The sequence below is a fragment of the Triticum aestivum genome, chromosome 3B (assembly GCF_018294505.1).
Source record: "Triticum aestivum cultivar Chinese Spring chromosome 3B, IWGSC CS RefSeq v2.1, whole genome shotgun sequence".
NCBI classification, from domain to species: domain Eukaryota; kingdom Viridiplantae; phylum Streptophyta; class Magnoliopsida; order Poales; family Poaceae; genus Triticum; species Triticum aestivum.
In genome coordinates this window covers 354,280,351-354,351,781 of record NC_057801.1, presented here as the reverse complement: position 1 = coordinate 354,351,781, position 71,431 = coordinate 354,280,351, and the positions used below count along the sequence as shown (strand labels likewise).

Here is a 71,431-nt window from a genome sequence, read left to right as displayed (position 1 = left end):
TAAAGTCACCCCCTACAACAACAGGCAGCGATGCCGTCGACACCTTCCGGTGAAGCTCCTCGAGGAAGGATGCAGATCGGCTGTGGTCGGCAGGGTCGTAGACAATAATGATCTCCCACTTGAAGTTCAGGGAGCGTTCAAAAATCTCCATGCTAACAAAGAACTGACCCCGGTCCATACTACTCACCACGAATGTGGCATCCTTCACACCTAACAGGATGCCACCGGAATGGCCCGTGGTCCCACTAGAAGGGAGTCAATGTCAGGCGAAAAGGTGGGAGCTCAGGCGGTCAAGCTCCGGGAGGGAGAAATCCGTACGCATGGTCTCCTAGATGGCCACAATGTCAATGTGCTCGTCATGAATGTAGTCGATGAGTTGGCGGCGACGGCCATCATGGCCGAAACCGTGGATGTTCAGAAGAGGGCACACATCACGCAACCATTGAGGGGCTGCTTGACCCCAGGACACGAGATGCGCTTTGGGCGCGGAGAGCGGCCGTCCGAGAACGGGTACGACCCTGAAGCTCGGCAGCGGTCAGGGGGGGGGGGGTTCCACCAATCCTACGAGGAGGGGGCGGCCTTGTTTCCACCGACTCGGACGACGAGTTGGGGGGCAAGAGCAGGGCTGCTCTAGCCACCGCCAGCCTACCGTCGAGGATCTCGCGGGCCCTAATGGCCTCGATCTGGGCTAAGGGGGGCCGACCTCCCCCCTAAAGATGATCGCGGAGTCAGTCGCGATCTTCACAAGGTTTCCAAGCGGAACCGACTCGAGAGCAGAGAAGGAACAAGTAGTTATCGAGGGAGGGACTGAAGGGGTACCTGGCTCCAGGTTCCGTGCAGCGGCACGAAGCTCTGCCCGCTCGCGGATGGGCAGCACCGGGAAACCCTTTGGGTGTGCCGCGTCTAGCCGAGCACTCCGGCGAGAAGCAGACGCCGGAGAGGAGGCCGAACGGGTGTGCCGAGAGAAGGCCACGACGCGTGGAGGCGGGGGCGGGGCAGCCACGGGGGGTGGTCACCTGGGACTCCGGTCCAGGCCAGAGACCGCAGCGGGGAGTATCTGAAGAGCCGGGGTCGGAGTGGAAGACGGCGATGGCATCGGTGTCGGGGAATACGGTGGTGGAGCCTGGTCGATGACGAGATCCATCCGGGCCACAGGCGGGGTCGGGGACAACAGGGGAGCCGTGTCCGAAGATGGCGAGGCAGCCAACTGGGCGACGATGGGGTTGGCGCTGGTGGAGGGGTCAGGGGCGGCCACCACGCCACCATCAAGCGGGGGGGCGGGTCCTGGAACGCCGACCCAGTAGGGAAGAGGCCATGTCCAGGACCGGCCCGGCTGGAGCGGCGGAGACCGGGGAGCATGGTGAGGAGGCGGGACAGACGACCAAGCCCACACTGGAGGCGTCACTGGCGGCAGGAGACCCGGCCACAGGATCGATGGGGGCCTCGAGGGAGAGACCCGGTGTGGCCTGGCGCCCATGCCCCCCATCTGCCGGAGGCGAAGGCGGTCGGGACTGCGACCTGGAGGCCGAGTCATCCGAACCCTCCCCGTCCTCTGACCTGCGCGAGCGGGGGCGATGTCTGCTATGGTAGTCCCCTCCCCCCCCCGGCACCCGGGTTACCGCTAGGGGGCCCATCGTCGGTGGAGCGGGGGCGGCCGACGTGGTTGGCAGGCTCGGGGGCGATGCGAGGTCGTAGCCCCGGTCGTTGAAGAAAACCCGGACGGTGACGTGGATCTTGGAGGAGTCTAAAGACTTGACCTTGACCCGGACCTCCTCCTCCTTGCGGAGGGAGAGCTCGTCGACCACCACCACCTTGCCCAGGATCCAGGACATCAGGCGGATGACGAGCTCGGACCGGGCGATGTCAGGGAGGCCACCCACGAGGAGCCAAGCGGTGTCCAGAACAGCCACCGAGGGGGCGTCAAGGACCGGCTCGGTGATGTCGATGAAGAGCTGGTTGAGGGCGAGGGTGATCCGGCCACTACGAGTGGCGTAGCCGTAACTGACAGTGTCGGGGAAGATCACGGTGAAGATGTGGCCGGCTGTGGGAGTGACCGCCCAGTCCCACTGGCAACGGTAGAGGTGGTTGAGCTCACCCTCAATCATCTCCGGGGATGCCACCCCGTCGACCACCGTAACGATCGCCTGAAGGGAGGGGGTGGGCGGGGGAAGATCCGGGACCTCAAGATGAAAGAACCCAAGCCCCTCAATGCCGTGGCCGTATATCATGAGCTCGGACGTCACAGGGCGGTCCGGGCATAGGAGAGCGGGGTGCCCGGGGTCCGTGCAAATGTAGCAGCATTGGGGGTTGACACAGTTGACTTGCGAGTGACCCGGCACCCCGCAATTGAAACACGGGGGGCGGGGGAGGTTGGAGACGGGACCCGGGGCAGCGGAGGTGCCCGGGGCCGAGGACGGAGGGGCGGGCGGGTTGCCACGGCCTTGGACGCAATGCTTCTTCTTCTTGGTAGGGCCTTGGCAGCCGCGAGAGGGGGCGCCGCCGGAGGCGGTAGCCATGGCAGGGGCCGAGGGGCCGGAGGCATGGGGCGGCACGTATTTCCGGGAAGCCGGCGCGGTGGCCGGGGCTTGGACGCGGGGGGGCGGGGGGCACGCAGCACGAGCCGGGGATGGGCTGTGGCCCCGACGAGGCACCGGAGAGGGCGAGCGGCGGCGCGGGTGCCAATCACCCGAGGCGGCAGGATGAGGGGAGCGGGAGCGACCCCGAGCATCGCGGCGAGCTGGGGAGCAGCGGTCGTCCCGGCGGCCCTCGCGAAGCTCGCGGAGCTCGCACCAGAGCTCCTCCTCGCGGCGGAGGGCGTCGGGGGAAGGGCGGGAGGGGTCGCGGCGGTCCTCTGCCCGCCTCTTGGGACGGGACGTCCCATCCTCCTAGTCGTGGGGCATGGCCGAGCGCGGTGGAGGAGGAGGAGACGCGGGGGAAGGGTGTAAGGACATTTTTATCCCTTAGGTGTTTTGGTGATTGATGACAATGCTTTTGCGGACTAATCGTGTGTCTCGAGTTTCTCAGATACTTCTTCACTATGCACGAGACGATTCGGTGCCCCTCGGAGACTATTGAAGTCGGTGTTGTTCTACGTTTCTCTTTGGTGGATTTGAGTCGTAGGAGAGTCGTACTATTAAGAGGGGGTCCGCGTTGGAAAGGTTTGGGTGGAATCAACACGTACACTTGTCCTACCTTTCCCTGCACTTTGGAGCTTCCCTTCGTTATCTTGGTTGTGCTGAAATCTGACGACTACTAATGTACTTGCGGTAGTACCGCAAGTACCAGCGGTAGTACCGCTGTGGGTCATGGTAGTACCACTCGTCTTGAGCCGTAGTACCGCGGCTCCCAGGCCTAGTGCCGCTTCGGTACGGTAGTAGGGGCGGATGTAATTTTTTACATCCGCGCCACCCACGGTAGTACCGCTCGTCCAGCGCGGTAGTACCGCGGGGACCCACGGTAGTACCGCTCCCCAGGAGTCGTAGTACCGTGGCCCTCCTACCTAGTACCGCAGCGTCACGGTAGTAGGCGCGGATGTAATTTTTTACATCCGCGCCCGCAACGGTAGTACCGCGCCTCGCAAGCGGTAGTACCGCGTCGGATTTTTGTACCACCTCAATTTAGCGAAAGTAGGCACGGATGTAATTTATTTCATCCGCGCTCTTCGCAGGCTATGACTTCCCTGCCTTGCGGTAGTACCGCAAGGGGGAGCGGTAGTACCGCGCAAGTGGTAGTACTGCACCCTAGTCAGGAAAGTCCCAGCCTCTGCTGCTGTCACGTAGTACCGCGCGGCCTCGCGGTAGTACCGCGCCCCTGGAGCGGTAGTACCGCGTGTCACGGGCTGAACTTGTGGATAACAGTTGGATTTTTCCCATGACTATATAAGGGGCGTCTTCTACCTCTAGTCGACTACCTCTTCCACCTCTAAGCTCCATTGTTGCTCCAAGCTCCATTTTCGCTCGATCTCTCTCCCTCGCCAATCAAACTTGTTGATTTGCTCGGGATTGGGTGGCAAGGGCCCGATCTACACTTCCACCACAGGATATTTGATTCCCCCCACTTATCCCTAGCGGATCTTGTTACTCTTGGGTGTTGAGCACCCTAGACGGTTGAGGTCACCTCGAAGCCATACTCCATTGTGGTGAAGCTTCGTGGTGTTGTTGGGAGCCTCCAAGTGTTGTGGAGATTGCCCCAATCTTGTTTGTAAAGGTCCGGTTGCCGCCTTCAAGGGCTCCAATAGTGGAATCACGGCATCTCGCATTGTGTGAGGGCGTGAGGAGATTACGGTGGCCCTAGTGGCTTCTTGGGGAGCATTGTGCCTCCACACCGCTCTAATGGAGACGTACTTCCCCTTAAAAGGAAGGAACTTCGGTAACACATCCTCGTCTCCACCGGCTCCACTCTTGGTTATCTTGTCCCTTTACTTTTGCAAGCTTACTTGAGTTATATCTATTGCTTGCTTGTGTGCTTATTGTCTTTGCATCATATAGGTTGTCCACGTAGTTGCACATCTAGACAACCTATTTCATTGCATGTTTTTAATTGTTAAAGAAAAGTCTAAAAATTGTTAGTTGCCTATTCACCCCCCCCCCTCTAGTCAACCATATCGATCCTTTCAATTGGTATCAGAGCCTCGTCTCTTTATTAAGGACTTTGCCATCCGAAGAGTATGGTTGACACCAACGACGGTGCGGAGGAGCACTCCGGTGTGAATCCCGTCTCGTCTTCGGCCGAAGAGGGAACCTCGATCTCTCGTGAGGAATTCAATGTGGCTTTAGACACATTGAAAACCTCCATGACGGCCGAGGTTAAAAGCATGTTTTCTGAATTCCTAGAGGGACTCAAACTATCTACCTCGCCGATGAAAGTGGGTGATCCCATTAACAAGGTGACGGATGCTAACCCCGACAAGGGGGAAGCTAATAGTGAAAAGAGTCCGTCTACTAGTGGTAGAAATGGCACCGACATCTTTGCCAATGTGGAACCCCCGGTGTATAGAGGACCGATCCCCTCTACTCATTTGAATCATGCCGGTCCTCCTCCTAAATATGTGAAAAATGAAGATTTTGACGCTTGGCTTTATCGCTTCAAGCGTCACTTAAAACATGTGAACACTAACCTTTGGAGAATTATTGAAGAAGGTTTCTATCCTCATGATCCAAGCAACTTCACCCCTCGAGAAGAAGTGGACAATCAATTCAATGAGAGTGCTCTCTTCATCATCCAAGATGCAATCCTTCCCGAAGATCTCCCTCATCTTCGACCTCATGCCATGGCTAAAGAAGCATGGAAGTGTGTCGAGCGTCTCTATCGAGGAAGTGCTAGCATTCAACGCTCCAACTATGAAGTGGTGCAAGATGAAGTCGATGAGTTTGCAATGAAAGAGGATGAAGAACCTCATGAGCTCTTTCGAAGAGTGACCAAACTCGCAGTCGCACTCCGAGATCATGGGAGCAAGGACATGGATGACAACTGGATCAAGCGCAAGTTCCTCAAGGCTATGATGCCCTACAACAAGGCCATGTCCTCCGTCATTCGCCAAAGACCTGACTTCCACTCCATGACCTCTAGTGAAGTGTTGGATGAGTTTGTTGCAATGAGCATCTTGGACAAGAGCGCCGACAATGCGGTGCTCTGTTCTCAAAGGGCAAAGAAGCCCAATCTTGCCTTGAAGGCCAAGGTTAGTGTGGAAGAAGAAGAAGAAGAGGAAGATGAGGAGAGCAACCCCGAGGACAAGAAGTATGATTATCATGAGCACATGGCTCTTGCCTCAAGACAATTTTGGAGTAAGAAGAATACAAGACCCAACTTCAACAAGAACAACTCAAGTGGCCTTAAGGGGAAGCAACGAGTTAGAACTTGTTTCAACTGTGGCAATGTTAGCCATTTCGTTGCGGATTGTCCCTACGAGAAGCGGGAAGACAATGGTGGCAAGTTCATCCGAAAAGACAAAGCCAAGTCCTTCCGCAACAAGAACAACTTCACCAAGAAGACTCCTTCTCGCGGGTTGGTGGTTCAAGAAGAATACCGTGAGGATGACGATGATGATGAAGATGGTGAAACAATGGCCATGGCAACCGTTGCCATTGTCACAACTCCCCGGTGTCTCTCTTCGATGCACCTAACGAGAACGTCACCGCCAAGTGCCTCATGGCTAAGGCCACCAACAAGGTAACCCCCAACATCAAAACCACCATTATTCCTAACCCTCCATCAACGGATGACTTTGATAATGGTAAGGGGTCTAATGAGGAGATCAATGAATTTGAGTCCTTCATGAGTAAGCTTAAGGGCAAATCCAAGAAGCACTTTGTTGCTCTCTTGGAACAACTTGGTGAAGCCAATGACATGATCCAGGCTCACGAAGAAACCATCTCTAAGATGTAAAGTCATAGTCATGACTATGCCGATGAGATATCGGATCTCTCTAATGCTCTTGAGGAAGAGCGTGAGCATTTTTTGGCTCTTGAGGAGTCACACAACGATGGTCATGCTAAACTAAAGAAAGATCTTGATCATGCTCTTGTTGTGTCTCTTGTTCTTGCTTCCGAGAAGGCTAAACTTGGGGTTGATCATGTTAGACTCACGGAGGAGTTTGATGTACTTGACAAGGCCCACAAGGTCTTGAAAGGTGCTCATGCCACCCTCAAGGAGTCTCATGCTCAACTCCAAGTTAAGCTAACCAAGGAAAAGGCCACATTTCCTCACATGGTCTTAATTGATAATGCAAATGCTACTAACCCATGTTGTGAGCATGTGCATCTTGTGGAGGAGAATGCCAAGTTGAAGGAACAACTCGAGAAAGTTCTTGTGTCATGCATACAAGGCGAGAAGAACCTAAATGACCTTTTGAGCAATCAAAAGGAAGTTGTGGGCAAGGAGGGAGTTGGGTTCTCACCCAAGTCCAAGAACAAGAAGAAGAACAAGGAGAAGAAGAGCAAGATCAATCGACCTCCTCCGCTCACGCAAACTTTTGTGAAGGAGGGAGAAGGTGCTCCTAAGGAGAAGAAGAACATGGGAAGAGTGGTGATGCCAAAGAGCGCAAAGCCATCTCTCCCAACAAAGCGGGCGACTTTAACCCATCTTATGTGTTGTGCCGTGCTAGTGATGGGCATGTTTATGCTAAATTTGTTGGTTCTCCTTATGAGTACATTGAATGGTCTATTTGGGTTCCTAAGACCCTTGTTACTAACATCAAAGGACCCATTACTCAATGGGTACCTAAAACCAAGCATTGATCTCTTGTAGGTGTTTGCTTCCGGTGGGGGATCATGGTTGCTCGATAGTGGAGCAACAAATCATATGACCGGGAGCAAGGACTTGGTGGTGGACGTGCACAAGATCCCATCTATGCCCACCAATGTCGAATGGGGTGATGCCTCACATTCTAAGGTATTGGGTCTTGGCAAGGTTGTCATTTCTCATGATCTAACGATCGAGAAAGTCATGCTTGCTGAGTCCCTTGCGTTCAATTTACTTTCCGTTCGTCAACTCGCACTCATGGGTTTTGCCACCTTCTTTGATATTGATACCGTGGCCCTCTTGTGGAGCAAGACTCCTAAAGTAGTGATAGAGTCAAAGGTGTCCCGTCTTTCGATGAGATGATGGATATCGCTTTGGTGGCAGTCGACTTTGACGATCCGACTACGAACGTGCGAGGACGTCGTGCCTTAGCAATCGCTAAACCAACTCCGAGAGGTTATTGACCACGCCGGAGCACGATCAACCTGACCACGAGGGTCTGTTTCCTGCGAGCAAACAAAGAACAAGCAAGAAACTGAGATTGCAATTTGGATATTGCGAATATAAGATGAAAGCTTTATTGATCAAGGTGGGGTTCTGTGACGCCTTTGTCTGGTCGTTGAACACAAATGAAGTACGCGAAGTTGCAGCTATGGCAAACTTTTAATCTAAACAAAACCCAAAGTCTAAACGATGCCCTAAGGGCTGTATATATGGAGGAAGAGGGGGGAATTTCGTGACCCTTGGTGGAGGGGTCTGAAATCAACCCTATCTCTTGTTTCCCCACACATACGGACTCTAAAAATAGCATATACTTATGTATTTCGAAATTACATGGGCCTGGCCCAATAATAAGGTGACGCAGCACCTATAATAGCCTCGGGACGAAATTTATGAAGTGACATCTTATATATTTCGTCCAAGGCTTCATGCACCCATTATGGTGGCTTCAAAGTCCTGAAATCATCACTTGTAACTCCGTTCTTGTTCCCCTTGCGCATGCCATCATCTCCATGCTTGTTCTTGCTCCAATGCTCATCCTTCTCCAAGCTAGGCCCTTCATTTGTAAGCAAAACAAATGTATCCAATTTAGGCAGCATCATATTCTCATGAACATTAGAATCATTACCAAGAAACGAAAGTACCTCGTAATTTAGTTGGCGTGCGCGAGCTCTAGTAATTGGTCCAGTATGTATAGCAGCAGGGGCTGTGGGTGTAACAATTGTATTGATGTCCCCATCAAGTAGCCTTTGTTGAGCATGTCGAGAACGGTCTCTATGTGGTTAACTTTTTGGAGCAACCCACTAAGACCGCGACATGCCTAATGGCTAAAGTTCATGTGGGATGGCTTTGGCATCGCCGCTTAGCCCATGTCAATATGAGATCTTTGCAAAGTCTTCTCAAGGGGGACCATGTTCATGGACTAACGAATGTTAGTTTTGCCAAAGATCGTACTTGCAGTGCTTGTATCGAAGGAAAGCTTCATGAGACGGCTCACCCTCCCACGACTATCATCTACTCGAAGAGACCCTTGGAGCTCCTGCACATGGACCTCTTTGGGCCTCCATCCTTTGATAGTCTTGGGGGTAGAAAGTATTGCTTGGTGATAGTGGATGATTATTCAAGATACACTTGGGTATACTTCTTCAAGAAGAAGAGTGAGACTCAACAAACCGTCATCGACTTTGCAAATGAAGCTCAACGTCAACACAATGCAAAGATCTTAACAATAAGAAGTGACAATGGCACCGAGTTCAAGAACTACACCTTGGATGAGTTTCTTAGTGATGAAGGGATCAAGCATCAATATTCTGCACCATATACCCCTCAACAAAATGGTGTTGCAGAGAGGAAGAACCGGACATTGATGGATGCGGCAAGGACCATGATGGTGGAGTTCAAGTCTCCATACAACTTCTGGGCCGAAGCCATCAACACAGCTTGTCATGCATCCAATCGGCTCTATCTCCGCAAAGGCTTGAACAAGACTCCGTATGAGATACTCACCGGGAACAAGCCCAATCTCAAGTACTTCCGGGAGTTCGGGTGTAAGTGTTTCATTCTCAAGAAAGGTGTTCGTTTGTCTAAATTCGAAGCTAGAGCTCATGAGGGCATATTTGTTGGTTATGCTACAAACTCTCATGCTTACCGTGTTCTCAACAAGTCCAACGGACTCATTGAGGAGACGTGTAACGTAGAGTTTGATGAAAATAACGGCTCCCAAGTAGAGCAAAGTGGTACTTGTGATGTAGGTGATGAAATTCCTCCCCAAGCCATAAGAAGAATGGGTATTGGTCATATCCTACCCATTGAGGAACCCCTTGTGGCCGAAGGAGAAGGACAATGCTCCACTCAAGTGGAGCCATCACCTCCCCAAGACCCACACGCTTCCGAAGAACAAAGTGAAGGCCCTCACCCTCATGAACAAGACCAAGGGCAAGATCAACCTCAAGATGGTGGTGAACCTCTAAATGATGCCCAAGGTCAAGTTCTCCCCCTCGAGCAAGTTCAAGATCTTGAGCAAGCTCAAGACGGCGCTCAAGATGATCAAGTTAACCTTCCTCCTTCCTCACCCGAGGAGGAATTAGAGCATCGTGCCGCGAAGATTGCTTCCAAGCTCACCACCCAAGGCCATCTCATGGAAAACGTGGTTGGAAGCCTAACAAAGGGGGTAAGTACTCGTAGACAATTAGCTAACTATTGTGAACATCATGCGTTTGTCTCTTGTGTTGAACCCCAAAAGGTCTATGAGGCGCTCGAAGACTCGGATTGGCTCAATGCCATGCATGAAGAACTCAACAACTTCGAGTACAACAAGGTGTGGAGATTGGTGCCAAGACCTTCGGGGAACCACAACGTCATTGGAACCAAGTGGATCTACAAGAACAAGCAAGATGCTCATGGGAACATCATTCGCAACAAGGCAAGATTGGTAGCACAAGGCTACTCCCAAGTCGAGGGTATCGACTACGGTGAAACCTTTGCTCCCGTTGCTCGTCTTGAATCCATTCATTTGTTGATTGCTTATGCTTCCCATCACAACTTTAAGTTGCAACAAATGGATGTGAAAAGTGCTTTTCTTAATGGTCCTATTAATGAGTTGGTTTATGTCAAGCAACCCCCCGGGTTCAAGGACCCCTACTACCCGGATCATGTGTATCAACTCGATAAGGCACTCTATGGCCTTAAACAAGCCCCACGTGCATGGTATGACCACCTTATCGAGTTGCTACAAGATCGTGGATTTGAAGTAGGACAAATCGATCCCACTCTTTTTACTAAGAAGGTCAAAGGGGAGTTGTTTGTATGCCAACTATATGTTGATGATATTATCTTTGGTTCTCCTAACAAAGCTTTCAATGAGGAATTTGCCTCTCTCATGACCTCCAAGTTCAAGATGTCTTCGATGGGAGAGTTGAAGTTCTTCCTTGGTTTTGACATCAAAGAAAGAAGAGAAGGAACCTTCATCAACCAAGCCAAATACACTCAAGACATGCTTAAAAGATTCAAGCTAAGTGATGTCAAGCCGGCTACTACACCAATGCCTACCAAGTGCCAACTTGACATCGATCCCAATGGTAAAGCGGTGGATCAAAAGGTATATCGCTCCATGATTGGCTCCTTGCTTTACCTTTGTGCATCTAGACCGGATATCATGTTGAGTGTGGGGATGTGTGCACGGTTTCAAGCCGCACCAAAGGAAAGTCACCATGTGGCGGTCAAGCGAATCTTTCGATATTTGGCTCATACCCCAAACTTTGGCTTATGGTACCCAAGAGGAGCAAATTTCAAGCTTGAAGGTTTCACGGATTCCGATTGGGCGGGGGACAAAGTGGATAGGAAGTCCACTTCCGGAGGGTGCCAATTTCTTGGTTGCTCTTTGGTAAGTTGGTCTTCCAAGAAGCAAAGTTGTGTGTCTCTCTCGTCCACCGAAGCGGAGTATGTGGCGGCCGGTAGTTGTTGTGCTCAACTCCTATGGATGAGGCAAACTCTGAAGGAGTACGGTGTCATTTGTGACAAAGTGCCTCTTTGGTGTGATAATGAAAGTGCCATCAAGATTTCTCTCAACCCGGTACAACACTTCAAGACGAAGCACATTGAGATTCGGTATCACTTCATCCGGGATCACATTAGGCAAGGGGAGATCGAGCTCAAGTATGTCAACACTCATGATAACCTTGCAGATATTTTCACGAAGCCCTTGGATGAAGCAAGATTTCGCGAGTTAAGTCATGAGCTAAATATCATTGATTTGAGCAATGTGACATGAACCCGTACACCCCCCACCACACTCAACGTGTTGTCTAGTTTAGGTGTAGGCATGGACATAGGGGGAGTGTTGTTCTCTCAATGAACTCTCCCTCCCCCCATCATGCATAAATCGATCACCTCTTTCACATTGGCCATTTTTGATGGTACTTGTGCTTCAAAGTCGAGTTTTGGTCATGGGCCCAAGGATAATTCTTTGCGGTGCCATACCATTCAACTCAAACATAGGTGGCTTCGGCCACCGCCCTCTCTCCTCGAGAGATTTTGTTTCTTGGTGGTTTCTTGTTGTCTCTCTGCCTCTGGTTTGTGCTTGTTCTTGAGGTTTGTTGTGTGTGAAAAGTTTCCGTGCAAAGGCTTTTTCCTCGTGTTGAAACTTGCGGTGACTTGAGTTCACGGTACTACCGCGGCCTGCCACGGTACTACCGCTTGCGGGAGCACGGTACTACCGTCACCACACGATAGTAATTTTTTACTGCCGCCTGGTTGAGTGGTACTACCGCCTCGGTGCGGTACTTCCGCCCGAGCGGTACTACCGCGATGAAACGCGGTACTACCGCGCCGGTTTGGGACCGTGGGGATAAGAACGGGCAGAGGGAGTTCTAACTCCCCATACCCATTCGCAGTTCTTCCCCCACTTCGCCTCTTTCTCTCCCTCGCTCAAGAACGGAGCCGGCGTTCGTCGCCGGATCTCCTCCACCGGCTACCCTCCCGTGATTCCGTCCGGTGGGATCGTTCCCCACCTCGTGCTCTTGCTATGGACCAAGGTTTTTCCCCAACTCCTTTTCTTGTTCTTTAGGTTTGGTGTTTCTAGGTTTTGGGGAGGCTTGTGAGTTCTTGAGATTCTTAGGCTTAATCTCTGCAAGAGTAGGATGAAGGAGCGTGGTATTGCGTAGGATTTATACTTGTATTGTTGTCTTGCGCTCGATTTGATCACCGTAGCACCGCTGTTATTTTGCGGTTCTTTTCAGATTCAAACCGCCGGTTGGATCTGACGCGACGCGGTACTACCGCCCGTCTGGCGCGGTACTACCGCTTGCACGGTACTACCGCCCCTCGGGAGCGGTACTACCGCGCTCTGTGCGGTACTAAAATTTTACTTCCGCTCCAACCACGGTACTACCGCGTTTGGAGCGGTACTAATATTTTAGTACCGCAGGCAGTGGCAGTTCTACCGTGGCTCACATCTATCGCATGCCAACTTTCTCGTATGCCTTCTATGTGTTTCATGTGCTTTTTTGTGGCCTTTGCATTGATCTTCTTCGCGTCTTTGGTGCTTTGCGTGTGTGTCTCTGGTGGTGGCTCTCGCCGGTCCAATCCCAGTCGTGACACTGGCTCCAAATGTCTGCGCAACCCAGGTGATGTACCAGAGGGCTCGTCTGCCTCCAAGCGCAATGTCAAGACCTCAGCTACCAAGCACAAGGAGCCCGCTAAGGGCATGGATGAGATTGCCCCAGCTGATTATGTCCGTCTCAGGAAGCTTCACCCTTATGTGCACCCGCGTTCCACTGTCAGAGGCTGTGAGCTATTCTGGAACAAGCAACAGACCAACATCTATCTGGATGTCATCAAGAACAAGCAGAATACCTACGTGGAGGTGAAGTGGATTGATATGCATCACATGAGGAAGGACAAGTTCCGTGACTACTTTGGAGAGGCTCTGGACTTGGTGGAGCAGTTTGGCATTGAGCATGTGCTATCCTTCCACCTTGACTATGACCCTGAGCTTATCTGTCAGTTCTTTGCCTCAGTCTACTTTCACTCCAATGAGGAACGGAGGATGACCTGGATGACCAATGGTCGTCAGCTGTCTGCTACCTGGAAGGAGTTCATGGATCTTCTCCAGGTTCCTGATGATGGGCTCAACACTCCAGTGGGTGTTCGCCCCCATGCCAATGCTGAGTCTGCTAACAAGGACAGGCTTGCACCCTTCATGGTTGAGAAGGTGCTCGCCAATGGCAAGACAACTTTGGTGCTCAACTCTTTTCTGGATATCATGTAACGCATCTTCCGCAACTCCTTGTTCCCTCGCATCGGGGACAAAGACAAGGTTCATGCCTATATGGTGGATATGATGCTCATTTGCGAGGAGGCTTGTTCGACTCAGTCTCAGCCACTTGATGTCTCACACATCATGTGGTGTGAGCTCCGGTTTGCAGTGTTCAATCGCAAGGTGCCTATCTATGGGCCCTATCTGTTTCTGCTAATTTCGAAGACTTGGGAGAAGATGTTCCCTGATGAGGAGTTCCTTGCTCCAGACTGGATTCGCCATGAGCCCATCTGTCTGCGTATCAAATCCAACTGGGCCAACACCACTACTCGTGCCGAGGCGACTGCTGCTAGGGCTGCTGTTGATGAGGAGGATGCTGGCGCCGAGGATGTTGCTGAGGACCGTGCAACTAGGCCTTCCCAGAGTGCCACTATGCCATCATGGGCCAAGAAGCTGAAGGACAAGATGAAGACTCTTTTCTGCATGCAAGCCAAGGGGAAGTACAGGACTCACATGGCGTCCAAGGAGAGTCATCGCCGGGACAACAAGATCATGCAGCTCTATGGTGAGGCAGTGTCTGACGGGTCTGAGGAGCGCATCACTCCAGAGGCCGAGTGGATGGAGAAGCATGGCTACAGGTGGACTGATTCTGAGGAGGATGTCGAGGAGACCATCCCTGCTGCCGAGGAGACCGACGGAGAGGGTTGGGACGAGTTCCCTGCTTGAGCCACCCCTTGTGTGTAGGTGTCCTCTCTGCCTTTTTGGCGTCTCGATGCCAAAGGGGGAGAGAGTGTAGGGATTTGTGAGTGTGTCGTGTGTTTGCTGCTTCCTCGGTTGAACTATTTGCTGCTTTCTCGTTTGAACCTCGGTGGCTTTACTTCGTCTGGTGTAAGACGTTTGCACTCTCTATCCTAGCGAGCTTGTGATATATTGTGCTATCTTTATGCTTTGTTATGTTATTTATCGTGCCTTGGTCTCTAAAATATAGGGGGAGTGTTGATCCTAGTCTGTGTGCTATGCAGTCCAAAGCATTCATCTAGAGTGCACACATCTAGGGGGAGCCCGTCTATATTTTAGAGAGGTGGGGTTTGCCCTTGCTCTAAATCTTCTTATCTTTGTGCAAATCCCGTGTTGTCATCAATCCACCAAAAAGGGGGAGATTGTAAGGACATTTTTATCCCTTAGGTGTTTTGGTGATTGATGACAATGCTTTTGCGGACTAATCGTGTGTCCCGAGTTTCTCAGATACTTCTTCACTAGGCACGAGACGATTCGGTGCCCCTCGGAGACTATTGAAGTCGGCGTTGTTCTACGTTTCTCTTTGGTGGATTTGAGTCGTAGGAGAGTCGTACTATTAAGAGGGGGCCCGCGTTGGAAAGGTTTGGGTGGAATCAACACGTACACTTGTCCTACCTTTCCCTGCACTTTGGAGCTTCCCTTCGTTATCTTGGTTGTGCTGAAATCTGACGACTACTGATGTACTTGCGGTAGTACCGCAAGTACCAGCGGTAGTACCGCAAGTACCAGCGGTAGTACCGCTGTGGGTCACGATAGTACCGCTCGTCTTGAGCCGTAGTACCGCGGCTCCCAGGCCTAGTGCCGCTTCAGTACGGTAGTAGGGGCGGATGTAATTTTTTACATCCGCGCCACCCACGGTAGTACCGCTCGTCCAGCGCGGTAGTACCGCGGGGACCCACGGTAGTACCGCTCCCCAGGAGTCGTAGTACCGTCGCCCTCCTACCTAGTACCGCAGCGTCACGGTAGTAGGCGCGGATGTAATTTTTTACATCCGCGCCCGCAACGGTAGTAGCGCGCCTCGCAAGCGGTAGTACCGCGTCGGATTTTTGTACCACCTCAATTCAGCGAAAGTAGGCACGGATGTAATTTATTTCATCCGCGCTCTTCGCAGGCTATGACTTCCCTGCCTTGCGGTAGTACCGCAAGGGGGAGCGGTAGTACCGCGCAAGTGGTAGTACTGCACCCTAGTCAGGCAAGTCCCAGCCTCTGCTGCTGTCACGGAAGTACCGTGGTCCGCCACGGTAGTACCGCGCGGCCTCGCGGTAGTACCGCGCCCCTGGAGCGGTAGTACCGCGTGTCGCGGGCTGAACTTGTGGATAACGGTTGGATTTTTCCCATGACTATATAAGGGGCGTCTTCTACCTCTAGTCGACTACCTCTTCCACCTCTAAGCTTCATTGTTGCTCCAAGCTCCATTTTCGCTCGATCTCTCTCCCTAGCCAATCAAACTTGTTGATTTGCTCGGGATTGGGTGGCAAGGGCCCGATCTACACTTCCACCACAGGATATTTGATTCCCCCCACTTATCCCTAGCGGATCTTGTTACTCTTGGGTGTTGAGCACCCTAGACGGTTGAGGTCACCTCGAAGCCATACTCCATTGTGATGAAGCTTCGTGGTGTTGTTGGGAGCCTCCAAGTGTTGTGGAGATTGCCCCAATCTTGTTTGTAAAGGTCCGGTTGCCGCCTTCAAGGGCTCCAATAGTGGAATCACGGCATCTTGCATTGTGTGAGGGCGTGAGGAGATTACGGTGGCCCTAGTGGCTTCTTGGGGAGCATTGTGCCTCCACACCGCTCTAACGGAGACGTACTTCCCCTTAAAAGGAAGGAACTTCGGTAACACATCCTCGTCTCCACCGGCTTCACTCTTGTTTATCTTGTCCCTTTACTTTTGCAAGCTTACTTGAGTTATATCTATTGCTTGCTTGTGTGCTTATTGTCTTTGCATCATATAGGTTGTCCACGTAGTTGCACATCTAGACAACCTATTTCATTGCAAGTTTTTAATTGTTAAAGAAAAGTCTAAAAATTGTTAGTTGCCTATTCACCCCCCCCCCCCTCTAGTCAACCATATCGATCCTTTCAAAGGGGGGATGGCGGCGGATGCGATCGGGGGAGGTGCGAGGTCAGAGCGAGCGGAGTCGAATGTGGCGGCGGAGGGAGGGAATGAAGCGGACGGGAGGCGACCCGGGAGCCAGATCGAGCTCCCCAGGGAATTGGGCCTAGGGCACGGGCGCGGCCCGGGAGGAGCCAACCAGCCCAACTGGAGGGGCGCGGGCCTAGAGGAGGGACAGGCCGATTGGGCCGGCGCGCGGCCCAGGATGCCTCGCCCAGACAGGCCACAGCCCAGCAGGCGGGAGGCAGGTGCATCCCGTAGGGTTTCTCCCCGGGGAGCGAAACCCACCACCGCCGGCGGCGGCGAGCCCGAGGGGGAGGCCGGCCACGCACCCCGTCGGGAGTGGCTGACGCGGAGGCACAGGGCGGAGGAGCCAAAGGACGCGATGAAAGGGCGAAATGGCGACGAGCGAACGGGCGGAGCCGCGGGGGGCAGGTCGCAGCGAGCCGCAGGCGGGACAGGGGGCAACTCCGGCGAGCCACATGCGGCCGGGCGACGCCAGGACGTGCTTGCGCCGCCCCGCTCAGAGCGGCCGACCACGCCCCAGGTCCGGAGCCTCCGTCGGCGAGCTCCACCAGCCCCCAAGGGCGCACCTTGCGGCCCATACGCCCGAGACGAGCTCGAGGGCGGAGTCGGCGACTGCGGCGGCCGCGAGCCGGCGACCGAACCCCGCACACGGGGGGCTGGGTCACCGGCCCTGCAGGGCAGCGCAGCGCGACAGGACGCGGCGGCCTGGGGAGGGAAGGCACCGGCCGAAGGGGCGAATGGCTCCTCGTCGGCCAAATCCGCCCAGCGGAGGCGCAGAGCCGGAGCAAGGGCGGGCGAGGGGGGCAGAGGAGCGGAGGCGACACCGGGGGCCTGCGGGGCGGAGGGGGCCGGAGAGGCGGAGGAGGGCGCGGTCACCGGAGCAACGCCGGAGCACGGGAAGGCGGCGGAGGCGGCCACCAGCGCGGGCAGGGGCGGGGCACCCGCGCAATCGCCAGAGCCCGAGAGCGCCATCCCACCCACTTGGTCTCAAGCCCGTGCATTATGCAATGCGATGGCCAAGATCATTCCCTTGAGAGTAAGCACGCTGAGACGCATTGTGATCAAGTGGACATGAAGGCCATCGTAGGCAGGGCCAGGAAGAATTATAAACGGCGACGCAGGTGTTGAAACAGAGACGTTCTTATTGGGTAAGGGCCATATGATTTTGTTCTCCCGTTGCAACGCATTACTAGTTATCTAAAAAAAAGTGCACTATCTCCATAGTAAGTGGGAAATATTAGATGATTAATTGTAAACTCCAAGAAAAGGTGTAATGGAAAAGCAAATGTGTAGCTTTCTTTTAGTTTTGGTTCAACGGTGAGAACAAATCAGATATTGCTCCAATGCATCCTTCCAAAGTTCCAAATCAACAATATAATATAATACAACGCCGTGAATATGCACGCTACAGACAGAGCAGGGTGGTTTGCAAGCAAGCAAGGTCATTCACGCTTGGTAATGGTACCCCTCCCGTCCTGCCCAGCGAGGATCCTCGAGATCTGCAGGCCCCGGCTGAAGGCTTGGTTGAAGAGCAGACGCGTCTGGAACTCTGACATGAAGGGGAACCACGAGAGGACGGCGATGGGCAGGAAGATGAGGATCCCCATGGTATACTCGTACATCCTTGCCATCTCTTGGATGGAGTCCCATGGCCCTATCTTACGGAGCACAGCCCCACTCCTCTGCCTCAACTTGGCGCAGCAAGGCCCTCGGCATGCTCCACCAGGGCAGCAGGAGCAACACAGCACGCCAAGTGGCTCAATCACTAACCTCCGAAACAGCGGTCCACACACTTGTGCCATCTACAACACAAGGGGATGTTATGTGACAGTAGTATAAACTTATATAAGAATTTGCCATCTTGGTCAAAACGTGCCGTCTTCTTTTCATGACAAAAGGGGAAAAGAGCTAGTAATAATTGTATAAAAGAAAGAAATCACTCACCAAAAGAATAAACCAGCCAGTTGGGATGAAGGCCAAGACACTGGCGCCAACGTCTGACACAGCGAGATCAAAACCAACAAATAAGACCACCATCAAGCCGATGAGGACAAGAAACACAATGCCCTTGAGTATACGGAACACAAGCTGAAACTTGGTAACAAACTTCTCTCTCCCCAGTGAAACAACCTGGAACACATGAGTCTACCTAAGCAAATGTACCATAACATGCATGAGAATATATATGGATGCAATACCAAGGATATCTACTGTTACCTTTAGCGAAACAAGAACGATGCCAATAACCAGCCACGATAGTGCATATATCTGGGTGGAACAAACAAAGCAGCATTATTATTCTACCTGAAATGAATGAAATGTTTCTAGAGGATAAGGAGATTTAAACAGGATGAGTACCATGAAGCTTTTGTTCTCGTGCACTATGTGCAAGTGGTACACAATACCATATTGGTAGATCAGGAGGCGCAGCGACAGAACCAGCTCCAAGAGCAAGCTACGTATTGTTCCATTCTTTAGGTGCTCATGTTCACTCACCCACCAAGCCTCCCAACTTTGCTCAGGTGCCAGCCCAATACCACCCCTATTGCTCATCCACTTCCACCAATCAGTCCAGTCGTCAACCGTCTTGTGCCACTCAAAGCATGATGGGTTGAAGATAAAAGGTGCAAACAGCCAGCAGAAAACAAGGAACCACATCGAAATTGTGACGTATACATACAAACTCGAGCTCCTGTAAGAACTCCCGTATGCTAGATAAACAACCAAGAGGATTAGCAGCTCCAATGCTTTCACAAAGTGGCTCCGTGAGTACATTCTGTAATTCTCAGCAAATTTTGCATGGCGTACAACAAAACCCCGGCCTGTTCCTCTATATTTTGCACCACCATGAAGTATAGTCCTTCCATAGTAGTGAGTCTTTGTCCCGAGATGAAAAGTGAAGAACATAGGAGCTAACTGAAGTTGCATGATTATAAACTCAGCCAGGGCTTTACCAAACCCTTTCTCCAAGCCGACCTCCATTATCATCGGGAGGATGAGCAACGTCCCAAGTTGGAATACCGATTGGGTGGCAAGTGCATTTTCAAAGGGTTTGATGTTTTTAATCCGTGGATCTTGGAGAATCGACTTTTCTAAGCCACTCAAAACAAGATACAACCGCCCATATAAAAATACATACACCGTAAGAACAGCCACCTGAAAATTAAAGCCACAAAACTCACAATGATTTATGTGTCTTCTGTACTTTGAACGGAACACATCATACTTTCTATATGTTGCCCATTGCTTGAAAAAATAGAAACATCAATCCTTATGAGGTGAGGGAGCTTTGTACAAATCATCTCAAACGAATAAAATGCAGAGATAAGAAAACATGCTTGCATGATGCAACATGGTCTTATGTGCATCAACATAAGCTCAAGTCAATATATTGATATCAATCGTTATAAAACAAGTAACAACGGTAGCTACTGATTTCAACAAGACTATTTGCAAGTATGATCCCTGAGGAATCAAAACAGAAGAGTCTATATCTGGTCTGCTGTTATATACTCACAAAGTAAATCAATCTGATTTTTTACCTCCTGGAAGTGCATATAAAGTTGATATGTGAAAGCATGAGATTCATACCATGCTATTGAAGTAGAAGCCAACTGTGGTGAAGTACATAGACAACATCCTGTAGAAATCGAATCTGTGTCCTAGTCGATAAACATCACGACATAGAGTTTGTTCACCATTACCATTTGCCACCTTGGCCTCAAAGTTGGATATTTGGTTCATTCCAACATCACGTCCTTTACCCAACTGTATGTATTCATGATGGGTAACATTTCCTTGTCGCAGGGTTGAATTGAATCCTTAAATATATCAGAACAATTATTAGCTTATTGGAAAAGGAAGAAAAACTGCATAATGCATATTCTCTGGATATGGTACCTGCAAAGATGTCCTCACTGAGGTTAATAACCTTTGAGGCCTTGCTTATGCCACCCCTTGTGATGTGAAAGATTCTATCGAAAACATCAGGGTGACCATAGTGGAATCGTACCCTGCATCACAAATTGAAATTTAATAAGTATAGAATGTCCATAGCACAATGATCTCCAAAAGAAAGGTACACCTAAATCACTCTGGTCCTATCTATTTCCTATATTTACTTATGGAACTACCCAGTTACAACTTAGACCCACAAGTCTCATTTAGCCATTGTATCTAGCAGAGCTTACGAGATTAGAAGCGCTATTTACTGGACCGCATCAGGCAAGACCAAAGCAGGGAGCATCGGAGGTCTACACGCGCCAGGTGCCTCCTTAGTATGCGGATGTTATGGAAGCATCGGAACGACATTGTCTTCAATGGGGCAGCTCCGTCAATAGCACAGACTACTCAACGAATCGAGCAGGAAGGAAGATTATGGGTGAAGGCAGGACTAATCAAGGGTGAGGTAGAAGGGTTTGAGGTGGATGGCTCAACGTGGGTAGATCAGGAGTAGTTCGTTTAGGTAAATGAGGTGGTGTTGGATGTAAATCCGCATGTAAATTATTTGTAAAACCGTGGAGTTTTGGGGACTCTTCCCCCTCCTTTAATGAATGATACGCACACTTGAGCGTATTCGAGAAAAAAAATTACTGGACCTCGCTTGTTTGAAATGAGTCGGTTGTCTAGCAGTTTCCCTAATTTACCCATGGTAATGCCAATCACTTGGAACCTATGAGGAACTGCAAACTTCGGTATGAATAGCCAAATAGGTAATCGATCTAACTCCCCCCCTCCCCCCTCTTCAAAAAAAACCGGCAGGGACATGGTATTTCCCACCAGCTTTTCCTTAGCCCTCCATGAGAGCAGCCTGCTATTATTTGATTATCTATGTACTTATCTACTTTTACAAAAGATTGGTAAGTGTAATACTATCTCTCAAACCGTTGATATGAATGATGATCAGTTTCAATTACTGGCTTTTTGGTGGAAACTAAGTCCTATGTTGGCATTGTTTCAACTTTTTTCGTCGGTACTTTTCAGGTTATTATACTTATCGGAGTTTTGTACTTACTTGCCATATTACAGTTTAACCGTGCCACTTGCCATTATACTTGCTTGTCGGATTTATTGTGCTTACTTGCCATATTACGGTTTAATTGTGCCACTTGCCATTATACTTATTGTCGAATTTCTTGTACTTACTTGCCATATTAACAGTTTAACCGTGCCACTTGCCATTATAATTGTTGGATTTATTGTGCTTACTTTCCACATTTACACTTTAACCATGCCACTTGCCATTATACTTGTCGGATTTATTGTGCTTACTTTCCATATTTACACTTTAACCATGCCACCTGCCATTATACGCACTTGTCAGATTTATTGTGCTTGTCATATTAACAGTTTATATTGTGCCACTTGCCATGTTTTAGCAGGTGTAATTGCCAAGTTTAAGAGGGTGCAATTACCAGGATATATATACATGGTTGCCATGTTTAAACAGATATACTCGGCAGGTTTAAGCGGGTGTGGTTGCCAGCCTTTAATAAAAATAAGTATAGTTGTCGGGTTTAGCGGAAAAAAATGTGCAGTTCCCAGGTTAAATCTAGGAGATAAAAAATAGGTTACAGGTTAATTATTAAGTCTTTTGGGTTAGCTACTCAAAGTTGGGTTTCAGTGACTATACGAGGAAGAGCGAGATGTTGCAAAGCCTTCTGAGTATAAATGTGTAATACAGCAGATCAAGCTTCTCTGTGAGATGAGCAGAAAAGGCTGCCTGTAGCCTGCAGTGTCCTGCACCCCCCTACTACGTGATTGCTAGAAGTAGTTCCATGTACCCTACAGGCTTGTGTCAGACTGGGAATCTCATAGGAAAAATCAGTACAACTACGTCCACCTGTGGGCCCCTCGCTACGTGTGATGGCTCTTCCTGGCCATGCGATGCAGAGCGCGCGTCCCCATGCCGCCGCACAGGACGACGTTGGTGCGCATGCTGCAGCTTAGATTTTCCCTTTAAACTTTGGTTAACAGCTAAGAAGTTAATGGTATTCTCAAGTTTACTGAGGAATCTATGTTGACCAGATTATGCTGATACAATCACAAATTTGTTTGCCATATAGCTGAGCAGAATATGCTTAGCCGTCATGTGATCCAGCGTGTGCCTCTTCGACGTGCTACTGACGCGGTGTTCAAAATGAGTGGCTATTTGCAGCTTTGGCAGCCGCTTAGCCGCCCTCAGGACCGAGACGCCATCAACATCATCATTGCTGATCTTCGGGCGATGGCTCTCCACTTGACGCCACCGCTTCCTCCACCACCCGAGCCGGATTAGCTTTCGCAGTCTTCATCAGCACCGCCGCCGTTTTTTCATTTTTTTTGGGCTGGTTGAGCTGTGCCCTCAGCAGAAACTTTTAGTACTATGTGTTGTGCTACCTTGTGTGCGGCTGTGTGTGTGTGCGTGCGTCCGTGTGAACTCTTGCTGGACCTTGTGGCTTGGTGCTTTATTTATATATAAAGCGGGGCGAAAGCCTTTTTTGTATGCTTATCCAAGTGAATGCATCAAATACTGCGTCCTGTGCGATCATTGTTTCCGGCTCCTGGTCGCACAGGACGCAGCGGGGGTGATGTTGTAGGCCACGGTGGCTCAATCTTTCCGCGATCCAGCAACGGTCGAGGTTGGCCAACCACATGTGAAATTTGACCCGTGGCCGGGCCCAACTTTTCCAGAACAGGTCCCATGCGTCGCAGCCAGAGGAGCCTCGAAGGAGGCCAGATAGGCGCTGCGCGCTGAGTAGACGCCATCCGGGCGCCACTTCCAGACTAGCGTGTCGGGGCGGTCATGAAGGGTAATGTGTTCGGTGTCCCGCCACAGCATCAAGTATTGCCCAATTCGTGAACTCCAATGTTGCCGGTGATGTCGCGCGCCCAGTTATGGTTCCGTAGGCCATCAGCAATGGAGCGTATCTTCCGTCGTCGCTTGGGGATGCAGGAGTAGAGCTGGGGCGCAACTTCTCGGACGGATCGGCCGTTTATCCAGCGGTCTTCCCAGAACTTTCCGGATGTGCCATCGCCAACAATCATCGATGTAGAGGCGAAGAACAGGGCCTGCTCCTCGGCAGAGAATTGGAGATCGAGGCCTTGCCAGGCCCTCTCCGCGTCGGTCTTGCAGTACCAAAGCCGGCGTAGCTGCAAGGCTAGGCCCGCGTGCTCCATGTCCTGGACACCGAGGCCCACAAGGGAAGTAGGCCGACACACGCGGCGTCAGTTGACGTGGCAGCTACCACCATTAGCAGCGACACGCCCCTCCCACAAGAATCATATCTGGATTTTCTCGACGAGCTTGATGGTTTTCTTCCGGGGAGCGAAGACAAGCAGCTGGTGGATAGGGATTGCGCACAGAACGCTTTTAACCAGTGCTAGTCTTCCAGTTTTGTTCATAAGCCTTGATTTCCAGCATGGGAGCATGCCTGCAACCTTGTCGACGAGCGGCTGGAGTTGCGCACTCGTGGGGCGCTGAATGGTCAGCGGGATCCCTGGATAGGTCAGCGGCTGGTTGGCAAGTGCACATCCCAGGTTCCCGGTGATCAGTGATGCATGCTCCGGTCCGCAATTAAGCAGGGAGGCCGAGCTCTTGTTGTAGTTCACCAGCAGCCCGGAGGAGCGTCCGAAGAGCTCGAGGATAGCCTTGATCGCCCTGGTGTCGCTCGGCGACTGGTGGCAAAAGAGCACGACGTCATCGGCTTATAGTGATATCTCCAGGATGGGGCGCCGGCGGTGTAGCTGCTCGAGGACACCCAGCGTTGCGGCGCGCCTGATGAGGCGTCCCAGCGTGTCCACAGCAAGGACGAAGAGCTGGGGCGACATGGAGTCGCCCTGTCGGAGTCCGCGCCGATGCCAGATTGGGGGGCCGGGCTCGCCATTGATCAGCACGCTCGTGCTAGCGGTGGAGAGCAAGATGGCCAGCCAGTCGAGAAACCAAGGCCCGAATACGTACTAGCGCAGCGCCTCAAACAGGAACGGCCAGGAGATGGTGTTGAAAGCGCGCGCCAGGTCCAGTTTGAGCAGAACTCGGGGCGCACGTAGCTGGTGCAGCACGCGCATCGTTTGCCTGACGAGGATGAAGTTATCATGGAGGCTACGGCCGGCAATGAAGGCATTCTGGTTCTTGCTAACCAGCCCATCGAGCTCTGGCGCAAGGCGTAAAGAGAGCGTCTTGGCGAAGATTTTGGCCATCAGGTGGATTAAGCTGATGGGGCGGTAGTCCCTATGTCCTTGGCACCCGGACGCTTAGGTAGCAGCGATAACAGGGCCTGGTTCAGGCGATTGAAACCGCGGCCCCGCAGCTCGAATGCTGGTGGAAGACGGCGACGATGTCGAGCTTGACGGTGCTCCATCAGACGACAGTGACGCTGACTGGGCCTTGAGGGTCAGCAGCAGGCGCTGGCGTTGCCGGGGCACGCATGGTCGGAGGAGGGGGTGGGGGCGGCGGCGGAGTGACGCGGCGTCGCGTCGGAGGTGAGGCCTGTAGCAGCGCGCGGTCGTGGGCCCGGCACTCGGGCGTGCATTCCCTGGAAACGTGGCCGGAGAGGAGGCAGCGCCTGCACCTGACCTTGTTCGTGCAATAGCGGAAGTGGTGGCCCGGGTCGAGGCAGCGGAAGCACAAGCCGGCCTCTTCCTCCGGTGTGGGGCTGCGGCGAAGGCGGGGCGCGGGGACCTCTGTGCACCGGGCGCAGCGGGCGCGGGAGCGCCTATCTCTGCCCCTTGGCTGCAGCCATGCACCGCGCCCTCGTCCGCAGCCTCCGTCGTCGCGCGCTCGACGCGGTGGACCTCCGAGCGGGGGCCGAGGAAGGAGGCGGGTGCACGCTGGGTCGGCGCAGGAGGAGCTTGCAGCTGGCATGACGGCCGCGCGGCAGGGGCGGAGCTGCAGGCCACGTCGCGGTAGGAGCGCCGGCCGGGGGACGAGTCGGTGTCAGAGTCCCTCCAGCGTTCCTCGCGGTGGCGGTGGCGGTGGCGCGCGCCTCTGTTGTCGCCGCCGGAGGCCATAGCGTCGGGAGGAGGAGGGGGGGAGGGCAACAGGGGGTTCTGTGCATATAATCTAGTAGTTGTTAAAGCTACCCATGCATACATGGACTATTTCTGTGCTGATTAAACCCTGCAGTCTTTGGCAGGAGTTCAATATTTTATTGTTTCAGGTGAAATTTCTTGAAGCCATAACTAGTAAATCTCACAGAAATCTTTAATTTATGGAAATATCACAGTAAATCTTGACTGTTTATTAGCAAAACTAATAGCTCCTTGTTTAACTAACCAATATATGCTTGTTTTGCTTGGCAGTGTCTGAGTGGAAGAGCAAGAATGCTCGGGCGAAAAAACAGTGGAGAGAAACTACAGATATCAATCAATACTTGAGGTGGTTGAACCATAACTACATTTTATAAGCTATACAAAATGAAACGGTCAACTGAATTTTAAAATTGGAAAGAAACATACTTAAGAGGGTTTGCAAGAACACGTTGGCCGATAGTAACAAAGCTGGTCTCTTGGTTGGACATAAACCAGGCAAGTGATGAAACACTGCATGTGAAGTGAGAATGTTAAATTACCGAAAAAGGCTTTCGCCCCGCTTTATATATAAAGCAAACCGCCCAAGCCAAGCATCCAACAAGGTTCAACAAACACACACACACACACACACACACACACACACACACACACATAGGTCCCACAGGAGCACAGAGTAATCATAAGGGTTAATGCTGAGGGCACAGCACAACAAGCCCTCGGCATTAGGGTTAATGTTAAATTTAGTGTGCTGATAGTTACGCAGAAGAAAGATATAGCAAATTTAAGAGACGATTAGTAGCCAACAGAAAAACTAACCTTCCTGTGAAGATATGCTCGCGAACACCCAATATTGTTGGCTTGGACTTTCCATGTTTAATAAGGAACTCTTCCAACAAATTTCTCATTTTAAATGCTTCTTCAAGATAGTTATCCTAGACAGCAGAAAATGTAAGATACACTGATAAATTAGACTTAATACTAAAAAAATACAGATCATTTACCTGGTTCATGTCAATTGCTTGAAGTGCTTCTCCTCTAGTGAAGATTATGGCATGATTTTGATTATTAGGCTTCCCCTCTCCAACTTCTGTTGGTTTACCAGGCAGCTTTATCCGGTAAATTTCCTATAAACAGGTTAAATATTAGGTGGTCACGCATCAGTAGTCAGTCCAGCCCCTTACCAAACTGATAGCAAAGATCAAGCTATATAAGAGTTTATGATATAATATTCTTTGCATGCAGAATATTTAGATAAGCACATATTGAATCAACGGAGTAGAGTAGATAATCAATATGCTGTTACTTTCCTGAAATGTTGACACATAAATAGTGAGAATATAGTTATTTATATTCTTCCAAATTATGTTGTAAATATTACCAACTAGTAAGTAGGAAATACAATATGAAGTCAAAGGTGAAAATAAACTCTAACCATCGATAATAAAAACGTCACAGAAAAAAGTAGGCATTTCAGTTCATGAAATGTAAATTCAGTACCTCATCGTCACCTTTCACAAGAACAGAGTAATAATGTTTCTTCATTTTACCATTTGGTAGTGGTACTTCCTTCTCATCAATGTAAGCAATACGCAAAGCTGGATACCTGTACAATTTGTATTTGAAACTCAGAGGAGCCACAGAAAATATATTTCATAAAATAAAGGAGGGTAAGTGAATTACGTTAGCATCAGATTTAAGATGTTCTCATACAGACCCCTTTCCCGGGAATCCTTGGATGCCTTATGCATGCCATAGAGTTGACAGGCAACAACATAAGTGAATTTGATATCAGCAATGGCCTTGGACCTTGCAGATTCGTCTCCACCCAAATCAGCTAAAGTATAACCAAATAACACATTAGTCAGCACATGAACACGGCTGCATTTTCTCAGGTATGTTCACATAAAATGAGAAGTGCAGAACCAGTGTTCAGAACCCTATGTGGCTAACCTTGTTCACTTTTCATATCCTCATAGCATTGCACTTCAAGAGCTCGTCTATAGTACATCATCCCTCTCACTATTCAAGATGCAAACAATAAGATAAGCAGAAAGACAGAAAAATTGTCAGCTTTTAAGAGATACAATCTTCATGTTACCAGTTCTGGCAAGTGTTTGACCCCGGTAAGACGCCCATATACGGATATCATCCATGCATCCCTTTACTTCCTCTTCGTTATCTGGATCAACTCCAATGCGTTGTAGAAAGTTCTTCCATTCATCTAGAGATTGACAAGCATCATTAAATTTTACTATGAGTTAAAAACTGATACATTTTGTTTAAGAAACATAAAATAGAATTGGCAACTCACCTGGATAAATCTTTTGTAGATAAAACAAAATTGAGATACCGTCTTCATTCTTTCTATTTAGTTGATGAGATGAATAAAGTACTTCCTCATTGTAATATGGAGTCAAAACACTGCACAATGAATCTTGTCAGAATGTGATGAGCTTCAAAATGAATGTTGAAGACAGTAAATTTGTAAAAGGAATAATATTTTTCACAGCTATGTGGAAGAGTTTGTGCCAGATGTAAAAAATCTAATGGAAACATCAACTTGTGAATGCAATTTACTATGATGCAATCTAATACTCAAAGGACTATTAAAAAGAGGTTTCATAATAGACCAATTACTACTGTAACTAGTACTTGATTGCAGTAAACTGCAGGTTCATGGTGTTTGCTGCCTTTTCAACTGCATGCAACCCTATAGCTTCATTATTGGAAAGATGCCTCATTGACTGTCTGTGAGACATCCGTTGGTGTGTTTTTTTAAAATACAAAACTGAGGGTGGGATATAGCTTACCCCCCCCCCCCCCCCCCCCCCACGCACACACACACAAAAAAAATCAATAATTAATGAAGTACAACAACCATATGGTTTAATAAACTGTGCATACATCATCATACTTTCGGAATAACAGTACCATAGAACATAAAATACACACCTAAAGGATATCATATCATGCACTTGAGGTGCTCTCGGCATTTTCATAAAAAGTGAGTTTGCGAAGAAGGTGATCCTACGTCGAGCATCCAAATTTGTAGGTACATCCATTGCAGAATCCTTCATAGTCAACAATAAATGCAGCCGGACAAACTGAGACCAAAACAGTTTGTTCAGTATGAAAAATTAGCACTAGCACTACAACAAAATAAACCAGTAATGATTGCAGACCTGCTCCCTCCAAAATGCATCCTTTGTCACGTTCATATTTAGATTCGTGAAACTCTGCTTTCTCTCATTCTCATCTTTCAAAATGCTGACGTAGTTGTCCAGACAAACATTATAATTCAAATATAGCAAATTTTCTTATAATGCTAGCTAAAATAGTTATTACCCGTGACCATCTTTCATAAAATCTCGTGTAGTAATTTCCATAAAATCTTGCAATGCATTAACGATTTTTCTCTCTGTAGTATCATCAGTAGGTTCGCTCTTCTGCAAATATTAGATACTAGTACTTAGAACAACCTACATTTTATGCAGAAAGAACTAAAAGTAAACGAGTTTTGTGCTGAAAAAAGAATTGATCAATCAACAATAGTGTGTTTAGTGTTTACCAGTAGCTGTAATAATTTTGCCAATGTGTTGCTGACTTTACCAATCTCTGCCATCTCGAAGTCGTCCAAAAGTGTGTTATTTTGCATACTATTTCGCACTATTTTATCGATATCATGGACAATTCTGAATATTTGAAGAATAAAACAGATTAACCCATGTCAAATTCGAATTTGACATGAAATAAGCGAGTATTGTTCTTACCTTTTATCATTATAGTCTAGCAGAAGACAAACAACTATTATTTTCAAGGACTCGTAGCATTCTATAACTGCATTGTATCTGTCCTTGTCTAGTTTGATTTTTTCGATCAGCTCATGTTCATCCCCCTCTTTGGAACTCATGGCCATATGGAGAGCTGTTGGTACCTGGTATATTCAAAAGTACATGAGCATCTCTGCAAAAGCAACAAAAAGCATTCGATTATCTATCTGCACACATATGCCTATTACACACCTTGCTAGCAAGGAGGAAAGGAGGCCATGGAACAACAGGTAAATTACTTGAAGATGATGGAGCCATCAACATGTCCTTCTCTCTGAGAAATAAAATCATAAAGGTTTAGGAGGTGAATGGCATATTATATTAGTATATAAGAAAGTTCACAGTGCAAACCTATCACTAATGAAGTCTTCCTCTCGTAAGGAATTGATGAATGAATTCCAAACACAAAAGAAGCTCCTCACATCAAGTGCTTGCTGGAAAGTAGGATATCAAAGTCGGTCAAAACCACGTGTCTTTAGCAAGCATGGGTTAACTTCCTACTCCCTCCGTTCCTAAATATTTGTCTTTTTGGAGATTTCAAATGAACTACCACATACGGATGTATATAGACATATTTTAGAATGTAGATTCACTCATTTTGCTCCGTATGTAGTCACTTGTTGAAATCTCTAGAAAGACAAATATTTAGGAACGGAGGGAGTAGTATTTTGAGCGAAGAAATAACACATTTGCATGCTTTTTCGAAATGGACACATGGGCCAACGATGATTACAAAAAATTCAAAAGAAACTAAAACATTTGCGAGTATAAAACCTCTTTATGTGCTGCCACGTGACATTTCCTGAAAGCATCTGGCATTGATTTGAATCTGACTCTCAACATGCCTAGGGTACGTATCTGCATCAAAAGCAAAAGGTAAGATCTGATAACTAATGTTTCATACAAACAAACATTCGTTTAAGAGCAAAAGGCCATCCGCTAGTTCCATTCAGAATGAAACCACCAGAGTTTAGCCTTGTACACGCATGCATCTCATAAAAGGGGCCCCAAACACAGGGGAAAGACAAAGGACAGAGGAAAGGATGACTGACCTCACCGACATGACTAAGGGCACCCGAAACACCCCCAAAGACAGTGGAGAAAATAGCATACCATATTTGTGTGTCCATAAAGTACACCTACAAGACGAGGCGGTAGTTGTTATGACAAAAAGAATAGCATAAGAACTTCCATTAGTTAATTTTTATGTTAGAACTTCCATAGCTGTATATTACGTACCAAAACAATTGGTGCCCATATAGTAATGACAACACCGAGATTGTGCGGCACTACAGAAAGTTAGCAAAAATACTATTAGTAACTAGAGTATTGACCCTCTAGAGAAATTAATAAGTCAAATATCGCCAGAGTTACAGGAAAAAAATCTACTTTGCAAAAATGTCCACTTCAGTACAGAGCTCTAAATCATTTGATTGCATCCTCGATGTACCAAAATCCTCCGCTTTACAACTTTGGGTCGATTCACAAGTGGTTTTGGCTGAGTAGGATAAAACGTCTTCACTACGTCACTAATCAGTAAATAGAGGGAACCGAGTGAGACATACAGCATGAGATAGTGATGAGAGCTCAGTGTCCTGCCCATCCAGTCAACGTGACAGCGTGAACTGAATGCTTGATGGTGTGATCCACACCAGCCACCACTTGAAAACCCACATGAGGTTGTAAAGTGAACGGTTTCAATAGTTCAAGGTTGTAACTCAGACGGTTTTAGAGTTCAAAGGTTGAAAGTGAACTTTAGAAGAATTCGGGGTTTAATATAGAACTTTTTGCTTGATTCTATGCTTGAAATATTACCTTCCTTTGAACTATACACATAAAAACGTTTCTATCATGTTCCAATAAAATAAGAGAAAACTAGAAAATAAGTAACGGATATTCGAGGAAAAATCAGCACAAGGAATATTATCAGGAACTAACAATGATAAGGATTTGAAGTTACATAACGCAATAAATAAAACATACACCAATTCCTAAAGTCAAAACATTAGAAAGTAATGAAAAATGAATGCTTAGGAAATTCACAGAATTTGTTAAGAGATGACAAAGAAGAAAAGGTTATTCGAGTTGGCAATAGACAGCTATATAATTTAAACAAAAACCACATAATTGATTTATTCATGCGAAAAGTGCAAAAGTTGCCAAATCCTCAGTGTTAAAATTTGAGTAAGGTTTTACTATATATCCACTTTTGTTCGAGCAGTTTTTCTTTTGTTTAAATCCATATATGCGTGTTAAATTAAGTTATTCTACTTTCAAGTAAATAATATTATTTCTTGCATTAACTGTTTAGTACTCTATAATTTTCATAATTAAGGATTATAAAAACTTTCTGAAGCTTATTGCATCATTAGAACTTGTGGTATGATTAATTTTCAATTATATCTGTTGCACCGCAGCATAAATGTTGCATCAACAATATGTACAAAATCAAAAAAAATGTCATCACTGAAGTAGATGAAACTTTTGAACCAAATTTTGTGCAAGAGGGCCAAAATTGTGCATTAATCCAATCTAGCTATATCACAACATACTTACAGAAAGGGAAGATTTCATGCCATTCATAGTTCCCAACTACTTGATCAAGAATGAACTTCGTCGGTTCAATCATGGGGGATATCTGTGGAAAAATGGGACATGTTGCACAGAGTAAGGAAGCAATAAAGTCTTTTTTTTTCATTTTTCTCCAAAGATATAACAATCAGCAGACAAAGACCTTTCAGACCCATGTGCAAAATTATATGCCAGATTGTGCATATGCTACGTTATTTTACCAAAATATACCCAGTCAAGAAAACACATAAAATCAAAGTAAGGATTAGAAAGTAAGGGTTGTGACATTTCGAATGGGTGTCTCGGCTGATCCTGGCAACATGACTTTTTCAATCTACCATTGCATCCAAGCGTGGAGGTTTTGCGTTTTCTCAAAAATAGAATTTCTTCAATATAACTCTGCCTATGTTGTCTCAACATAGCCGGTCCCAAGCCCGGGTAAAGGAGGAGGGTTGTGATAGGCTTGGCGAGCCAACGTAAAAACTCAGCCACTCTTATGCTGATGAAACCCAAAAGATTTTTGTTGGGGCGTAACCCTCTCAGCGACACGCCACATCGGAACACGGGTGTGGGGGCAAATGGGCAAGGGTCGGGCCGTCACCCCCTGGTGGCGCGCCGTATCTTGATCCAGATACGGTGGCAAGTGAGGGAGGATCGGGCCGTCGCATCCTTAGTGGCGCGCTACAATGTAGCCCGGATGTAGTGGAAAATGAGCAAGGGTCTTCGCATTTGACTCGACGAGTGCGAAGGGTAAGGAAGCTAGCCGAGCCTAGGAGGATTCGCTTAGGTAGATGGAATGTAGGGTCTCTGACAGGGAAGCTTCGGGAGCTAGTTGATGCAGCGGTGAGGAGAGGTGTTGATATCCTTTGTGTCCAAGAAACCAAATGGAGGGGACAGAAGGCAAAGGAGGTGGAGGATACCGGCTTCAAGCTGTGGTACACGGGGATGGCTGCAAACAGAAATGGCGTAGGCATCTTGATCAACAAGAGCCTCAAGTCGGGAGTGGTAGACGTCAAGAGACGTGGGGACCGGATTATCTTGGCCAAGCTGGTAGTTGGGGACTTAGTTCTTAATGTTATCAGCGCGTATGCCCCGCAAGTAGGCCACAATGAGAACACCAAGAGGCAGTTCTGGGAAGGCCTGGAAGACATGGTTAGGAGTGTACCTATTGGCGAGAAGCTCTTCATAGGTGGAGACCTCAATGGCAACCTGGGTACATCTAACACAGATTTTGAAGGGGCGCATGGGGGCTTTGGCTATGGCATCAGGACTCAAGAAGGAGAAGATGCCTTGAGCTTTGCTCTAGCCTACGACATGATTGTAGCTAACACCCTCTTTAGAAAGAGAGAATCGCATCTGGTGACTTTTAGTAGTGGCCAACACTCTAGCCAGATTGATTTCATCCTCTCGAGAAGAGAAGATAGGCGTGTGTGCCTAGACTGTAAGGTGATACCTGGAGAGAGTGTTGTACCTCAGCATAAGCTGGTGGTTGCTGACTTCCGCTTTCGGATTTGTGTCCAGCGGGATAAGCGTGCCAAAGTCGCTAGAACGAAGTGGTGGAAGCTCAAGGGGGAGGTAGCTCAGGCGTTCAAGGAGAGGGTCATTAAGGAGGGCCCTTGGGAGGAAGGAGGGGATGCGGACAATGTGTGGATGAAGATGGCGACTTGCATTCGTAAGGTGGCCCCGGAGGAGTTTGGAGTGTCCAGGGGAAGGAGAAGCAAAGATAAGGATACCTGGTGGTGGAATGATGATGTCCAGAAGGCGATTAAAGAGAAGAAAGATTGCTTCAGACGCCTATACCTGGATAGGAATGCAGACAACATAGAGAAGTACAAGATGGCGAAGAAGGCTGCAAAGCGAGCTGTCAGTGAAGCAAGGGGTCGGGCATATGAGGACCTCTACCAACGGTTAGGCACGAAGGAAGGCGAAAGGGACATCTATAAGATGGCCAAGATCCGAGAGAGGAAGACGAGGGATATTGGCCAAGTCAAATGCATCAAGGACGGAGCAGACCAACTCTTGGTGAAGGACGAGGAGATTAAGCATAGATGGCAGGAGTACTTTGACAAGCTGTTCAATGGGAAGAATGAGAGTTCTACCATTGAACTGGACAACTCCTTTGATGAGACCAACACGCGTTTTGTGCGGCGATCCAGGAGTCTGAGGTCAAGGAGGCTTTAAAAAGGATGAAAGGAGGCAAGGCGATGGGCCCTGATTGTATCCCCATTGAGGTGTGGAAAGGCCTCGGGGACATAGCGATAGTATGGCCAACCAAGCTTTTCAACCTCATTTTTCAGGCAAACAAGATGCCAGAAGAATGGAGACAGAGTATATTAGTACCAATCTTCAAGAACAAGGGGGGTGTTCAAAGTTGTACTAATTACCGTGGAATTAAGTTGATGAGCCATACAATGAAGCTATGGGAGAGAGTCATTGAGCACCGCTTGAGAAGAATGACAAGCGTGACCAAAAATCAGTTTGGTTTCATGCCTGGGAGGTCGACCATGGAAGCCATTTTTCTTGGTACGACAACTTATGGAGAGATACTGGGAGCAAAAGGACTTGCATATGGTGTTCATTGACTTGGAGAAGGCCTATGATAAGATACCGCGGAATGTCATGTGGTGGGCCTTGGAGAAACACAAAGTCCCAGCAAAGTACATTACCCACATCAAGGACATGTACGATAATGCTGTGACAAGTGTTCGAACAAGTGATGTCGACACTGATGACTTCCCGATTAAGATAGGACTGCATCAGGGGTCAGCTTTGAGCCCTTATCTTTTTGCCTTGGTGATGGATGAGGTCACAAGGGATATACAAGGAGATGTCCCATGGTGTATGCTCTTTGCGGATGATGTGGTGCTAGTTGACGATAGCCGGACGAGGGTAAATAGGAAGTTAGAGTTATGGAGACAAACCTTGGAATCGAAAGGGTTTAGGCTTAGTAGAACTAAAACCCGAGTAAATGATGTGCGGTTTCAGTACTACTAGGTGTGAGGAGGAGGAGGTTAGCCTTGATGGGCAGGTGGTACCTCAGAAGAACACCTTTCGATATTTGGGGTCAATGCTACAGGAGGATGGGGGTATTGATGAAGATGTGAACCATCGAATCAAAGTTGGATGGATGAAGTGGCGCCAAGCTTCTAGCATTCTCTGTGACAAGAGAGTGCCACAAAAGCTAAAAGGCAAGTTCTACAGGACGGCGGTTCGACCCGCAATGTTGTATGGCGCTGAGTGTTGGCCGACTAAAAGGCGACATGTTCAACAGTTAGGTGTGGCGGAGGTGCGTATGTTGAGATGGATGTGTGGCCACACGAGGAAGGATCGAGTCTGGAATGATGATATACGAGATAGAGTTGGGGTAGCACCAATTGAAGAGAAGCTTGTCCAACATCGTCTGAGATGGTTTGGGCATATTCAGCGCAGGCCTCCGGAAGCTCCGGTGCATAGAGGACGGCTAAAGCGTGCGGAGAATGTCAAGAGAGGTCGGGGTAGACTGAATTTGACATGGGAGGAGTCCGTGAAGAGAGACCTGAAGGATTGGAGTATCACCAAAGAACTAGCTATGGACAGGGGTGTGTGGAAGCTTGCTATCCATGTGCCAGAGCCATGAGTTGGTCGCGAGATCTTTATGGGTTTCACCTCTAGCCTACCCCAACTTGTTTGGGACTAAAGGCTTTGTTGTTGTTGTTGTTGTTGTAGAATTTCTTCAATATCTATACATCTGATAATGACATTGAAGTATTGAAGGTTATACATTGATAATGTCACACATGTCAGAACACAGGACCAGAATCCTTGTATTATATGGTATCGTTGGTGTGAAAAATCTCAACACTTAATAATTTCATATCCGCTTTATACTAATTATTACATTTTAATTTTCTTAATGTATATGCACTGAAGAGTATAGATAATAAATCACCAAACTCTAAAGATGTATTCACTTCAGAAAAGTACTCCATGAAGTGTTCAGAATTTACCTCAACATAGAAACTAAATGCAAGCTTGGAGGTGAGCAACACGACCCAAAAGAAGACATATCTGTTGATTCACATTGAATTGTCATTCTCAACTGAAAGGAAAAACAATAATTTGATAGACATATGACACACTTACTTAAAAATGGACAATATGTCCTCATGCATACCACGTGCAACATACAATCTTGGCTGAAAGGCAACAAAACATTATGTAAGCACTAACAATGCTCACTTTACAGCAATTTGCTTGCTACAAATAGGAAAGACTGACCTGAATCCACCACATAAGAAGAATAACTGCACGCCAATTTGAGCGTTCCATTATATTTTGAAGTTGTGGCAACAAGAAAAGCAAGGCAGCCAAAATGTTCGGAATCATATAAATGACGATTGCAAAATTATATACTGACTGGTTGTACCAATTCCGTGTCAAACTATTCAGGAGTTTGCCAGCACCAGATGGGCTTTTAATTGAACTGGAATATGTTACTGGAAGAATTATTATCCAAGCAATACCCACAAAGAATTTTAGTAAGTATCTGAGTATTTGTGTCCACTCCATATTTCCCCATGCTTTGAAAGTAAGCAATATATCCAAAGTCACTGCAATAGTTGAACTAAGGAGTTTCAGAAATAGCATCTCTTTAGTGAAGACCATGACATAATAAATACAGAGCAAAGTGGATCTGCATCAATGTAATGAAAGCACTGATAAATTACTACACCTTTTATGAAGTTGAGTAGAGCGGCAGTTATAAAGACACTTAAAACGCTTCTGAATACAGTTGCATCAGCAATTCCAGAAAGAGATCCAGAGGAACTCCATGAAACTATTAGCATCACCTAAAAAATCAAGCCATTTGAGTTAAATATTTACAGGTTACAAGAATTTGGTGTGCTTCAGAAAGATGAATCACCTGGAAAGCCAATATAAAAAATATCCACATACGATTAAAACTTCTAAATAGGTGCAAAAATGTGCGGACTTCAACAAAATTTGTTTTGGGCTTTCTTGCACTACGACCCTGTAAGAAACCAAATAATAAAATATCAAAATAGCAGTTAGCATAAAGTTAGTTTCAAGTGAACATGAGGCCTTTGAGTTTTCAAGATTCGAATTAACAAGTATAGGCATTTGAGAGGTATGATGGTTCCATTTAGCCTAGGCACCCACATAAAAAGCCGTTCGATTGTGTGGTCAATATGGAAGCACTGCTTTTTTTCGAGAAAACACAAGAGAGCTTGCATTTCATTGCTTTGGAAATAAAGAGAGTTTCGGTTACATTCCTCCTAGGAGGCAGTTACAACGCTCATGAGCACATCAGTGAACGTCCCATGTTTGTGGTACGATGGCGCGAAGCCCTAGAGCGCCTGCTCTGGCCCAGAGGGCGGCCTCGTCCTTGATCTTCGTAAGCAGGTCATTCGCCGAGGGCCGTCCACAGTTGAAGGCGCAATCGTTACGGTGTTTCCAAATCATCCATGGGATGAGGAGGGTCGCGGAGGCGAGGCTCTTGCGCATGGGTTTCGGAGTGAGCTGCCGCGCCGTTTGCCACCAGTCATTAAGTGAGGACTCACTGTCAGGCAGGGCGCAGGAGAGCCGGAGCCAGTGCAGCACCTCGTACCAGATCTGCCGGGCGAAGGGACAGGCGAGGATGAGGTGGTGCATGGTCTCGGGGGCCTGGTCACAGAGGGGGCATCGCGCCGGGTGCTGTAGGCCGCGGCGGGCGAGGCGGTTTGCCGTCCAGCACCGGTCGAAGCGGGCGAGCCAATGGAAGAAATGGACGCGCGGAGGCGCCCAGTTCTTCCAGGTGAGCTTCCATGCGGCGCGCATTGAGGCCACGCATGTTCCAGATCAAGTTGGGTGGTACACGCCGCGGGCGCCCGCCGGGGGTGGAAGGGCAGCATCGATCTGCTTGGTGGAAGTGGCGAGGAAGTCCCCAAGTGTCCATGTCGTCGGTGCCAGCGCGCGTGGGCGGGAGCGGCGCATGGTGATTGGAGGGGACGCGAAACACGTGGCCGGGCACGGCGATGTGGCGTTGGTGGACTCAGCAGCATGCGCCGCGTGCATGTCTCCATGTTGGGCCTCATGATGGGCCTCAGGGGGTGACTGGCCCTCGGGGGCTGGCTGGGCCACGGTGGGAGCCAGGGTCGTGTCCCTACATGGCGAGCCATGCGCCGAAGCCTCCCGAAGCTCCTGGTCTGGTCCAGCTGTCAACACGGAGGGCACCAGCCCTGGGTGGCGCTCCGTGGACTGGTCAGCAGTGGGCGCAGCGGCGTCAGGGGGGACAGCGACAAAGCGCTGCTTTGCCCCGACAGCAGATCGGTTGTAGGCACCGAAGACTGGGAGTCCGGTACCTCGCTATCAAGCGATTGGCGGTCCGCGGAGCCGTCCCGTTCTCCATGCATGCCAGAGCTTGAATCATCTGGCTCCGTCATTGTGTGACCCGCCCCATGTGCAGAAGGCGACAAGGGTGGTCTGGTTGGAGCAGGTTGGCGGAGGGCGCAGCCAATAGGCGTAGGCCAGTCGGCGTTCTGGCAGGCGTCGGGTCACGGGCTTCAGGGCGGGTGGGCGACGGTGGCGCAAGGGGGCAGGCTTGGCGCTGGCCGCACCTGTCGCCCTTCTTTTCTTTCCCCGACGCTTTCCCCTTTTGGAAAAGCGACGAGAGTTGTTGGGCCTACCTGCAGCAGGCCAGGGGTCTTGCAAGCACAGGTCAGCCTCGGTGGCGGCTCCGCCACGACCGTACGACGTTAGGGATGGCACCATCCGGCATCGATGGTGACGCCATTGGCGGTCGACGGGGCGGTGTCGCGGCGCGCACCCCGGCGGCGATTCCTGCGGCGGGGGGCCTTGAAGCCGTCCGCGTCGACCTTCGTGCCTCCATGGATGCGGTGGACCTCGCTGCGAGGCCCGAGGTGGGTGGCGGCTGGGGCACGCGGGGGAGGCGCGACAGGGTCATGCGCCGCTAGAGGGAGGGAGGCTGGCCTGGGGTGGGCGGAGGCGTCCGAGCGACCTCGCCGTAGGATCTCGCAGAGGACTCGCTGTTGGAGTCCAGCCAGCGGCACGAGCTGGCGGAGACGAGCTCGAGATTGCCGGAGCTGCCGCCAGGGGAAGCCATGGTCAACAGGGGAGGGGAGGGGCAAGGTGGGAGGAGGGCTACCGGCAGGAGTCGGCGGTGGCAGGGCTGGTGGGGGGGGGGGGGGCTAGGCTAGTGGAGGCGCGGAGCGGGAGCCATTCTCACGGTTCTCCGACAAGATCTACTTGGACCTATCATGGAATCAGTGCTTGGATATGAATTGTTTTATACACTTTATATTTTTTCCATTGGCCCACTTTCAAGAGAAATAAATGGTTATGCTTGGATATGAATTGCTTTGGTGGGCTCCATTGTGAGCGATCACCACATCTGGTGCTTCTGGTGCTACTATCGCTGGCCACCGAGTTCGAAGTCTGCTTCTTGCCCGAATCATACTAGAAGAGAAGTAGCTAGAGAAAACAAATCGGGAGTTGTGATAACAAGAGAGAGCAAGGCATTTTATTAATCTAGTGAGGTACGGTAGAAACATTACCACCAAATTGGTTAACTTTCCCTGCTAATACTAGTTGTCAATTGTTACGTACAAATTGGCCAGCACAACAACATATACGTTCATAATTGTTGCATATAAAACGAAAGTAGAAGTTAAATGTTTCAAAAAAATCAAAGTAGTTGCTGCCCAGTTGCACAGGAGCTTTGCTGGTGTTTATCAAATAGAGGTAACCTCGCCGTTCTTATGCAATGACTTGAACCATATCCATTTCATCCAATCCCTCCAACCAAATACAAAGAGGAATCATCTCGTTCCAACTCTATTTTCCGAACCAAACAAAGAGATAGAACCATTCCAGTCTATCTCATTTGTTGGGTAACGGAACCATTTTATTCAGTTTTACTTGGTTCCACAACCAAACACGCTGCAAGGATATGGTGGTTCCGATAGGGGAGGCATGGGTAGCTGAGCACCAAAAAATGTCCGAAGATGGCTCGTACAGACATATAACCTTTAGAGTTGTCTCGTTGCTCTAATTTGGATCTTGTTGCGATTCAGAAAATTTAGGAATTTGAATGGAGTTAGCCTTTTCCTATGTGTGGGAGTAGTGAACTGATTCTGCTACACAGGTTATAATGTGATTTGATAGAATGTCCTCCTTTGCTTTCACAAAATTCTGTTATATACATAACTTAAGAATAAGGCATCATTTTTCCTTCTGTTACTGTTGCTGCGATCCTTGCAATGAGAAACAGTTCAACTGAAATAGGGCGCATAATGTAACTAAATAGTTGTAAGCCCCAAGTCCCACCCATAAAACCCTGGATCTGCCACGACCTTATGAGCACTAAGTTGACATCACAAAAAAAATCTTACTCATTCAAGGTGAAGCCATAATGTGGTTAATCAAACACTCGACAGTAAACTCCCCAGTAAGACAATCATACTCTAGCCATTTAAATAGGCAGTTGCCCTGGCTGATGTATCAAATGAAGCACAGTTATGACATACCTCTTGATGGAAGAAGTCTGCACTGAGATCCCATGGCCAGCCAAGCTTCATAAAACATTTCTCTGACCTACAAGGAAGAAAATATTGTGTCGGACGAAAAAGATAAATAAGAAATAAGAAAATAAGATTACCAGAATTGTTCATTCAAGTCATCATAATTTCTCCAAGCTGAGTGGCCAGCTGTACCACCTTTACTTCTTTGTGATTCCTTTAGAGTGAAAGAAAAAACAAAATTGTAAGAACAATATATTCTCCTGCAAGGATAATCTAGTTGTGTTTCAAACTTTACATACTCACCTTCTGCAGAACCTTATAGATAGGTTCAATGATAATGTTTAGGAATGATCCCTCCTCTTCAAACCCAGGTGGTGGTTGAAAATAACTTTCTTCAACCATTTGATTCAACTGTTTTGCCATCTGCCAAATTAATAAACTTCCATGAATTGCCAATCTTTGTGTATAATAACAGGTTAGCTGAATGGATGTAAGACTCATGGTAAACTATACTAGTCCACCTTCATTATTGTATGATTGTCCCGTAAAGTGGTACTATTCAAAGAGACATGGTTATAATTTATAATTGGGCCATGATGTGATATTCATGTTCATGGTAGCTGGTCAGTGATTAAAACCATTTCTTTACAACCTTGGGGTGATGGAACTGACGAAAATGAAATAGCTCATACTCCCTCCGTTCCAAAATAGATGACTCGAGTTTGTACTAACTTTAGTACAAAGTTAATATAAAGTTGAGTCATCTATTTTGGAACAGAGGGAGTATTTGTTAGAATCAGTAGCAGTGGGACAAGAGGCATGCCAGTTAAGTAAATGTTGAAGGAGCTAAAAGCACACTGTTACCAAAAGTGCAAAAAAGTTGCAAAGAAAATTGTTGGAGCAAATAAGTTGGAGTCACTAGGAATCATGAAACCATATACCAACAGTTCAACAATACAATTTATTTAACTGTGGCTGGAACATATACATGTAACTTAAATAGATCAATCACAACCAATAAGCTATTAAAGTAAGATACTCAATTGCATAAGTATATTCATTTGAAGGTAGCTAGAAAAGACAATTCCTTTGAAGGGGGCCTTACATGATGGAATATGTAGCATAAGCACTCAGGCATAAACCGGACATTTGAAGCCTCACCCCAGATAAGAAGGTACAATCCAATGTGGAGAAGCATTAGCTGCTGCTTCTTTAGTTCTGTGTCATCATATTTGATCCTATGACACAGAGCAATGGTATTAAGAAATGTTAAATGCTACAGGAGATTTAATGGCAATAGCATGAAACAGAATCACAAAACCATGCACCACTTACATGATTCTTGAACTAACATGCAAATAGTGACACCATGATTCATAATTTCCAAATATTTTGTCCCACAAATCATTCACAGCGTCGACCTGAAATTCCATGTCAGCTCAGTGTCAAATTTTCACATTATAAGTCCATAGCAAAAGATTCTGTTGAGCAACACATAGGTAAAATAGAAGATAAAATGGTTGTGACAAAACCTACAAGGAACATATCGTTAAGCTTCATGCACTAGCCGACGCAACCAAAAGTCCAAACTGATGGAAAGGGCTAGGCAATCCACATATACACTTCAACACCCCCTTTCACGTGTGACGCAGGAAGTCAACATGTGGATAGTCTCAGAGGTATGGCTCAGGAGACCTATACGTGGAAACAAAGGGGGGCAACAGCAATTTTTAGATAAATTGCGAAAGCCAGGACTTGAACTCAAGACCTTAGGCTCTGATATCATGTTAAGCTTCATGCACTAGCCAACATAACCAAAAGTCCGAACTGATGGAAAGGGCTAGGCAATCCACATATACACTTCAACACCCCTCTCACGTGTGACGCGGGAAGTCAACACGTGGATAGACTCGGAGGTATGGTTCAAAAGGCCTATAAGTGGACACAAAGGGTTCAAAAGGCCTATAAGTGGACACAAAGGGGGGCCGCAGCAATTTTTAGATAAATTGCGAAAGCCAAGACTTGAACTCAAGACCTTAGGCTCTAATATCATGTTAAGCTGCATGCACTAGCCAACGCAACCAAAAGTCCGAGCTGATGGAAAGGGCTAGGCAATCCACATATACACTTCAACACCCCTCTCACGTGTGACGCGGGAAGTCAACACGTGGATAGACTCGGGGGTATGGCTCAAAAGGACTATAAGTGGACACAAAGGGGGGCAGCAGCAATTTTTAGATAAATTGCGAAAGCCAGGACTTGAACTCAAGACCTTAGCTCTGATACCATGTTAAGCTTCAAGCACTAGCCAACGCAACCAAAAGTACAAACTGATGGGAAGAGATAGGCAATCCACATATACACTTCAACACATATATCTTACCAAAGGATGTCCTTCCTGTCCTGAGGTCCTTGTGCTAATATTTGCAAGCAGTAACACCATGTTTTCTCTCTGATTCTCCACATTCGATTTCTACAAAAGGAACCATGTAGTACAACATTAAATATTTTTGTCAAGCATAATACCATGAGCGCCAGTAAGACCGGACGGGATGACATTCCATCACCTCAGATACGATATCAGAACATAATTGGGAAAGCAATCATTTACCTGAAATCCAAATGCTAGCGAAAGCCAGTCAAGTAAATCCCAGATAGGTTTTCCTTCCCTTTGCATTGAAGACATGTGTAGCTTTGGAAGACCGTCTATGTTACGTATTACATCTATAGCACTTTTTATCTACACCATTTACAGCACAAATAGGATCATAACTTGCTGCAGATTTTCATAAACAAGTAGAAAGAGTGGGAGGAGCAAACATAAGTACTAGGAATTATAACTAACCTCCGGGAGTTCCACAACTGCTTCTGCAGAACCAGGAAAATTGAGGGGGACTATGTTGTACTTGTAACTCTTGAAATGAGCACTCTTTTCCTCTACTACTTTAGCAAGTTTCATCACCTGCAAAACAAAGTTTGGGAGACAGTGTTGAAGAAGCTCACCAATGGAACAGGTGAACAAAAACTTATATAAAGCAATTTTATGTAAAATGGAGTACCTCAGAATCAACCTTGTTGTTTGTTACATCTCTTAACACTTCATAAAGAGCAGACGCCACTTGGTAATATCTAGCCAATTCCTCACTGAGTTTTCAACACAAAAAAGAAGGTGATTAAAGCAGTTCACCACAAACGAAATTGATTATGAGTGTATTATGTCTTACAAGTTCTGTTTTTCAGAGGTTCTGCTCAAATTTTCACAGTAGTACTTATAAAATCGCTGGATCTCCTTTGAATCGTTTAAAGGAAATTGCGTGTCATCCTGTCAAACATAGAATAGTGTCAGGTATTTACCACTGAAGAGAAGATGACAAAGAAAGTAGGTCCCAAAAGGAGAAAAAAAGAGGAGGTAAATTAGTCACAGTAAAGCAAGTTAGCAAGCATAGTCACAACACGGTCATGTCTGCTTCAGACATCAGACGTCCAGCATCAGTTATTCACTTTTCTTATATCGAACTGAATGAAAGAATGCAAGGACATACTATATCTCATATGAGTCAGACTCCTGAAATGAGTTCACAGTCTACTCCCCTTTGTGAGGAGCTCACAGTCTACTCCCATTTGTGAGGCTAAGCAACAGCTAATACAAATCTATATCAGAAATATGCATTAGAGAAGAAGACTTGCATGGTGTTAGGTCAAGAAGAAAACTAAAACAAGAGTTAATAGACAATGGATTCCCATTTTGGCCAAAACATGAATAAGCTACAAAAAAATGCAGTAAGTTTTTTTGTTGTTGATAAAATTTTGACAGCGTGATGCTAAAATTTCAGCCACAGTGAGGAAAGGGTAGTAGCAACATCATAAGTTCAGATACATGGTTACCTGATCTAGCTTAAGTGACATGTATGTTTTGAACTGCCGAACCCCACGTTGGATGGATGATGGATCCATTCTTTGAACTTTCTTGTAGGCATATCTGCGACCTTGGTACAACATGCATGGTAAATCCAGTTTCATATCAGAATAGCATGCACTGCTTGACGTAATAATATACGAGAAAGGAACTGAGAAGGTAAGACGCTAGATGGACAATAGAACTGCCAGCCTAGCAACAAATTGGTTCGTGATACAAACTCAGCATGCAATGAACCAATGTCAGTTTGAGATTTAGGTGGTTTGGGGGTCGAGGACCTTGAAGTTAAGTATAAGTGTTTGCTCAGCAAATGGTTGTTCAAACTACTTACAGAGGAAGGTGTTTGGCAGGAGCTGCTCCGAAACAGGTGTTAACATAATCTTGTCATGATTAATTATGTGGATGTTGTATGTATAAGGGCATGCAAAATTAACTAGCTATGCATCAGGCTTGCATGTTGGCAAACAGCAGCAGCTAGCACTATAGGCATGCATCCAGACTCTTTAGGTGGCACTATAGTAGCTGTCAGCAGTAAAAAAGCAAAGTCTGATTTGACTGAGCTGTAGATAGTCAGCGGTATGTACTAGACTGCAGTAAGAGCTTACACTGAGCTGTCCTAGCTCAGCTATTAAGTATTGATAGTATAGGTCGGTTTGTATAGTCCTACAAAAGGACATGTACCCCTGTTTGTAACAGTAAGCTTGTTGCTACTGATATAGAGCTACAAAGCTTCATACTAGTTCCTTTTGTGCATGTATTTGAGAGAGAAAAACACTAAGAGAGTCCTCGATGAGAACCTATTAGTTCTAACAATTGGTATCAGAGCCATGTGTATTAGCTTGAGTGAGATATTAAGAAAAAGTAGAGATTGATTCCCATCGATATCCTATGATCACAAAGAGCAGCTACCTGGCATGGTCCATCAAGGGATACTAGAGGGCATGCTCACCTGGTGTCCGAAAAGGAGACAGCCAAGGCGACTTGCGAGACCTTGAAGATCATGCACATGGGTGTTGAGCGCGTGAAGGACGCCAAGGTACAAACTCTCAAGATGGAATTTGAGGGGCTGTGCATGAAGGAGTCAGAATCGATTGACGATTTTGCTGCCCGGTTGACGACCATTGTCAACAGATCAGGGCACTTGGCGAGAAGTTCGAGGAGAATTATGCCGTCAAGAAGTTCCTTCGCACCATCCCCAACAAGTTTCTCCAAATTGCTTAGACTATAGAACAATTTGGTGACCTCAAAACAATGACAATGGAAGGGGTTATTGGACAATTGAAGGCACATGAGGAGCGTCTAGGAGGAATCAGTGATGCTGGCGAGGAGCACTTGCTGCTGGCCCGCGCTGAGCAGGAGTCCAGGTTCAAGAGGAATGGAGGCGGCAACGGCCCCATCAAGAAAAACCGCAAGTTCAATAAGGCAAAGGTTTGTTGCTATAATTGTGATGACCAGGGCATTTCTCCGAGGAATGTCACAATCCAAAGAAAGAAGGCAATGCAGAGGCACATTTTGCTCAAGCATGTGCCGAAGATGAACCAACCTTATCCTGATTGGAAGGAGATATTGCCTGGTAAGTTGCATCCCCGGCAACGAGGAAGGTAGCGCTCCGGGTAAGTTGTGTCATAGGTGGCAAAAGTTTTGTGTTCTCGTGTAAGTTGCGTCCACAAGATATTGTGTGTGTGGTTATGTGAGTTCTTCTGCTAGATGTGTCCACAAAATCGCATGTGATCAAGATCTTGTGCCAGTAGCGTCCACAAGATATTTCTTGTGTTAGTAGTGTCCACAAGAAGCTGAATTCTCGTGTTGGTTGCGTCCACAAGAAGATATACTTTAGGTGCGTCTACAAGACAACATGTTTCTTGTGTTGGTTGTGTCCACAAAAAACTCCGCATATGTGATCATACAATATGGGAAGCCTAACCGATATGCAAGAGCTAAGACGATTCAGCATACCGGTGAGTTTGGTATGACAAGATTTGGTATCCCCGATATGCAAGAACTAACATTGCTAAGATGATTAGTTATGTGGATGTTGTATAATAACATGCAAAATTAGCTAGCTATGCATCAGCCTTGCATGTCGCGAAAGAGCAACAGCTAGCACTATAGGCATGCATCCAGACTGTTCAGGTAGCACTATAGTAGCTGTCAGCAGTAAGAAGCAAAGTCTGATCTGACCGAGTTGTACATAGACAGCAGTATGTCCTAGACTGCAGTAAAAGCTTGCGCTGAGCTGTCCTAGGTTAGCTATTAAGTGTTGGTAGTATAGGCCGGTTCGCATAGTCCTATAAAAGGACATGTACCCCTGTTTGTAATAGTAAGCTTGTTGCTGCTGATATAAACCTACAGAGCTTCATACTTGTTCCTTGTGTGCATGGGTGTGTGAGAAAAACAGTGAGAGAGTCCTGGGTGAGAACCTAGTAGTTCTAAGTGTCCACGAAACCAACTAACTACCCATTCTAGAAGGGATTGATGAGGGTGAAATCTGAGTTCTTTTGCGGAGGGTCGTTTGTGATAGGCAATGGCCTCAATACTCATTTCTGGGATGATACATGAGCCACTGGACTTGCATGACCTTGGCGATACTATCACTGAGCAGGAGGTATGGGAGGCCATCAAAGACTTTCCCAGTGACAAGGCTCCAGGTCCAGATGGCTTCACAGGTCTCTTTTTTTAGAAGTGTTGGGGATTCATCAAGCACGACATTATGCGAGCCATCCAAAGCTTCGACTCGCTGCACACTTCCAACTTTCAATGGCTCAACTCCACCAATGTGGTGCTCTTGCCCAAAAAGGAGGGCGCAGAGGGCATCTCCGACTATAGGCCCATTAGCCTTATCCACGCGGTGGCCAAAATCATTGCTAAAGCCCTCTCCTTATGCCTTGTTCCCCACATGAACGCCCTCGTCTCCAACGCTCAAAGTGCATCCATTAAGAGGTGTAGTATACATGACAAATTCATGTACATTTGAAATTTTGCTCCTCGGCTACACAATAGCAAAACCCCTGCCCTACTTTTCAAGCTTGACATCAAGAAGGCCTTTGACACGGTCAAGTGGGAGTACATTCTTGACCTCCTCCAACGGAAGGGGTTCCCAAGCAAGGTCCGAGATTGGATTGTGGTGCTTCTATCCACATCTTCCTCGTGCATCCTCCCGAATGGGATCCCCGGTCCCCCCATCAAGCATGCTCGTGTGCTCTGGCAGGGTGACGCGCTTTCCCCTGCTATTTGTCCTTGCGATTGATCCTCTTCACCAAATCCTTGAGTTCGCGACTTGGAAAGGCATTCTCCATAAGATACGTGGTCATGGTGCCATGGTGAGAACCTCACTTTACGCGGATGACGCGGTTGTTTTTATGGCCCCAATCAAGAGGGATATAGACAACCTTTCAGCAATCCTAAGGGGTTTTGGTGAAGTGACGGGCCTTTGCACAAACTTTCATAAGAGCTCGGTGGTACCCATTCGCTGCAATCATCTTCACTTGGGGCACATTCTCCAGAGCACGCCGGCGGCTAGAGCCTCCTTCTCTCTGAAATACTTGGGGCGCACTCTCTCAGTTTGACAACTCAACAAGGTGGACTTCCAATATCTTGAGGACAAAGCGGCCGGCAATTGGTCACTTGGGAGGGCCAAAATATCACTGCCATTGGTCGGACGACCCTCGTCAAATCATTCATTACCTCCCAAGCGGTGTTCTCAATCACGCCTCTTATCGTCCCATCGAGCTCTCTCCAGAACCTCAACAAAATCAAGAGGGCCTTCCTTTAATCCGGCTCAGATAAGACGACCGGTGTCAAGCACAAGGTCAATTGGGAGGCCGTTTGCTGCCCTCGGGGGTATGGAGGGCTTGGGGTCCACAACACCGACAAATTTGCCCGTGCTCTTCGCCTTCTTTGGCCGTGGTATGAACTGAAAGAGCCAAACAAGTTGTGCGTTGGGCTTGGAAACCCATGCAATGAGGAGGGCCTTGATTTTTTCTATGCCTCCACCACAATCATTGTCGGCAATGGCGCAAAAACGCCGTTTTAGGATTCCGCATGGTTCCTCGAGCGCAAGCCTAAGGACATCACACCACTATTTTTTGAAGCCTCAAGAAGAATTGGAAGGTGCGAAGCCCTTAAAGATAATGCTTGGATCCACAAGATAAACCACAACACCATCGTCTCATGTGCCCACGTCCGGGAGTTCTTCACTCTTCGGATGCTTGTTCATGACTTCCATCTTGACGGCATTCTTTGGAAGCACTCAAATGGTGGGATATATTCGGCGACCACCGCTTACAAAGCGCAATTCCTTGGGATGACCCTCTCCTCAAAGGAACGCATGGTGTGGAAGGTTTGGGAACCCCCGAAAGTTGAATTCCTCACATGGCTTGCACTTCAAGATTGGATTGGAACAGACGACCAATTAGAAAGGCGGGGTTGGGCAAATTGCGCCCTTTGTCCATTTCGCAAGAGGGAGCAAGAAAGCGGACCACATCTCTTCTTCAAGTGTCGCCATACACTTACGCTTCCGTGTTTGGTCTTTGAGAAATTTAGCCTTGCTCATGTCGACACTTCGACTTGGCACATGGAGGACTCCGTCATGGATTGGTGGGACAAGAGAACCGATTTGCAAATCCCAAATAGGCGAGCAATGGCGTCCCACACCATGCTTGTCTCTTGGACCCTCTGGAATGAGAGAATTCTCCCGTCTTCCGACACAAGAGCCCCCCCCCCCATCTTATTGCTTTGGATTAGCGACGAGGCAAAGCTTTGGATTACCACGGGCGTTAAGCATCTAGGGCATATTGTATTGAGCGGGTAATTGTCATGTCGTAATCATGGTGTACTTGTAAAACTCAAACTCTATTCTCTCCTTATTTAATAGATGAGGCAAATCTTATGCCTCTGTTTCGAAAAAATAAGCTTAAGGCACAAATACGTGTGGGCATCTGTGCTTTACTTTGGGTGATACAGAATTGTTGCAATGAATTTTTTTAACATATCCAAACAACAACAAAAATTGCAAATCATTTTCGGAGCTACAGGATGGATACGTACTTGGGCGTACCTAGGTTATACTACTAGGGTGTACAGGGCACCGGATCAAGATCATTTTCCTTTATAATATGGTGTGTGAGTGTGACACCCCCAACTATAGGTGAAAAACATATGTGATTTGTAGAGTGACACCGAGTTGTTGGTCCTCCCTGATTCGTGCAGAGGCCCAGGCATCCACGAACCCGGCGAGAGGATTTGTGCAGCCCGTTTGGATGGCGATATGTGATTGAGTCATCTAATCTTGTTATGGCCCAGTTGTTCATTGGGGTTTTTTTTCAAATTTTGTATGGATCTTTGGTACGTTCTCTTTTAGTTAGGATGATCGTGTGCATCGCCAGATGCAGAGGACTGGGAAAACCCCTCCATTTCGAGAAAAAAATTGACAAAATGGATTGATGATTAATGTTACAAAGCAGTGAGGAGTGTTGCACCGTGTACCTAATTACTACTCAATACTGTGCGTAGCATCGTATCATCGTATGAGACGTAATTTTCCACTGAAAAGTGCAAGATATGTTGTGAGTTGAAGTGGTGGTGGACTCGTGGGTCAATCTGCATTGTGCTTGTGCACTTGAATAGCCTGCATGTATGTATCTACGCAGCCTAATCAAATTTGGTGCTCGTCCGTAGGGGGGGCTAGCATCATTTTTTGTTGCAAAAATGTGGAGTGGGGTGGGGTGGTCGTGACTTACAGAGGAACGCGACCCGCGAGTTGAGCAGCTCGACCTCGTCGGCTGCGCGGATGAATGGCATCACCTCTGGGGCCAAGGCTTCGGGCACCCGCTCCCCGGGCTCCGCCACGCCCTCCGGAAGCCTCCGCGACGCCAGCGTCTGCGCCAGCGCGTTCCGCCTCCGCCTCACCACCATCGACCTCGAGGCCGTCGCCGTCGCCATCGCCACAAACGTGATGGTGGGGGGCACGGTGGCCTGATGGGCTCGGACACGATTTATACGCCATTGGAAGAAGAGGCGGTGGAAGGGTGCTTGCGAGGATGGACAAATGGGTATTCCGATTCGAGCTGCCGCCGGGGAAGCAAGGAATTTTGTTCGCGGCGCCAGGAGGAAGCGCGCGCCTTCCCTGCCACCTGTATCTCTGCCTCTCTTGATAGGTTTGGCTTTTCCTTGCTTTCTTGTTCTCTCTGCTAGAGCATCTCCAGCCGATCGCCCCTAGAAAAAAACGCTGTTTGGAGGTGAACCGGCAATATTTTTGGTGTGGAAACAATCGGTTTTCCAGCCGCTGCTCCAGATTGGCCCCAGAAATTGTTTTTTTTTAAACATAATTGAGCAAAATTCGGCAAACACGGCATACATTCGACGATATTTAGGCGGTTCACAATTTTTTTTACATATAGAAACATAATAATAAGTCTACTAAAAAGAAGAAGAAGATAAACGGGCGCGCCTACAGGCCGAAGAACTCGCTGAAGACGCCGAAGTCGCCGCTGTCCTCGTCCTCCTTCTCCTTCACGCGGTCGTCCCTGCTCGACCCCTGCCCGGGGTCCCCCTGGCGGACTGGTTTAGCCGGCGGCGGCACCTCGTCGTCGCTGCCGTCGAGAACGACGACGCCTCCCTCGTCGCGGCCACGGCGCCGAGCGGCGAGCTCCTCCAAGGCGCGGCGTTGGCGCTCCATCTCCGTCCGCGCCCAGTCCTCCCGCGCCCACTTCATGGAGGCCTCGTCGTCGAAGGCGGCCTCGTCGTTGTGCTCGCGCTTCACGAGGTCGAGCCCCGTTTTCGTCTTCGGCCTGACGAGGTGGGAGGAACCGCCGCCGTCCTCGTTGATGACGGCGTCGCGGTTGCGCCGGCCAGCGGCGTTTCCACGGGCTCGGTGTCGGTGTCAAAACCGGCAGATCTCGGGTAGGGGATCCTGAACTGTGCGTCTAAGGACCGAAAGTAACAAGGAGGCAGGGAACACGATGTTTACCTAGGTTCGGGCCCTCTTAATGGAGGTAATACCCTACTTCCTGCTTGATTGACTATGATGAATATAGGGGTCACAAGAGTTGATCTACCTCGAGATCGTAATGGCTAAACCCTAGATGTCTAGCCTGTATGATTGTGATCGGCCCTATAGACTAAAACCCTCCGGTTTATATAGGCACCAGAGGGGACTAGGGGTGTACAAAGTCGGTTTACAGAGGAAGGAAACTATTCATCCAGACGCCAAGCTTGTCGTCCACGCCAAGGAGAGTCTCATCCGGAGACGAGAGTAGGCCTTCTGTTCTTGTATCTTCACGGCCCGTTAGTCCGGCCCATGTCACATAGGTCGGATTTCCGAGGACCCCATAATCCAGGACTCCCTCAGTAGCCCCCGAACTTGCCTTCAATGACGACATTGTATCCGACTTTATGTCTTCAGCTTTTGCAAGGTAAGTTCCTCACTATGCTTCATATAGTTCGGCTTTTGCATTAAATATTGTACTCTCCAGCTTCCGCATCGCCATCGCCTCGGTTCCCATGTGGCAGATGAATACGAAGGGTCTAAGCATTTTTACAAATAACCCCTTGACCAAGTCGATAAGGCGCTTATAAAAGAAAGGTCGAATCTTAGATTCCATTCCTCACCAGACGGAAATCCTTAGGGCATGCCACAAGAAACCAGCCAAAAATGGCCAACGCTCCTTGCTCTTCATCGGGTCCCCAAGGCCCTCAAGAAGGCGACTGGGAGAGCTGCTCGGTGTCCCACGCTCAATTGGCCACGCTGCAGGTGCAGGGATATCTCCCTCCATCGGATATGGTTCCCGTTCGAGCGGGATTAACCACCTATAATGGCGAAGCCCTGGCGGAGAAATTCCCCAATCCCAATCCAGGGGAGCGGGTGTGCTTCGTTTCCTTTTTGCTGAGGGGCGTGGGATTTCCAATCGACCCCTTCCTCAGAGGTCTTCTGGAGTACTATGGTCTCCAACTGCACAACCTCACGCCAGGCTCCATTTTACATATCGCGGGTTTTGTTGCCCTTTGCGAGCTGTTCCTAGACTGCGAGGCCCATTTCGATTTATGGAAAAAATATTTCTGCCTCGTCCCCCGCTCCCAGAAGGATCTATTTTCGAGGTGGGCGGAGCCGAAGTATGGCATATAGGCGGAACAGGATACCTGCCCGGTACTCCGAAGAAGGCATCCGAAGAGTGGCCCTCAGAGTGGTTCTATATTGACGATGTTGCCCTTCCAGACCCTGTCCGGCAAGGTCTTCCCGAATTCTCCTCTGCTCCTTTAAAGAAGCGCGCCAGCTGGCGTCCCCAAAGCTACGAAGAAGAAGATAGTGCAGAGGTTAAGCAGTTAGAGAGCAAGGTCCAAATGCTTGCCCATTCCGGACTATCCATAGTTGAGGTAATGGCGATTTCAATAACGCGATGCGTTCAGCCACTTCAATCCAGGGGGTTTCCCATGTGGCATTACAATGGTAAAGACGACGCCACACGTTGTGGGCACAAGGGTCCGGCTAATTTTGTCGCGCTGGGTGCCACATTGGCTGACCTTTTCAAAGGGGAAAAGGAAGACTTCGCTCGCCTGAAGTGCCGAGAAGGTTTCTCCATGTATAGCCCCATTGATTGGATGAGTCTTCGATTATAGGCCTCAATTGATCTGTTTTTCTCAAGTATGTTTTATAACCGAGTTTAATCCAGCTGCCATTAATAGGAATGGAGAAAGGTCGTCGAGGGGATCTACTGCCCCGCTCCGCAGCCAGAGGACCATACTTGAGACCTGGATCCAGGATACGTAGAAGATCCGGACATATTCATGGATTTCCAGGATGGAGTCTTTGACCAGACGAGCTATGACGGCACGGAGGTGGCCATTATAACCGACTACCCTGGCCTCCTTCCTTCCTCCCATGTAAGTACCCAGGAGACGTGTCCTCAAAAAGGGTTTTCCCACCGTGACTCACCCACTGTACCATATCATGCTCCCAAGGGGCGACGCTCGCGCCAGCGCGATACACCAAAGGTGTCCTCTAAGAAGATGACGCTTGCACAAGGCACCTCTTGGAAAAGAAAGGCGAACAGTGATACAGCCAGGCCCTCCTCAGTGTCGAAGAGGTATAATCCTTCAATATGCATTCAATGGATAGACCGGATAACGACGTTCCCGATGGTGTCATATTGCAGGAGGAGTGTGCGCAGGACTGCTTCCGGAGACCTAGTCGGCCATGCACAGACTGATCCAGCCCCGTCCCCTGCCACAAGGACCGGAGGGGATGTGGGGGCAATGCCGGATTGTCATCTCCCGGAGGATTCAGATAATGTATCTGTCACAAATTCCGAAGTGGAGAGTGCGATGGGTCACCGGCGGCGGAGAGCGGCTATGCGCGACCCACATTTTACCGAAGAGGCTTTTAATGCTCTCAGCTCAGCGGATGCGTATATCCGAGCTTCTCGTGATGGAGTTGCTGGAGCCACTCACAAGCTTTCAAAGGATATGCGGGTAAGAATTTTTGGGCAGATTCAATAATATTATGCCAGTAGCCCCCGAGTCTTGAAGCAGTTGGCCAACTGATTTAAGAGTCGTTGCTTTGTTAGGTACTCACGGAGAGGAGTAAACAGTTATCCAAGGAGCTTGAAGAATGTCGAACAAAGCTATCTGCTACTACTGCCGAACTCGAATATTTAAAGAAATCCAAGAAGGCACCTGATGGTAAGTGCATCAGTAGTTCGGAGATCAGGCTTCCGTGAATACAATGAGGTTTCCTAATTATGGTTGTATCTCGTTGGTAGGCTCGACAGATCGGCTGGAGGAGAAGCTAAGGGCTGCTCAAGCAGATAAAAAACATGCCGAAGGGCAAGAAGCCACTGGTCAACGTGTTTTGACACGGACCATCAATGAGAAGAACAAACTTCAGGATGCCAACATCAAGCAGGTCGAAGAACTGAAGGATTTGAGAGCATAGTTATCGAATGCTTTGAAGGAGAACAAGAAATTGAAAGGCGGCATATTCAATATGATGTGTGACCTATTAGTCAAGAATGGTCTCCTGTTTGAAATTTTAACAAGTTTGCTTCTGTAGGTGTGCTAACCGGATGTTCCGAAGGAGAAGTGTCCGGATTCCAAGGCGACCTGCTACAAGAGTTGTCCAAAGTGCACGAGCGAGATCGGAAGGCAATGAGGAATGCGGCTAAGGCGTTATGGTCATCGAATTCCCCTCCAGGAAGTATGGATGAGCTTGCGAATTTATTCAAGGGAGCTCGTCGCCGTCTGGAGCTACGGAAGATATCTGCATGTCGAGAAGGTGCTCGAGAAGCCTGGGCCATGGTAAAAATATGGTATACCAAGCTTGATCCAAATCATATGGCTCAGGTCGGACCTCGGGGACCAGATGGACAAGAAATTCATGTTAGCTTAGTGTATGACCAAGTGAAAACGGAAGCTAAGTTTTCTCAACAGGATTGTAAACTAGACAACCTACTAGAGGGTCTAGAGGAAGAGGAAGTTTTTGAGTCCAAGTAGTAATGTACTTCATCAACAAACTTTTATCCATCCGAATTGTAAAAACCATTGTCATGGTAGACTTTCCGCTTCGACCTCCAAAACCAGGGGTTTGGAGTGTTTCCGGATATTCTAAACCATTGGTAAACACCAAGGTATGCTCAAAAACTAGGCGGTCCGGTCATAGTTGCTTGAACAGACAAGTTGTATTCGGGGAGTTATGTTATATTACATTTGGTCGTAAGAAACATCTTCCAGAGAGAACAATTCCGTTAAGGGTTCCTTTCCCTAGGCTAGTATGCGTTTTTGCGCATACATAATACACTTTATAATTTGGGGGCGTATATTGCAATGTGGTCAGTTCGTCTCTTGTCCGCCGACCGATCATTCCCTTAAGAACGCTCGCTTTCGGCTTCACCCGTCTGAGGTACATGTCCGGATAACCCGGCTGTAACAATCGTAGAGGTGCTCCCTTTATGCCCTAGCCGAACAAGCGGGAACGTAGGGCATAAGCACAGGAGCCAGGCAACCCAGCTTGGCAAAAACTTAAGTCATAAAGGTGCATATAATGGCGAAGACAGGACACATATGAGTAGACGACACATATATACGGTGAGCTTAACGCTCCAAAAATAATAATCAGAGTAAGCTTCTGTAAAAAGAAGCCCCCCATGTGATAAGGGGTGTGTACATTTGATGATGTATAGCCCTCGAGTGTACGGTTGATCCGAACACTGGTAAAAGTTGTAAAATCTGAAAAAGAGAAAAGAGGGGTGAAAAAGAGAAAAGACGAGAGAGAAAAAAGTTACAAGTGTGGATTTAGGCATAGAATCTGCGGAGTCGAGCGGTGTTCCATGGGTTTGGCTCTAAACGATTATCCGAAGCGTTGCGTGGGCGATAGGATCCTCCAGTGAGAACTTCATCTATGATGAAGGGACCCTCCCATTTGGGCTTGAGCTTGTCCTTTTTCTTCTCTGGTAGGCGTAGGACAAGTTCGCCGACATTACAAGTCTTTGCTCGTACTTCCCCGCTTTGATATCGCCGGTCTTGCTATTGGTAAAATGCGAAACGAGCCTTCGCGACGTTGCGCTCCTCCTCCAAGCCATCCAGATCGTCCTGCCGATCGAGCTCGGCCTCCCTCTCTTCATACATGCGCACTCGAGGTGAGTCATGAATAATGTCACAAGGCAGTACTACTTCGGTGCCGTACACCATGAAAAAGGTGTGTATCCGGTCGTGCGATTGGGCGTGGTACGCAGCCCCCAAAGTACGGAATCGAGTTCTTCAACCCAGTGCTTCTCTGATTCGCGCAAGGATTGTACTAGTCTGGGTTTAATGCCGCTCATGATCAAGCCATTAGCCCGTTCAACCTGACCGTTTGTCTGAAGGTGATATACAGAGGTGTAATCGAGCTTAATGCCCAAATTAGTGCACCAGGTTTTTACCTCATCGACCATAAAGTTGGAACCGTTCTCAGTAATGATACTATGCGGTATACCATAACTGTGCACCACACCGGATATGAAGTCTATAACTGGTCCGGCCTCGGCCGTTTTGACTGGTTTGGCTTCTATCCACTTAGTGAATTTGTCGACCATAACCAGTAAATATTTCTTCTTATGGCTTCCCCCTTTAAGGGGTCCGACCATGTCGAGCCCCCAAACCGCAAAAGGCCACGTAATGGGGATTGTTCGCAAAGTAGTGGGCGGCATGTGGCTTTGATTTGTGAAAAGCTGGCATCCAACACATCGCTGTACAAGGACTTGCGCGTCTGCTCGGGCCGTGGGCCAAAAGAAACCCGTACGGAAGGCTTTACTTACAAAAGCCCGAGCAGCGACGTGATGGCCACCAAGACCGGCGTGTATTTTGGCCAAGAGCTCCCATCCTTCTTCTTCGGAGATACACCGTTGTAAGACTCCGGTTGTACTTTTCTTGTACAGTTCCCCCTCATGAACTTTGTAAGCCTTGGAACGTCAAACAATGCGACGGGCCTCCGTTTGATCATCAGGGAGCTTGTTCCTAGTAAGGTAGGCGAGGAAAGGTTCGGTCCATGGGGCGATGGCAGCCATGATTTCATGGGCTGATGGTGTTATCTCGGTATCTGAACCCCCAACGATATCGGAGTTCTGTTCGGAATCTGGGGGTATGGTTTGCTCTGGAACAATGTTGCCGCTGCCGTCCTACCACACTATGGATGGCTTAAAAAGCCTTTCAACGAAGGTGTTAGGTGGGACGGGGTCGCGTTCAGCGCCCATGCGGGCAAGTATGTCCGCCGCTTGATTACTCTCTCGAGCCACATGATGAAACTCGAGCCCTTCAAATCGAGCTAAAATTTTGAGTACGGCATTATGATAAGCCGCCATCTTCGAATCTTTTGCGTCGAAGTCTCCATTTATCTGAGATATTGCGAGGTTTGAATCCCCGCGCACTTAAAGGCGTTGTATGCCCATGGGGATGGCCATCCGGAGACCATGCAATAAGGCCTCGTATTCGGCTGCATTGTTAGAATCTGTGTACAGTATTTGGAGCACATAACGGATTATATCTCCTGTGGGGGATGTTAAAACGACACTGGCCCCTAATCCGGCTAACATCTTAGATCCGTCGAAGTGCATCACCCAGTTGGAATATGTGTTGTATTCTTTAGGGATTTCGTCCTTTGTCCATTCGGCGACGAAGTCAACCAACACCTGAGATTTAATAACTCGGTGTGGCTTGTGAATTATTTCAAATGGTAAGAGCTCAATGGCCTATTTGGCAATCCGGTCGGTGGCGTCTCGGTTGTTTATAATATCGTTAAGTGGTACTTCGGAAGCGATCGTGATGGAGCACTCTTGAAAGTAGTGTCGCAGCTTGCGGGATGCCATGAAGACCGCATATGCTATCTTTTGATAATGCGGGTATCGGGATTTACATGGTGTAAGGACCGTTGATACGTAATATACCGGTTTTTGAATTGGGAACTTGTGTCCCTCCTCATTACGCTCGACGACGAGCACCGTGCTCACTACTTGGTGAGCTGTAGATATGTAAAGCAGCATTGGTTCGCCGACATTTGGTGCGGCCAGGATTGGGTTGCTTGCTAACAAAGCCTTTATTTCCTCCAGTCCGGTTGTGGCAGCGTCCGTCCACACGAAATTGTCAGTGCGGCGTAGCAAACGATATAATGGCAATGCCTTTTCCCCTAATCTGGAGATAAAACGGCTTAAAGCTGCCACACACCCAGCTAATTTTTGGACCTGCTTGAGGTCTGGTGGTGTTACCAACTGTGAGTCTGTGACAAAGCTCGGATTTTGGCGGGGTTTGCTTCAATTCCTCTATTGGAAACGATGAACCCAAACAGTTTTCCGGCTGGAACACCGAAAACACATTTTTCCGAATTGAGCCGCATGTCATATGTTTGGAGGTTGTCGAATGTAAGGCATAAATCATCCACCAATGAATCGACATGTTTGGTCTTGATGACTACGTCATCTACGTATGCTTCCACAGTTTTGTCGATCTATTTTTCCAAGCATGTTTGAATCATGCGTTGGTAAGTTGTGCCAACGTTCTTAAGCCCGAAAGGCATAGTATTGAAGCAGAAGGGCCCGTATGGAATGATGAATGCCGTTGCAGCCTGATCGGATTCTTTCATCTTAATTTGATGATATCCGGAATATGCGTCGAGGAAGCACAAGGAATCGTGCCCTGCGGTTGCGTCGATAATTTGGTCGACTCTAGGTAGTGGGAAGGGGTCCTTGGGGCAAGCCTTGTTAAGGTCTTTGAAATCAACACACAGGCGCCAGGATTTATCCTTCTTAGGTACCATGACTAGGTTTGCTAGCCAGTCCCGATGTTTGATCTCTGTGATGAACCCGACTTCGAGTAACTTGGCTAGCTCCTCCCCCATGGCTTGTCGTTTGGGTTCGGAGAATCGACGAAGAGTTTGTTTGACTGGTTTGTAGCCTTTCAATATATAGAGACTATGTTCGGCCAGTCTTCGTGGGATACCTGGCATATCGGAAGGATGCCAAGCAAAAATGTCCCAATTCTCACGCAAGAATGCGCGTAGTGCGGCGTCCACTGTCGGATCCAGCTGTGCCCCAATGGAAGCTGTTTTATTGGGGTCCGTCGGGTGGACTTGAAATTCGACTATTTCGTCAGCCGGCTTGAAGGAGGTAGACTTTGGTCTATTATCGAGGATTACATCGTCCCTGTCTGCTGTGGAACGTAGAGTGGTCAATTCCTCGGCCGCAAGGGCCTCGGATAAAGCCTCAAGGGCCAGAGATGCGGTTTTGTTTTCGGCTCGGAGGGCTATGTCCGGATCACTGGCTATAGTGATGATTCCATTGGGCTCGGGCATTTTGAGCTTCATATACCCGTAATGGGGTATGGCTTGGAAGCACGTGAATGCGTCTCGCCCCAGCAGAGCATGATACCCGCTGTTGAATGGTGCCACATGGAAGAGTAGCTCTTCGGACCTATAATTCTTTGGTGTGCTGAGTACCACATCAAGTTTGAGTTTTCCCGAGCATTTGGCTTCTTGGCTAGGGATAATACCGCGAAAGGTTGTGTTACTTTGCTCAATGCGACTCATGTCCATTTGCATTTTATTGAGCATGTCCTCGTAAATGAGGTTCAGTCCGTTGCCGCCGTCCATGAGCACTTTAGTGAGGCGGAAGCCATCTACAATTGGGTTTAGGACCAAAGAGGCTGGTGCCCGGACTGAGCGGGATCTTGGTTCGTCATCGGCGTTAAAAGTGATAGATGTATCATTCCAAGGGCTTACTGTTGCCACATAGCAGACTTCGGCGAGGTCGTGGAGCGCCCTCTTGCGCCGATTAATCGACGGAACGGTCTCGAAGACCGTGAATACTTCAGGGTCATTGCCCTCCGAAGAATAGTTGTCTGGAGTGTTTTTAGTGAGGAGACCCTCGCCGCTTTTGGCCACCTGCCGGAGTATCCAACATGCTCGGAGGCTATGCGTTGGTTCGTTGTCAGGTGACATGTGAATTTTGCAGGGTTTGTCGAGCCATTCCTCGAGGACAGTTTTATGCCCCGTAATGGGTTTAATTTTCTTGCCCACGAGATGGTGATTAGGTGCTCCGCGGGGGTGAGTCCTCTTTGCCTGTCCTGGGGCTAGCCTAAAGGCCTACGGTTCCCAACGGGCTATTTGGATTTTCCAGGCGCTTTCCATTGCACAGTACTTCTGTACTATGTGTGCCAAATCGGCAAAGTGCAGTATGCGATAGCGGTTGAGGGCGTTCAGGATTCCCTCATCCGTGCAATTGTTGCAAAATACTAAGATCTGATAGAGGAAAAGGTGTCCCGTCTTTCGATGAGATGATGGATTTCGCTTTGGTGGAAGTCGACTTTGACGATCCGACTACGAACGTGCGAGGACGTCGCGCCTTAGCAATCGCTAAACCAACTCCGAGAGGTTATTCACCACGCCGGAGCACGATCAACCTAGCCACGAGGGTGTGTTTCCTGCAAGCAAACGAAGAACAAGCAAGAAACTAAGATTGCAATCTGGATATTGCGAATATAAGATGAAAGCTTTATTGATCAAGGTGGGGTTCTGTGACGCCTTTGTCTGGTCGTTGAACACAAACGAAGTACGCGAAGTTGCAACTATGGCGAACTTTAACCTAAACAAAACCCAAAGTCTAAACGGTGCCCTGAGGGCTGTATATATGGAGGAAGAGAGGGGGAATTTCGTGGCCCTTGGTGGAGGGGTCCGAAATCAACCCTATCTCTTGTTTCCCCACACATACGGACTCTAAAAATAGCCTATACTAATGTATTTCGAAATTACATGGGCCTGGCCCAATAAAAAGGTGACGCAACACCTATAATAGCCTCTGGACAAAACTTATGAAGTGGCATCTTGTATATTTCGTCCAAGGCTTCATGCACTCGTTATGGTGGCTTCAAAGACCTGAAATCATCACTCGTAACTCCATTCTTGTTCCCCTTGCGCATGCCATCATCTCCTTGCTTTCTCTTGCTCCAATGTTCATCCTTCTCCAAGCTAGGCCCTTCATTTGTAAGCAAAACAAATGTAGCCAATTTAGGCAGCATCATGTTCTCATGAACATTAGAATCATTACCAAGAAACGAAAGTACCTGGTAATTTAGTTGGCGTGCGCGAGCTCTAGTAATTGGTCCAGTATGTATAGCAGCAGGGGCTGTGGGTGTAACAATGGTATTGATGTCCTCATCATCCTCCCCTTCTTGAAATGAAGTCGTCCTCGACGGAAGTTCATCTTCCTCACCCAAATAAGGCTTCAAATCTGCAATGTTAAAAGTGGGACTAACCCCAAAATCTACAGGCAGCTCAAGTTTGTATGCATTATCATTTATTTTCTCTAACACCTTAAAGGGACCATCAGCACGTGGCATTAGCTTTGATTTGCGCAAATCAGGAAATCTATCTTTATGCAAATGTAACCAAACAAGATCTCCAGGTGCAAACACAACATGTTTTCTACCCTTATCTCTAGCAAGTTTATATTTAGCATTCATACGCTCAATGTTTTCCTTAGTTAACTCTTGCATTTTTAAAACCAATTCAGCACGTTGTTTAGCATCAAAATTAACCTTCTCCGAAGATGGAAGAGGCAACAAATCAATAGGTGCACGAGGTAGGAAACCATACACAACTTCAAAAGGGCACATCTTAGTAGTAGAATGCAATGAACGATTATAAGCAAATTCAATATGAGGCAAGCATTCCTCCCACATTTTCTTATTATTCTTCAAAACAGCCCTAAGCATAGTAGACAATGTTCTATTGACTACTTCAGTTTGTCCATCAGTTTGGGGGTGACAAGTAGTACTAAAAAGCAGTTTAGTCCCCAACTTAGCCCATAAACATCTCCAAAAGTGGCTAAGAAATTTAGTATCACGATCTGAAACAATAGTATTTGGCACACCATGCAAGCGAATAATTTCACGAAAGAACAAATCAGCAACATTAACAGCATCATCGCTTTTATGACATGGTATAAAGTGTGCCATTTTCGAGAATCTACCCACGACAACAAATATGCTATCCCTCCCCTTCTTTGTTCGAGGTAAACCTAAAACAAAGTCCATAGATATATCCTCCCAAGGAACACTAGGTACATGCAAAGGCATATATAAACCATGAGGATTGAGTCGTGACTTAGCTTTTTGACATGTAGTGCAGCGAGCAATAAAACGCTCAACATCCCGTCTCATCTTTGGCCAAAAGAAATGTGTAGCAAGTACGCCCTTCGTCTTCTTCACGCCAAAGTGTCCCATTAATCCTCCTCCATGCGCCTCCTGCAACAACAAAAGACGAACAGAGCTAGCTGGAATGCATAGCTTGTTAGCACGAAACACAAATCCATCGTTAACGACGAACTTGTTCCACATTCTTCCTTCTTTACAATTCTGCATTACATCTTTAAAATCAGCATCATGCACATATTGATCTTTGATGGTCTCCAAACCAAATATTTTGAAGTCAAGTTGTGAAAGCATAGTATAGCGACGAGACAATGCATCAGCAATAACATTTTCTTTTCCCTTCTTGTGTTTAATGACATAAGGGAAAGTCTCAATGAATTCAACCCATTTAGCATGTCTACGATTTAGCTTAGCTTGACTTTTAATATGTTTCAAAGATTCATGATCAGAATGTATAACAAATTCGTTGGGCCATAAATAATGTTGCCATGTTTCTAAAGTCCGAACAAGAGCATGTAATTCTTTATCATAAGTAGAATAATTCAGACTAGGCCCACTCAATTTTTCAGAAAAGTATGCAACAGGTTTGCCATCTTGTAATAACACACCTCCTAATCCAATTCCACTAGCATCACATTCAAGCTCAAAAGTCTTATTAAAATCAGGAAGTTGGAGTAAAGGAGCATGTGTCAACTTATCTTTCAATACCGTGAAGGCTTCTTCCTGTGCGGTACCCCATAGAAAAGGCACATCTTTCTTTGTAAGCTCATTGAGAGGTGCAGCAATGGTGCTGAAATCTCTCACAAAACGCCTATAGAATCCAGCGAGGCCAAGAAAACTCCTCACTTGTGTGACCGTTTTGGGCTGCGTCCAACTCTCAATAGCTTCAATCTTGGCTTTATCAACTTCAATTCCCTGTGGAGTAACAACATAGCCAAGAAAAGATACTCGGTCGGTGCAAAAGGTGCACTTCCCAAGGTTACCAAACAAACGTGCATCACGTAGAGCAATAAAAACAACACGTAAATGTTCCAAATGTTCTTCCAAAGATCTGCTATAAATCAATATGTCATCAAAGTAAACTACCACAAATCGTCCAATGAAAGCACGTAAAACTTCGTTCATTAATCTCATGAAAGTACTAGGTGCATTAGTTAACCCAAAAGGCATGACTAACCACTCATACAATCCAAACTTAGTTTTAAATGCTGTTTTCCATTCATCTCCCAATTTCATACGAATTTGATGGTATCCACTACGCAAATCAACTTTGGAGAATATTGTAGAGCCACTCAATTCATCAAGCATATCATCTAGCCTAGGAATAGGATGACGATAACGAATAGTAATATTATTAATGCCTCTACAATCAACACACATACGTGATGTACCATCCTTTTTCGGCACTAGAATAATAGGAACAACACAAGGACTAAGGGATTCGCGTATATAACCTTTGTCGAGAACCTCTTGTACTTGACGCATAATCTCCTTCGTCTCCTCTGGATTGGTACGATATGGTGCACGGTTTGGCAGTGAAGCACCGGGAATTAAGTCAATCTGATGCTCAATCCCTCGAATAGGCGGTAATCCCGGTGGCACGTCTTGTGGAAAGACATCAGCGAACTCCAGCAAAATGTTAGTGACAGCAGGAGGCAAAGAGGAAGGCACGTCGTCGAATGAAAATAATGCCTCTTTGCACACAAAAGCATAGCAAACAGATTTGCTGAAATCTAGCTCATCAATATCAGATTTGGTGGCAAATAAACATGCACTTTTCAATTTAATTTCAGAAGCAACACTAGATGGTTTATTATTAGGCTTCATTTGTTGCTCAAATTCTTTTGCCACAATCTGATTTTCACTCTTATTCTTCTCCTGTTTTGCTTTATTAGCTCTATTAATATCATCTTTCAAAATGGAATCAGGAGTCATAGGAAGCAAAGTAATATTTTTATCCTTATGAACAAGAGTATAGTGATTGTTTCTACCATGGTGTACAGAATTTTTATCAAATTGCCATGGTCTACCAAGTAATAAAGAACATTGTTTGCATAGGTACCACATCACAATCAACATAATCAGCATATGTAGAGATACTAAAATGCACACGAACAGTACGTGTTACCTTAACCTTGCCGCTGTTGTTGAACCATTGGATGTAGTAAGGATGTGGATGTGGTCTTGTGGTGAGAGAAAGCTTCTCCACCATCTCCATGCTAGCCAAGTTGTTGCAGCTCCCTCCGTCTATGATGACGCGCACAGAACGTTCCTTCACAACTCCCTTGGTATGGAACAAATTGTGCCTCTGATTTTGCTCAGCTTGTGTGACCTGCACACTCAAAACATGTTGAGCAACTAAACATTCATACCTGTCAGCGTCTTCAGGAGCCATGTATTGCGTCTCATGATCAGAATCATCTCCACCATGTTCTTCACGTGTAATAAGAGCCAAAGTCTCCTCATCATAGTCACTAGCGGACTCATACCCACCATCCTCAGTAGCAATCATCACACGCTGAGATTTGCATTCTCTCGCATAATGACCTCCTCCCTTACAACGACGACAAATAATATCACTTGTGTGCCTTGGTGATGCCATGGAAGAAGAAGAACTCTGTGCAGGCCCGGCAGGTGCGCTCTTGGCAGATAATGGTGGTTGTGCCTGTTTTCTTGTATCACGGCTGGAGGAGGCACCTGATTGAGGTGCTGGTGCAGTTGCAGTGGAAGATGCACGCGGTGTCCATGATGAAGGTCGGCCTGCAGAAAAGTTAGTTCGCGCCAATGCTTGTCGATCCTGCACTTCACGTTCAGCTTTACAAGCAAGATGGAATAAACGAGTGATATTAGTATACTCCTTATAGTCTAGAATGGTCTGAATCTCTCTATTTAATCCACCCAGAAAACGTGCAAGCATAGCTTCATTCTCCTCAACAATACCACATCTAATCATGCCAGTTTGTAATTCCTGATAATATTCTTCTACAGAATTTTTCCCTTGTCTTAAACCCTGCAATTTTTGAAGCAATTCACGTTGGTAATATGGTGGAACCCAACGCGTACGCATAGCAGTTTTCAAAGCAGTCCAAGTAGTTGGAATAGGATCTAATCTACAATGTTCAGACCACCATACACATGCAAAACTAGTGAAAGCACAAACAGCAGCAGCAACCCGTCTCTCCTCAGGATATTGTAAACATGTAAATTGTTGTTCAGTTTCTAACTCCCAAGTAAGATATATATCAGGAACATATCTACCCTCAAATGATGGAATATTCAATTTCAGTTTAGGAATATGGACATCATCTCGTACCTGAGGTGGTGGTGCAGGCCTACCATTGCGAATATTTGCATGTGGACGACCTGGTGGGTGTGGTGCAGGTGGTTGCACGTAGCTCTGATTTTGATCAACCTCATCCTCGTAATCTCCCACATAATCATCCTCCTCCGCATCAGTAGCAGGAGCCACAGAAGTATAAACAGCAGCACCAACAGTTTGGCCAAACGCAAGAGGGACACGGCTCGCTCGGCGGAGGTCTGTTTCACGACGTGGAGGTAGTCGTTGTTGTTGTTGTTGGAGAGGTGCGTTAGGTGTAGCCGTCGGTGGTTGTGGAAAACGCGCGAGCAATTCATTAAACTTGCTATCAAGCTTTGTTTCGAACGTCTTCTCAATGCCATCTATCTTCTCCATGGCCTCGTCAAATCTGTTTAGCACATCTTGCACCTGCCCACTCATCATTTGCTGAAATTTATCATGTAGCTGTTTGTTCATCAGGTTCTCCCAATCAGTCTCATCGGCTTGTGATCCTGGCATGGTTAGCAGCAACAGAAACACAAAATAATATGATTCTGCAGACTACTAGGAAGCGGTGGTGGTGGTGGTGTGTCACAAATCCTTCAAGCGAATCTCAAATTCTTACCCAGCAGCAGGTGGCGATCGGCAACCGTTGTAGTCAAAACTCTCAAAGCTTGGATAGAGCGATTACCAGGTAGAATCAAACGCACGACGTAGATGTATGTGGAGCTGGGAAGGCTTATAATATGGTAGCAAAAAGGGTCAGCAATAATCAATTCAGAGATGCAAAGTTGAATAAACGCTCAACGACGGTACTGTGCTGGTCCTAGGCTAGACTGTGCTAGAGACGCGAGCCTAGAACACTAACAAAATCACGGCGCTGCACGTAAACAAGGGAAAAGCACACCCTGGAATTTTTTTTCCGCTTTTTTTTGCGCTGCTCTTTTTTTTTTGCGAAAAATCAATATAATGGCGAGTGTCTCAAAACTCTTCCCAGGTCAAACTAACAGGATGGGGACGAAAAAAAATTTGACCAATTTTTTTTTCGACTGCCCGGACCCAAAAACTGGAAACGGGTCAAAAAAACTTTCGGCGACTGTCTCAATACGCTTAGAAACACCTAAAAATAGGATAGCCAGAAATTTTTTCGACAAGTGCGTTTTCGGAAAATTTTGGGCCTAAACGGAGGGTGGTTTCCGGACTCTTTTTTTTTCGAAACCTACTCCGGCAAGGAAACACGAATCGGAAACTAGATGGATCTCGAAAACAAACCTAATATGCAAGGAACTCGGATTGGTGGTGGATATATGGTGGTAGATGGCAGCGGTGGTGGTATATGGCAGCGGTGGTGGTAGATGGCAGGGGCGATGATGATGGTGCGGCGGCGGCGTGACAACTTATGACCAGAACTCGAAACTCTAAAAGACTAGACTCTAAGACCAGCAACTAGACACGACGATGCAACCGCAAATTCAACAAAGCAAAACCCTAAAAAGATTATGTGAAGGCTCAGATTGGTTCGGATATGATGAAATAACCCTAATTTTTTGTGGCTTTTTCATGGATTGTAGGTATGAAGAACAAACTCGATCTAAACTACGAAAAACTGTAAAATCTCACCGAGCAACCTGGAAATCTGATACCACTTGATAGAGGCAAAGGTGTCCCATCTTCCGATGAGATGATGGATTTCGCTTTGGTGGAAGTCGACTTTGACGATCCGACTACGAACGTGCGAGGACGTCGCGCCTTAGCAATCACTAAACCAACTCCGAGATGTTATTGACCACGCCGGAGCACGATCAACCTGACCACGAGGGTCTGTTTCCTGCGAGCAAACGAAGAACAAGCAAGAAACTAAGATTGCAATCTGGATATTGCGAATATAAGGTGAAAGCTTTATTGATCAAGGTGGGGTTCTGTGACGCCTTTGTCGGGTCGTTGAACACAAACGAAGTATGCGAAGTTGCAACTATGGCGAACTTTAATCTAAAGAAAACCCAAAGTCTAAACGGTGCCCTAAGGGCTGTATATATGGAGGAAGAGAGGGGGAATTTCGTGGCCCTTGGTGGAGGGATCCGAAATCAACCCTATCCCTTCTTTCCCCACACATACGGACTCTAAAAATAGCCTATACTAATGTATTTCGAAATTACATGGGCCTGGCCCAATAAAAAGGTGACTCAGCACCTATAATAGCCTCTAGACGAAATTTATGAAGTGGCATCTTGTATATTTTGTCCAAGGCTTCATGCACTCGTTATGGTGGCTTCAAAGACCTGAAATCATCACTCATAACTCCGTTCTTGTTCCCCTTGCGCATGCCATCATCTCCTTGCTTTCTCTTGCTCCAATGTTCATCCTTCTCCAAGCTAGGCCCTTCATTTGTAAGCAAAACAAATGTATCCAATCTAGGCAGCATCATGTTCTCATGAACATTAGAATCATTACCAAGAAACTAAAGTACCTGGTAATTTAGTTGGCGTGCGCGAGCTCTAGTAATTGGTCCAGTATGTATAGCAGCAGGGGCTGTGGGTGTAACAATGGTATTGATGTCCTCATCAGATCACGTCGTCGTCGCAGCAGTCCTTGACCTTGTTTTTAACAAGCAGTAATCTAGCCCAAAAGTGGTGGACTGTTTCCTGGGGCTTGATACGTCTCTGTCGTATCTATAATTTTTGATTATTCCATGCCAATATTCTTCAACTTTCATATACTTTTGGCAACTTTTTATATTATTTTTGGGACTAACATATTGATCCAGTGCCCAGTGCTAGTTCCTGTTTGTTGCATGTTTTATGTTTCGCAGAAACCCAATATCAAACGGAGTACAAACGGGATAAAAACGGACGGAGAATTATTTTGGAATATTTATGATTTTTGGGAAGTAAAATCAACGCGAGACAGTGCCCGAGGGGGACACGAGACAGGGGGGCGCGCCCTGTACTCTCCTGGGCACCCCGTAAGGCGGTTGACGCTCTTGTTTTGCCGCAAGAAAACAAATTTTATGAGAAAAATCTGGGCGAAAGATTCACCCCAATCGGAGTTATGGATCTTCGGATATAAAAGAAACGGTGAAGGGGCAGAATTTGAGAACGCAGAAACAGAGAGAGACAAAGAGATAGATCCAATCTCGGAGGGGCTCTCGCCCCTCCCAAGCCATGGGACCCAACGACTAGAGGGGAAACCCTTCTCCCATCTAGGGAGGAGGTCAAGGAAGAAGAAGAAGAAGGGGTGCTCTCTCCCCCTAGCTTCTGGTGGCGCCGGAGCGCTACCGGGGGCCATCATCATCACCGCGATCTACACCAACACCTCTGCCATCTTCACCAACATCTCCATCACCTTCCCCATCTATATTCAGCGGTCCACTCCCCCGCAACCCGCTGTACCCTCTACTTGAACATGGTGCTTTATACTTCATATTATTATCCAATGATGTGTTGCCATCCTATGATGTGTGAGTAGATTTTCGTTGTCCTATCGGTGATTGATGAATTGCTATGATTGGTTTGAGTTGCATGTTTTATTATTGCTGCTGTCCTATGGTGCTCTCCGTGTTGCACAAGCGTGAGGGATCCCCGTTGTAGGGTTTGCAATATGTTCATGATTTGCTTATGGTGGGTGGCGTGAGTGACAGAAGCACAGACCCGAGTAAGTAGGTTGTTTGCGTACGGGATAAAGGGGACTTGATACTTTAATGCTATGGTTGGGTTTTACCTTAATGATCTTTAGTAGTTGCGGATGCTTGCTAGAGTTCCAATCATAAGTGCATATGATCCAAGAACATAAAATATGTTAGCTTATGCCTCTCCCTCAAATAAAATTGCAATAGTGATTATTGGTCTAGTAACATAGTCAATTGTTTGGGGACAATTTCCCAACTCCTACCACCACTTTTCCACACTCGCTATATTTACTTTATTGCTTCTTTATCTAAACAACCCCTAGCTTATATTTACGCGTTCTTTATATTCTTGCAAACCTATCCTATCACACCTACAAAGTACTTCTAGTTTCATACTTGTTCTAGGTAAAGCGAACACTAAGCGTGCGTAGAGTCGTATCAGTGGCAGATAGGACTTGAGAGAATGTTTATTCTACCTTTAGCTCCTCGTTGGGTTTGACACTCTTACTTATCGAAAGAGGCTTGATACGTCTCCAACGTATCTATAATTTATGAAGCATTCATGCTATTTTATTATGTGTTTTGAATGATTACGGGCTTTATTATACACTTTTATATTACTTTTGGGACTAACCTATTAACCGGAGGCCCAACCCATATTGCTGTTTTATTGCCTGTTTCAGTATTTCGAAGAAAATGAATATCAAATGGAGTCCAAATGGAATGAAACCTTCGGCAGCGTGATTTTTTGGAAGAATATGATCCTCGAGACTTGGAGTTCACGTCAGAAGATCCTCGAGGCAGCCACAAGATAGGAGGGCGCCCTCCCCCCTGTAGGGCACGCCCCCCTGTATCATGGGCCCCTCGAGCACCCCCCAACTGACTTCTTTCGCCTATATATGCCTACGTACCCTAAAACCATCGAATATCAAGATAGATAGGGAGTTCCGCCACCGCAAGCCTCTGTAGCCACCAAAAACCTCTCGGGAGTCCGTTCCGGCACCCTGCCGGAGGGGGAACCCATCACCGGTGGCCATCTTCATCATCCCGGCGCTATCCATGATGAGGAGAGAGTAGTTCACCCTCGGGGCTGAGGATATGTACCAGTAGCTATGTGTTTGATCTCTCTCTCTCTCTCTCTCGTGTTCTCTCTATGGCACGATCTTGATGTATCGCGAGCTTTGTTATTATAGTTGGATCTTATGATGTTTCTCCCCCTCTACTCTCTTGTGATGAATTGAGTTTCCCTCTTGAAGTTATCTTATCGGATTGAGTCTTTGATTTGAGAACACTTGATGTATGTCTTGCCGTGTTTATCTGTGGTGACAATGGGATATCACGTGCCACTTGATGTATATTTTGGTGACCAACTTGTGGGTTCCGCGCATGAACCTATGCATAGGGGTTGGCACACGTTTTCTTGACTCTCCGGTAGAAACTTTGGGGCACTCTTTGAAGTACTTTGTGTTGGTTGAATAGATGAATCTGAGATTGTGTGATGCATATCGTATAATCATGCCCACGGATACTTGAGGTGACAATGGAGTATCTAGGTGACATTAGGGTTTTGGTTGATTTGTGTCTTAAGGTGTTATTCTAGTACGAACTCTTGAGTAGATCGATCCGAAAGAATAACTTTGAGGTGGTTTCGTACCCTACTATAATATCTTCGTTTGTTCTCCGCTATTAGTGGCTTTGGAGTGACTCTTTGTTGCATGTTGAGGGATTGTTATATGATCTATCTATGTTATTAATGTTGAGAGAACTTGCACTAGTGAAAGTATGAACCTATGCCTTGTTTCCTACCATTGCAATACCGTTTAAGCTCACTTTTATCATTAGTTACCTTGCTGTTTTTATATTCTCAGATTACAAATACCTATATCTACTATCCATATTGCACTTGTATCACCATCTCTTCGCCGAACTAGTGCACCTATACAATTTACCATTGTATTGGGTGTGTTGGGGACACAAGAGACTTTCTGTTATTTGGTTGCAGGGTTGCTTGTGAGAGACCATCTTCATCCTACGCCTCCTACGGATTAATAAACCTTAGGTCATCCACTTGAGGCAAATTTGCTACTATCCTACAAACCTGTGCACTTGCAGGCCCAACAACGTCTACAAGAAGAAGGTTGTGTAGTAGACATCAAGCTCTTTTCTGGCGCCGTTGCCGCGGAGGTGAGTGCTTGAAGGTATATCTTTAGATCTTGCAATCGAATCTTTTTGTTTTTTTGTTTTATCACTAGTTTAGTTTATAAAATAAAACTACCAAAAAAATGGATTTGAGTTTATCTCATACGCTTCATCTTTTTAATATCTTTCGTGAGAATGATGGAAAGGGAAATTGTGCTCAAGTGCTACAAGAAGAATGCATTAGAATGTTTGGTACTAGATCTTTGTATGATGAGCATGATTGCAATGTTGTTAGTATGAATTCCTTGAATATCCATGATGCTATTGATGTGCAAAGCCACAAGCTTGGGGAAGCTATGTTTGATGAAGATGATATTTTTTGTTCCCCAAGTTTTGATGAGAATATTTATTATGATGAAAGCATGCCTC

General features: G+C 47.3%; 2 protein-coding genes across 5 annotated transcripts; both read right to left on the bottom strand.

Moving 5' to 3' along the window:
• Positions 1–17,658: 17,658 nt before the first annotated feature.
• LOC123069884 (callose synthase 7) lies at positions 17,659–50,459 on the bottom strand. Of its 4 annotated transcripts, none has more exons than XM_044492842.1 (42): positions 50,018–50,458; positions 44,249–44,342; positions 43,588–43,685; positions 43,423–43,507; positions 43,209–43,325; positions 42,975–43,103; positions 42,747–42,836; positions 41,699–41,784; positions 41,469–41,601; positions 40,667–40,786; positions 40,501–40,577; positions 40,370–40,436; positions 36,748–36,855; positions 36,556–36,673; positions 36,102–36,433; positions 35,967–36,019; positions 35,831–35,891; positions 31,830–31,911; positions 30,513–30,562; positions 30,326–30,412; positions 30,048–30,131; positions 29,625–29,707; positions 29,466–29,547; positions 29,214–29,377; positions 29,012–29,135; positions 28,789–28,889; positions 28,626–28,710; positions 28,396–28,547; positions 27,755–27,864; positions 27,542–27,664; positions 27,394–27,462; positions 27,124–27,277; positions 26,941–27,046; positions 26,445–26,567; positions 26,260–26,375; positions 25,870–25,953; positions 20,335–20,447; positions 20,026–20,255; positions 18,793–19,590; positions 18,652–18,702; positions 18,379–18,564; positions 17,659–18,236 (listed from the first exon to the last, which is right to left on the bottom strand). In XM_044492842.1, exons 1-42 carry the CDS (start codon positions 50,281–50,283, stop codon positions 17,877–17,879), a joined length of 5,751 nt encoding a protein of 1,916 aa, XP_044348777.1. In that variant the 5' UTR covers positions 50,284–50,458; the 3' UTR covers positions 17,659–17,876. The 4 variants fall into 4 exon arrangements, with proteins under 4 accessions (XP_044348777.1, XP_044348778.1, XP_044348779.1 ...); XM_044492843.1 differs by having other exon boundaries at positions 44,249–44,349; positions 50,018–50,453; XM_044492844.1 differs by lacking the exon at positions 25,870–25,953 and having other exon boundaries at positions 50,018–50,459.
• LOC123069885 (uncharacterized) lies at positions 36,863–39,055 on the bottom strand. Its single transcript, XM_044492846.1, has one exon. It carries the CDS (start codon positions 37,659–37,661, stop codon positions 37,152–37,154), a length of 510 nt encoding a protein of 169 aa, XP_044348781.1. The 5' UTR covers positions 37,662–39,055; the 3' UTR covers positions 36,863–37,151.
• Positions 50,460–71,431: the final 20,972 nt, after the last annotated feature.

Coding starts and splice junctions, on each gene's coding strand:
- LOC123069885 (XM_044492846.1), bottom strand. CDS start 37,661: ATGCGCGCCGCATGGAAGCTCACCTGGAAGAACTGGGCGCCTCCGCGC.
- LOC123069884 (XM_044492842.1), bottom strand. CDS start 50,283: ATGGCGTATAAATCGTGTCCGAGCCCATCAGGCCACCGTGCCCCCCAC. Junction 35,892..35,966: donor GACATATTGTCCATTTTTAA/GTAAGTGTGTCA, acceptor GTGAATCAACAG/ATATGTCTTCTTTTGGGTCG. Junction 27,047..27,123: donor ATCTTAAATCTGATGCTAAC/GTAATTCACTTA, acceptor CAAATTGTACAG/GTATCCAGCTTTGCGTATTG.